The sequence below is a fragment of the Harpia harpyja genome, chromosome W, assembly GCF_026419915.1.
Source record: "Harpia harpyja isolate bHarHar1 chromosome W, bHarHar1 primary haplotype, whole genome shotgun sequence".
Classification (NCBI taxonomy): Eukaryota; Metazoa; Chordata; class Aves; order Accipitriformes; family Accipitridae; genus Harpia; species Harpia harpyja.
The window spans coordinates 3,473,340-3,545,428 of NC_068968.1; the positions used below are offsets into that span (position 1 = coordinate 3,473,340).

The following is a 72,089-nucleotide window of genomic DNA, read 5'->3' on the forward strand; positions in this document are numbered from 1 at the left end:
AAGGTGAATCGAGTCAGTTTGCAGAAGTGAAAGCCATCCAGCTAGCGTTAGACATTGCTGAAAGAGAGAAGTGGCCAGTGCTCTATCTCTATACTGACTCATGGATGGTGGCAAATGCCCTGTGGGGGTGGCTACAGCAATGGAAGAAGAGCAACTGGCAGCGCAGAGGTAAACCCATCTGGGCAGGCGCACTGTGGCAAGATATTGCTGTTCGGATAGAGAAGCTAGTGGTAAAAGTACGTCACGTAGATGCTCATGTACCCAAGAGTCGGGCCACTGAAGAACATCAAAACAACCAGCAGGCAGATCAGGCTGCCAAGATTGAAGTGTCTCAGGTGGACCTGGACTGGCAATGTAGGGGTGAGCTATTTATGGCTCAGTGGGCCCATGATACCTCGGGCCATCAGGGAAGAGATGCAACATATAGATGGGCTCGTGATCGAGGGGTGGACTTGACCATGGACACTATCGCACAGGTTATCCATGAATGTGAAACATGTGCTGCAATTAAGCAAGCCAAGTGGTTAAAACCCCTGTCGCGTGGAGGGCGATGGCTGAAATATAAACAGTGGGAGGCCTGGCAGATTGACTATATCACACTCCCACAAACCCGCCAAGGCAAGTGCCATGTGCTTACAATGGTGGAAGCAACCACTGGATGGCTGGAAACATATCCTGTGTCCCACGCCACTGCCCAGAACACTATCCTGGGCCTTGAAGAGAAACTTTTATGGCAACACGGCACCCCAGAAAGAATCGAGTCGGACAACGGGACTCACTTCTGAAACAACCTCATAGACGCCTGGGCCAAAGAGCATGGCATTGAGTGGGTATATCACATCCCTTATCACGCACCAGCCTCCGGAAAAATCGAACGATACAATGGACTGCTGAAAACTACATTGAGAGCAATGGGGGGTGGAACTTTCAAACATTGGGATACACATTTAACAAAAGCCACCTGGTTAGTTAATACTAGAGGATCTGCCAATCGGGCTGGCCCTGCCCAACCAAGACTTCCACATACTGTAGAAGGGGATAAAGTCCCTGTAGTGCGCATGAGAAGTATGTTAGGAAAGGCAGTCTGGGTTAGTCCCCCCTCAAGCAGAGACAAACCCATCCAAGGGGTTGTTTTTGCTCAGGGACCTGGGTACACCTGGTGGGTGATGCAGAAGGATGGGGAAGTTTGATGTGTACCTCAGGGAGATTTGATTTTGGGAGAGAATAGCCAGTGAATTAGGCTGTATGATATTTAACTGCTAAATAACCTGCCAATGTATGTCATTGTATCTATAGTGTCTATATGCCATATCAAGGGTATTACTGTAAGAATTACCCAAATGACTGAAGGATGGACTTTGAAACTGAGCCAAGTACAACAGTGATAGAACTTGAACTGGTGCCCAGCAATTTCCTCAAGATCAGCCTCTTCGACCTGCAGGCCAAGGGTGTGGGTTGCACCAAATGTACCAGCCACAAGTTCCAGAGGCAGCATACAACAACCTAACACCTCACACCATCTCTCTTATCCTGAAGGACTGTTACAACAGATGGAGCCCCAAAGTCATGGACTAAATAAAATTGATGGACACATTGGAGGGATAGCCCATCGACTAAGGGAATACTATTTGTGTGTGTGTGTGGGGGGGGTGTCCATATACATATATATATAAGACAAGGAAAGTGGTAGTAGTTGATTGGAAAATGTAAGATCTGGGCATGACGTAGATGGTATAGAATAAGGGGTGGATAATGTCCTGGGTTCAGCTGGGATAGAGTTAATTTTTACAGGAACCTGGGAGGTGGGGGGGCATAGCCGGGGCAGCCGACCTGAACTAGCCAAGGAGCTATTCCATACCATGTGACATCATGCTCAGTATATAAATGGGGAGCGGGCCGGGGGGAGGGCTCGGGACTTTCGGTGGCGGAGCATCGGGTTCCGGGTGGTGAGCAGTTGCACTGTGCATCATTCTTTTTGTGTATTCTTTCATTAGTACCGTTGTTGTTGTTGTAACCTTTTTTTTGTGTTGTCCCAGTAAACTGCCCTTGTCTCAACCCTCGAGGTTCCAGTTTTTTTTTCTTTTCTCTCCTCCGTCTCCTCCCTATCCCACCGGAGGGGGGCGGGAGGAGTGAGCGAGCGGCTGCGTGGTCCTTTGTTACCGGCTGGGCTGAAACCACGACACACACGTAAAAACAAAGCAAGAATCATTAATGATACTAGACAGAAGGTATGTAAACTCAGCAGCTTAAGTCCAGTCAACTGATGCTAGCCACGAGATGATCATTTCTCCCCACCTTTTCTTTCTAGCTAGAAAACAAAATCCACTGGTTTTCCAAACTGAGTAAGGCAAATATCAAACTGAAGCAGTAAGCCCATGAGAGAACTGACATTACAAGTTGACCTACTGTTTTGGGTTTGTGTGGTGGGATTTTGGTAGCGGGGGAGGGGGCCGCAGGGGTGGCTCCTGTGAGAAGCTGCTAGAAGCTTCCCCGGCTCCAAGTCGGACCCGCCTCTGGCCAAGGCCGACCCAATCAGTGACGGTGGTGGTGCCTCTGGGAGAACAGATTTAAGAAGGGAAACCTACTCTGGGGGAGGAGATTGGAATGTGAGAGAAACACCTATGCAGATCTGAAGATGGCCGTGACTCCACAGGAAAACCCACGCTGGAGCAGCCTGTGTCTGAAGATCTGCAGCCCGCGGAAAGGACCCATGCCAGAGAAATTCGTGAAGGATTGCAGCCCGTGGGAGGGACCCCACGGTGGAGCAGGGGAAGAGTGCGAGGAGTCCTCCCCCTGAGGAAGAAGGAGCGGCAGAGACAAGGTGTGGCGAACTGACCCCAACCCCCATTCCCCGTCCCCCTGTGCTGCATGGGGGGAGGAGGTAGAGAAAACCGGCAGTAGAGTTGAGCCGGGAAGGAGGGAGGGGTGGGGGGAAGGTGTTTTTAAGATCTGGGTTTTACTTCTCATTATCCTTGTTTTGATTTGATTGGTAGTAAATTAAATTGATTTTGTTTTTTCCCCAAGTCTTTTTTTTTTTTTTTTTTTTTGCCTGTGACCATAAGTGGTGAGTGATCCCTCCCTGTCCTTGTCTCGACCCATGAGCGTTTCTTTATATTTTCTCCTCCTCATCCCAATGGGGCCGGGGGGGGGAGGAGTAAGCGAGTGGCTTTGTGGTGCTTTGTTGCCGGCTTGGCTTAAACCACGACATCTACAGATTGATATTTCTGTGACTCAAGACTGTATTCTCTTTACACCCTTGCTCTAAACAAGCAACTCCAACAAGTGAAAACCTCCTGTGCCCCAAGGAACCAGACAAACAATTCAAACCCCAGCCAGAGCTCCCAGAGGTGTTACCCTGAGCAGGACAGCAGCTTACAGGTGTCAGGAGACGTACCAAAGCAGGCAGTTGACATGGGAAAGGCACCACCAGGGAAAGTGGGGCAGCGGGGAATGGGCAGAGGAGCCGGTGCACGCTCCCCGCCGGCTGCCGGGCCGCCCTCACTAGCAGGTGGCTACTGAGTGCTGGTAGAGGGGCTCTTCGCCCGGAATCCCGCCGTCCGCGTTTATGGAGGCACTAACGCGACATCCCGTCCCTCCCCACGGCTCGCGGCAGTGGCCCACCGCTCTAAGTCAAGGATTTTTCAGCTTCTCATGCCCAGCCAGCACGAAGGCTGGAGGGGCACTAGAAGTTGGCACAGGACACAGCCAGGACAGCTGACCCAAAGTGGCTGTGGTGGGTTGACCCTGGCTGGGCGCCAGGTGCCCACCAAAGCCACTCTATCACTCCCCCTCCTCAGCTGGACAGGGGGGAGAAAATATGACAAAAGGCTCGTGGGTTGAGATTAGGACAGTTTAATAAAGTGAAAGCAAAGGTCGCACGCGAAAGCAAAGAAAAACAAATGATGTTATTCTCTACTTCCCATCAGCAGGCGATGTCTAGCCACTTCCTGGGAAGCAGGGCTTCAGTACGTGTAGCGGTTGCTCCGGAAGACAAAAATGCCCCCCTTCCGTCTCCCTTTACTTAGCTTTTATATCTGAGCTGATGTCATATGGTATGGAATATCTGTTTGGTTAGTTTAGGTCAGCTGCCCTGGCTATGTCCCCTCCCAAGATCTTGCCCTGCCCCAGCCTGCCGTTGAGGGGGGCAAAAATGTTGGAGAGACAGCCTTGATGCTGTGCCAGCACTGCTCAGCAGTAGCCAAAACACTGGTGTGTTATCAACACCTTTCTAGCTACTGCTGCAGAGCACAGCACTACAAGGGCTGCTATGGGGAGAATTAACTCCATCTCAGCCAGACCCAATACAGTGGCCAAAGGGATATTCCATACCATGTGATGTCATGCCCAGTATATAAACTGGGGGGAGTTGGCTGGGTGGGCGGATTGCTGCTCTGGGACTAACTGGGCATCAGTCGGTGAGTGGTGAGCAATTGCATTGTGCATTACTTGTTTTATGTATTCCAATTCTTTTATTATTATTATTATTATTCTCATTTTATTACTATCATTATTATTTTCTTCCTTTCTGTCCTATTAAACTGTCTTTATCTCAACCCACAAGTTTTACATTTTTTTTTTCCCCGATTCTCTCCCCCATCCCACTGGGGGGGGGATTGAGTGAGTGGCTGCGTGGTGCTTAGTTGCTGGCTGGGGTTAAACCATGACAATATGAAGGAGAGTCTAGGGAAAAATAGTGGGAATCAAAAAATGGCAAAGAAACCTAGAGAAAAAGTTAAATTTTGAATCATGGCTTTTTCTTTCAGATCCAGGTGTATTGCTTTAATGCCTTCAATTTTTTGGCTTGAATTACTAGAGTATATTTCTCATCGAAATAACTACTTCTTTTGTGAATTTTCATGTTAACATAGGTACATCAGAACAGCAACAGAATGGTGCAACGTTTTGCATGAATGGAAGGAGATTCCTGAATATACTGCACACTGTGTAACTGAAGAAAATTGGTATTTATCTTTATCCTAAATAATTGGCTATGAATATTGTTGAAAATAATGGTCAGAAAGACTATGAACTCTGAAATTTATAGACTGCATTTCCTAAAGGTCAAAAATGAAAACTGTAAATCCATTTATTTTGTATGGTTTCTTATTTTACTTATAGTGTTTAAAATGTTAGATGAGTTTTAGGTGAAGCTTGTTTCATTGTGCTTCTGCCTGCCTTTTTAAAAATCAGAATTATGGTTACTTTGCCAAAGTAGGATTAATGTTGCAGAGATAGTATCTTGCAAGGTGAAAAGGAGAAACTAGACTAAGAAATGAATCTTTTAACAGAATACCAAGCAGTTCAAAACAGTACTTTGAACTGTTAAATGACATTTGGATCTCTTGCTAATATATTTGTCCTTTTTAATACATGCTAGTGACCGAAGGTCTACTGACATCATATACAAACATAATTGGGAATTAAAAATGTGTTAATTGAAATCGATTACACAAGCACTTGTTATTCAAATTATAGCAGATTCAGTAGCTGATGAAATGAAAATTATATCTATATTTATACATATATACGGCAAAGAGACTATTCTTAGCAGAGCCCTGATTTTTGGAAACACATGATTGACAAATGGCAGCCATTGACTAGTGATATGAAAGACAAAAATAAAGCATTTTTTTTCCACGTGGATTTTGTTCACCTAATTTTCACTATTGTTGGAAACTATTAGAAATTAAAATCTGAAGTAGAAAAATACATTTGAGAACCTTTTTTGATACTAAATTGATTAATAATGTTTTTTTTTTCTTGGACAGGTCTGCTGATGCTGAGCTTGAAAAAAATACAGGGATTTAACTATCTTTTTGAAAGCTGTAAAGATTTTTCACTTTTATATTCCGTAATTCATCTGCATTTTTAGATCATCAAAGGCTCTCTATCCTGTTCTCACCACCTTCTACTGTCTTACCCACTTCTTAAAATTAGCTTTTTAAGCCATTTTTTGTTTTCTCATCATTTTTGTTTTATCATTTATCTTGTCCAACTTCTGTGTAACAGCACCAGAAACAAAAACAGCAGCAGAGTTAAAAACTAAAATTTAAAAAATCACCAAAAAAAAAGCAGCCCTTTAATGGGTATTGCATCAGTTTTGCTAACACTCATCTGCTAATCTGCTCTTGAAAGAGGGATGATGCAGTTGCCTTTCGGCTTGTTGTTGCAGTACAATACCTTTTTGTTTATCAACTACCTCAGTATTGTTCCACTGTTCAGCCAGCTCAAAAAAGTATGCAGCACTGCATGTCTTTAAGCTAGTGTTCAATTTTATTAGTATGAAAAGTACATGCTGTTAAACTGTGCAATGTCACATCAGATAGTTTCCTTTTTAAAGTAACTTTTGGATGAATTGAAGTCTTAGTAAAGACCTTTTCTAGAAATGTTATAGATGTTTTAAGTAACATACCCCCCCCCCTTTTTTTTAGCTTTATGTAATTACCATGCTATGAAATATGATACTTTGTAATGCAGAATGATGAGTACAAATATAGAGAAGCATTTTTCTCCTTATTAGGGGGATGTCATGGTTTAAGCCCAGCTGGCAACAAAGCACCATGAGGCCGCTTGTTCACTCCTTCCCCCTGGTGGGATGGGGAGGAGAAAATATAAAGAAAAGCTTGTGGGTCGAGACAAGGACAGGGAGGGATCACCCACCACTTATGGTCACAGGCAAAAAACCAGACACAACTTGGGGAAAAAAACCAAAATCTATTCAATTTACTACCAATCAAATCAAAACAAGGATATTAGGAAGTAAAACCAAATCTTAAAACACCTTCCCCCCATGCCACCCTCCTTCCCGGGCACAATTCCACTCCCAATTTTCTCTACCTTCTCCCCATGAGCGGTGCAGGGGGATGGGGAATGGGAGTTGCAGTCAGTTCGTTGCATGTTGTCTCTGCTGCTCCTTCCTCCTCAAGAGGAGGACTCTTCACTCTTCCCCCTGCTCCAGCGTGGGGTCCCTCCCACAAGTGACAGTTCTCCATGAACTTCTCTGGCATTTGTCCTTCCCACGGGCTGCAGTCCTTCATGAACTGCTCCAGTGTGGGCCCTTTCTGCAGGCTGCAGTCCTTCAGGCACAGACTGCTCCAGCGCAGGCTTTCCCATGGAGTCACGGCCATCTTCAGGGGCATCCACCTGCTCCGGCGTGGGCTCCTCTCTCCCCAGGCTGCAGGTGGGCATCTGCTCCCCCGCTCACCTCCATGGGCTGCAGGGGGACAGCCTGCTGTCTCACCACGGGCTGCAGGGGCATCCCCTCCTCTGGTGCACCTCCTCCCCCTCCTTCTTCCCTGACCTTGGTATCAGCATAGATATTTCTCTCACATTCTACTCCCCTCTCTGCTGCAGGTTTCCACTTAAATATGTTATTCCGGGGCGCTACCACCGTCACTGATTGGGTTGGCCTTGGCCAGAGGCGGGTCCGACTTGCAGAATAGGAGTGTTATATTCTGAAGAGCATTCAATTAATAGTCCGAACTTTATAAATTCCTCTATAATACTTTTCACTCCTCGCCTGTCTTCCAATTTCAGAGGATATTGCTTTATCTTAACAGGTCGTGCTCCTCCTTTGATTTTAACAACAACCAATTCTGTGTTTTTAGCCTTTCCAGGTATTCCTGAGGCCCATACTCCTGGGTATACCTGGTCTTTTATTTCTTGTACAATTTCCTTTTCCCCAATTTGGGGTTCAATAAGAGCCAAACTTAAAATTTCAATGTGGTTTTCCTCTGGTATTTTAAATTCAATTTCACATCTTTAAATTTTATCTCAGCATTCAATTGTTCTAATAAATCCCTTCCCAAAAGTGGTCTAGGAGCTTCAGTTTCTAATGCACTGAATTTTGTAGCTTCAATGAGATTGGCTGCACACATTATCTTTGCCGTCTCAGATTTCAGTGCCTCCTCCTGTGCACAAGTTAGACATGCTCCAAAAATAGTGCACAGGATACCTTTACCTTTCCCATATTTTTAAATTATTTTTTTTCCTTCTTCCTCAGGCAACTGAATAGTGGTTGGATTGAGACTCAGGGCGTACTATTTGTTAAGGGATTTCAAGGCTCAATTCAGGTTTTGGTTCTTTGAATGGTGCAGCCACTGCCCTGTTTAGTTTAGGGCTTATCAGACAACCCAGGGCTAAGCTGTCTACACAGCTCCCTGTGAGTCGTCTCTGCAGAGAGACAGGGCCTCAAGGCAACCCAAGGCTGGGTCACTTTTGTAACCCCCCCATGAGTCGCCTGTGTGCACTAGACATGGTGAAACTCGTTTGTGAACTATGAGCAGGATAATCCACACAATCCACCCTGTGACCTGTGTAGGAGTCAATTATATGGAACTTAGTGACTGGGTCTGAAAGTAGAGTACACGAGAGCATTCCAGACGCCTTTAGAAGGCCTTGAACAGGGTAAACAAGAAGACAAAAAAAGAAAGTTACCAATTAGAAGAACACAGGTGCACATTCCACGATAAAGGGAACTTGGCACAAACAACCTCAATTCGGCAGTTTATCTTGACCAATTCGATTGAGACAAGTTTCGCATGTTTTGATTGATATAACCAATTATGCCTTATGTTTATGCGCGTGTACAGAGTAGTATAACCAATTATGTTTTATGTTTATGCGCGTGGACACTGTATGCTTGCACGCAGCAACCAATCAGAGCTTTTGAGGAACTTAGAGAATTGTATAAGAATGATCTGCTATGCTCAATAAACTGGCGACTTTGATCATCATATTGGTGTGCTGTCGTCCGTCCCCGCATGGAATTTCTCTACATCTGGCGACCCCGACGTGATCTGGTAAGGAACAAGAGGGGAACGCTAACGACTGAAAAGGCGGGGGAGATTGCCGCGGATGCCGGTGGGCTTAGAAGAAAGCACTGGGCTGGTCGAGAGAGGCAGGAATCGTAAGCTTACGTGATAAAAGGCGGCATGGGTATCGCAGCATCTGCGAAGGAAAAGGCAGCTGTAAAGACGTTTATGAGGCTGGTTGAAAAAACAGAGATGGGAGGATCCTGACTGAAAGACTGGCTGCCCCGGCTGGTGTGCCCATAGAGGCAGATAAGACAGCGCTGTCGTTTTTTCGCACGTTGAGGTGAGGACTCGCCTGTAAAGGAGGTGAGCGGTTGGGGGAGGAGATGGGGTCTACGCTTTCCAAAGAAGAAGAAGCGGTACTTAAGCTCCTCCAACATATACTCTCAAAGAGAGGCATAAAATATGATGAAGCTTGTTTAAAGTGGCTTTTACAATGGAGCAAGGACAGAAACCTTTTAATTAGTGTGGGTACAGCTTTTGAGCTTAGTACCTGGGAAGCTATCGGAACCTCCCTATGGGATGAAATTAGTGACGGGTCTAAAGAAGTTAAAGGTCTTGCAACTTTATGGAAAGTAATTAAGACAACTCTGCAAGAAATGAAAGCAGATCGTAAAGCGTCTGCGTCTGCTTTTGCTGCTCTCTCTCCCACCGCAAGCGAAGGAAAAACGCGGGGAGAAAAACATAATGCAGCGAGAGAGACTTTTGGCTTCCCTGGAGCTTGTCCGCCTGCTCCTGTGCCCTTGATTTCTACTCCACTCCCTGGGACTGCCGATATTAATCAGCTATCTGACAGTTCCCAAGCCTCCCTAACCGTACGCTTAAAGGAAACCCTACAGAATCAGGAAGCGAGTAAAAATACGCCTACGAGAAAACAGCCCCCAGAGATCGCCGCTCAACATGAACAAATTATACCTAGCATATACCTCCGTTGCCTCCGTCTACGCCTGGATCGTCTCAAGAGCATGAAGAGGGGCCGGAGCCTACTTCGCAGCAGTTGCAGTCAGTAATAGAAAAGCTGGCACAGCTGGAGGCTGCTGTGAAGCGAGAAAAACCGCCAACCGTATCCTTTGATGCACCCCCTTCCCCCCCCCCCCCTCGCTTTCCTCCTCCTCGCTGCATTTGGCCTGTTATGGGTGATACACATAAGTGAAGAATGGATGATCCAACAACCAAAACAGAATGTATGGGTAATCTTGGCAAACATAATGCATCAAGAAGCTATATGTCTTTCTGTCGCTACCCCTGAAAACCCTTTTTCTACCTCTTTGGTGGGGTTACCTCTAGATACCTGGCCAGATCCAATGCCTGAATTTTCCCTTTGTACTAACCCACAATCCTGTGTTGATAATTGGGACGGTGTGTATGCACACCTGCCTCAAGTAATGCAAGAACCTCAAGAGTTAGAGTTGTTAGGATCAGTCATCGTGAATGCCTGTGTGATGTTTAATTACACCTATAACACCACTCGAAAGGGTCAGAATGTAAATGCTATTTTGCCTGTATATAGAAATGCTACAGCTTGGTGTAACTATATCTATTCCAGAATATCACGCTCTTTTTTTCTATTCCAGCTGCTTTACCTGCGGGGATGTTTTTAATTTGTGGGGATAGAGCGTGAGGGGGAATTCCATCGAAACTTAACGGGAGGCCATGTAGCCTCGGACGACTTACATTACTAACACCCGATATCAATATGATTCACAGTAAAAGGCTCACGATAACTGACACAGGGTTAAGTGGATGGCTAGCAAGTTTGGGAATTACGGGATGGTTGAAAGATTTGCTTATGCATGGCTTAGTTATTTTAATTGTAATATTAGCAGTTGTAATGATTGTACCACGTATCATAAAAATAATTGAACATACGATTACAAAAGCATTTCATGTAACTTGGCTTGCACAAAAACAAAAAGGGGAAATTGTGGGAGATTTCATGGAAAATGGGGGACATTTCTTTGAGCCTGATTATTTAGAGTTAGCATAAGTAGGCCGCAGTTAGCATGAGTGGGCCAGAGTACGTGACAGCTGCAGTATGAACGGACTTTGAACCACCAGAAAAACAACAGACATGAGGAACTTGGACAGTGGAGCAATTAATAAACAAGATAACAGAACTGCAGAGGCAAGAAGGAGCTGCAAGAGCTTTAATGCAATTAAGAAAGCTGTCATTTCAGCTTAGAGCATTTAGCTGCGGGATGGGGACTTAGGAGTTGGTTTGTATCTTTGTTAAAAATCGGGGTTTCTTTTATTCTTGTGTATTTTATTAGGTATAATGTTGCTTTTACTGTGTTTAATTGTGTCCATAGATCTTTGCAAAGGGCAATACAGCAGGTGTTAATTGATGAAAAAAAAAAAAAAGGGAGTAGGGAATCTCTCTCCACAAGAAAAGTTAGCTAAAGCCACTTATGTTTTAAATTTTCTAAATCGTTGGTCTGATGCAGGCAGTGCACCGATATTTAGACACTTTTTATCCACATATCAGGAGCGGCCGGAAATTAGGGATACAGGCCCACGATGGACTCCCGCTCGATTTGTACGACCATCATCATCTGGAACATCCTAGATGGTGCAGCAATATGAATACCACCTCAGCCAAAAACTAACGTGTAGGTCACCTTGGCCAACATAACAGGTCAAGATTCTCTGTGCACAACAACTTTCACATGAACAGGTATTATCTGACCTTAAAATGTGCCTTGGGACGTATGGCCTAGTCATAGCTCCAGAAAAAATTCAGCTAACAGCACCATGGAGATATCTGGGTTTGCAAGTTGCAGAAGCCTCTGTTTGTCCACAAAAGTTGTCGCTACACAAAGACATACGAAATGTACATGACGTGCAAAAGCTTGTCGGAGACCTACAGTGTATTCGACCTTATTGTGGTATTACAAATACAGACTTGCAACCACTGCTGGATTTATTGCAGAGTAGCAATAGCTTAACTTCCACAAGACAACTGAGTGCACCGGGACGGCAAGCCTTGGCAGCAATTGAACAAAAAATCACTTCATCCATGTCTGGCAGATACGTTCCTGACTTACCCATAAATTTATATGTATATAATTCAGATAAGGAAGTTGCGGGAATTTTGGGTCAGTGGGATGAACAACAGGAACAAAACCCGTTGATAATAATAGAATGGATATTCTTGCCTGCTAGCATGTCAAAAACGGTAGTTGCTAGAGTTGAAGCCTTGGGGATGTGCATTCAAAAGGCAGGAGCGAGGGTGATACAAATTTCAGAGAAGCAAATGGACAAAATTATTTTGCCTATATCACTTGATATTGTGAATAATGCCATGATGAAAAATGATTGCCTTGCAGTAGCTCTGATGGGCTTTAAGGGGGAAGTGGACAATCACTACCCCCCTCACCCATTGTTTAAAACAATGTTGACATTGGAACCACGCTCTATTTGCAGTGAAAACCCATTGGAAGCAATTACTGTTTTTACTGATGCTAGCAGCAGAACAGGTAAAGCGGGATTTGTGTATCTTCAGGATGGATCTTGGAAGTCTGAAGTCATTTTGTTAGAAGGGTCAGTACAGGTGCTTGAGTTATTAGCCATATGTTCTGTTTTCAAAAAATGGGATAAATCACCTGTCAACATTATTTCGGATTCGCAATATGTCGTTGGGGTAGTCAGACGTATGCACAGATCCTTGCTAAAAACTGTAAGTAACGAGCAGCTATTTATGGCGTTTTTGAAATTATGGACGTTATTAGAAAAACGAACAGACTTATTTTTTATCGATCACATTCGTAGCCATACAACGTTGCCAGGATTTATTGTGGAAGGTAATGCACGTGCAGATTGGTTGGGAGTAGCCAATGCAGACATTTGTTTAAATACACCCAAACCTGATTTATTTGGACAAGCGCTGTTATCCCATAAATTTTATCATCAGTCAGCAAAAGCACTGAGTAAGCAGTTTGACTTCCCATTGCAGCAAGCCAGAAGTATTATTGCTGCTTGCCCTGACTGCGCGAACATTCCAAACTTACAACCACAAGGGGTAAACCCCCGGGGATTATCATCATTGCAAATTTGGCAAACAGATGTTACGGAGTATCCCAGTTTTGGGAAATATAAATACGTTCATGTATCTATTGACACGTATTCGAACCTTATGTGGGCTACTGTTCATGTGTCAACTAATGCCAGATCAGTAATTAAGCACCTTTTGGCAGCATTCACTGCCATGGGAGTGCCAACGGAAATTAAAACAGACAATGGCCCGGGATATCGCGCCCAGTCATTAGAAACATTTTTACAGTTATGGGGAATAACTCATACATTTGGCGTACCCCATAATTCTACTGGTCAAGCTATTGTTGAGCGCGCACATAGAACCTTAAAGGATCGTTTAAATATCTTAAAAACAGGGGAAGACATGCAGCATTGTACCCCCCAAGAATTAATAAGCAAAGCACTATATGTTTTGAATAGGCTACAGCCACGCGGTACCGAGGATCAGATCCCAATTACTAGGCATATGTTTGGGAGCAAAAATATTGATGAAAACCAGCCACAAGTTTCAATATTCAATCCAGTTTTACAACAATGGCAGGGACCTTGCAAGCTATTCACGTGGGGAAGAGGATATGCTTGTGTTTCCACAGGTAACGAGCAGCCCTATTGGATACCAGCGAAATGGGTCAAGCCATGGATGTCCTGGTTTCAGCTGGGATAGAGTTAACTGTCTTCCTAGTAGCTGGTACAGTGCTATGTTTTAGGTTCAGAGCGAAGAATGTTGATAACACTGATGTTTTCAGTTGTTGCTCAGTAGTGTTTAGACTAATGTCAAGGATTTTTCAGCTTCTCATGCCCAGCCAGTGAGAAAGCTGGAGGGGCACAAGAAGTTGGCACAGGACACAGCCAGGGCACCTGACCCAAACTGGCCAACGGTGTATTCCATACCATGTGACGTCCCATGCAGTATAGGAACGGGGAAGTGGGGGGCAGGGATTCGCCGCTCGGGGACTGGCTGGGTGTCGGTCGGCGGGTGGTGAGCAATTGCACTGCGCATCATTTGTACATTCCAATCCTTTCATTATTGCTGTTGTCATTTTATTAGTGTTATCATTATCATTATTAGTTTCTTCTTTTCTGTTCTATTAAACCGTTCTTATCTCAACCCACGGGTTTTGCTTCTTTTCCCGATTTTCTCCCCCATCCCACTGGGTGGGGGGGAGTGAGTGAGCGGCTGCGTGGTGTTTAGTTGCTGGCTGGGGTTAAACCACGACAATGGATTAAACAATCAGATGTCACAGACAACTCAGGAGATCAAGAGCAGGAGACAGTAGAGACTTCAGCAAATTCTGAAGCCCTGGATAGACTACCTGGACAAATCACGGCGGAGACTGGCAGTCAATACGAAAATCAAGAACACGTGTGAAAAAAAAAAAAAAAATGGAGTACGATGCCAGCCCTGGATATGCATCTTCTGCCCAGGATGTAGGCAGAAGACGCGGAGACTAGTATGAGTGGGTGAAAAGGATAAACAATTTTTGTGTGATTATTGTGATAGAAATTCAACTAATCAACTAACCAACTAACCTACTAACCTTGCGTAGATGAGCAGAGCATTTATTTTTTTGCAATAGATCGCTTGCTGATTTTGGCTTCGTGCATGTTATTAATTGTATAAGAGAATAAGCAGCTTAGAGCTATTACAGCAAATATATTTGATTTAATGTTGATTGGCTTATGATAAAGGCTAAAAAAAAAAAAAAGAAAAAAAAAAGAGTTTGGAAAAAGAAATAGTAGTGATAATGACTGCGATGACCTTAGTCACGGGATCTGTATTTAAAATTGACCCCAGGCAGAATATGTGGGTGACTTGGGCAAACAGTACCGGACAGACTTTTTGTTTGTCTTTAGCTACACCAGGGGATCCTTTTCGTACATGTCTAATTGGGTATCCAGACTTTAACCCTGAATTTTACAGCTCATGGTACAACCAGACCAGCTACAACATAGAATTTAAAAAATTCAACATGATGACAACAAGCGATTCGGCGATGTGCATAAATATTGGCGAAAAGTGGTGGCCCTCTTTGATAGGAGCTAAACAACAGCAATTGTTTGTAGAAAACCTTCTGATTAGTGCGAACTTGCCCCTTCAGGAATTAGATTTAATGTTTTCCTTGACCCCGGTTGAGGTAACCAATATTTTCCATTTAAAAGATTGTCGATACCTCCGATCACAATTACAACCCTATAATGGCATAGGGGCAATATTTTTTGGGGACACTGTTTTACTAAGGAAGGAGAAAGAGCAACCAGGGTCATACTTTATGGGATGGCAGAACATAATAGGGTTGTCCTTATGGCCTGACATTGATGCTGCAAGTTTGGATGTAAATACTGCAGGGGGAAAATTGTTGCCCCCAGGAGTGTTTTTGATTTGCGGAGATAGGGCATGGAATGGTATACCATATAAGCCTGTAGGAGGACCATGTTACTTGGGTAAGTTGACAATGTTTACACCCTCCATGAGACAATTGACTAGTAACACCAGAGCACGCAGGGAAAAGAGAGGAGTTAAAAATTTTGATGAAAACTGTAAAGATGAGGTGGAATTTTTGTCCATGGCGAAGTTTGTTGCATTAGCAACGTTTCTTCCTGGTGGAGCAGCAGGAAGAAATTATAGGGAACTAAAAAGATTAGCCTGCTGGTCTGTAAAACAATTCAATTTAACATCATTAATGATATCAGAACTTCTTAACGATGTTGATAGTATCAGGCATGCTGTTCTGCAAAATCGAGCGGCTATAGATTTCTTACTTTTAGCGCAAGGACATGGGTGTGAAGAGTTTGAAGGAATGTGTTGCATGAACCTGTCGGGCCATTCTATAAGCATTCACAAACAGTTAAATCAGTTACGGGAGAACCTAAACAAGATTAGATATTATACTGACCCGTTTAGTGAATGGTTAAAATCATTGGGATTTGGACCTTGGATACAGCAAATATTAAAGTGGTTGATTTCTTTGGTGGCTCCTATATTTATAATCTTGGTTATTATCCCATGTATGATTCAGTGTTCGCGGATGATGGTGACTAGATCTGTTAATGCTCTTTTTAAAGAAAAAGGGGGAGATGTAGGAGTCAATTATATGGAACTTAGTGACTGGGTCTGAAAGTAGAGTACACGAGAGCATTCCAGACGCCTTTAGAAGGCCTTGAACAGGGTAAACAAGAAGACAAAAAAAGAAAGTTACCAATTAGAAGAACACAGGTGCACATTCCACGATAAAGGGAACTTGGCACAAACAACCTCAATTCGGCAGTTTATCTTGACCAATTCGATTGAGACAAGTTTCGCATGTTTTGATTGATATAACCAATTATGCCTTATGTTTATGCGCGTGTACAGAGTAGTATAACCAATTATGTTTTATGTTTATGCGCGTGGACACTGTATGCTTGCACGCAGCAACCAATCAGAGCTTTTGAGGAACTTAGAGAATTGTATAAGAATGATCTGCTATGCTCAATAAACTGGCGACTTTGATCATCATATTGGTGTGCTGTCATCCGTCCCTGCATGGAATTTCTCTACAGACCTGAGTCACAATTCAACCACATGTATGTCATCATTGACCGATGTATTGGTAGATTTTACAATCATTCTTTTAACACAACTAATGGCAATGCATACTACAGTAATAGAAATGATAATCACTACTATCCTGTGATTTCCTTTTCTCATCCCTTCATTCTATATTTACCAGATTCCCCTCTGGGACCAACATCTGCACATCTTCAGCCTCCCCACTGTCCTTAACACACTTCCTTTTACATTCTTTTTCTTTCCCTTTCCATTAATACTTTCTGCTAATACATTCCATCAGCATCATCCATCAACAGTCTACATTTTTACAGTTTTCATGATCGCGTCTTAAAATGAAAAACAAATCAACATATGCAACTTCGCCCCATTTATCATCTTTCTACAAAACAACATCAATTGTAAAATAGTAGTATAACTCAGCGATCCATTCTCTGGCCATTTTTTCCATCCTCCAATTCATATAAAGGCCACTACTGATTGCAATATTTTATCAAAGTTTTACGATTCATATTCCCTCCAGGTGGTTCCCCAATATCTTTCCAATGGGCTAAAATACAGCCCAGAGGACTCTTCTTCACAATTCCTCCCTGTTTATTTCCCATTTTGAAATTTATACAACACATGGACAGGGATTAGGGATCCAACACTTACACTCAGGACTCAAACACTTACACGCACAACTAACAATTATTACAAACACAACAATAGTAGCTACCATTCCCCAAACAAAACATGTCGACATAGATTAATAATCAAAGATTTCCAAATACGCGTATACCAGACATATACGTATATCACATATGCACGTGTAAACCAAAACCAAACGCCACCCGGCGGGGTTCTCACGAACCGCAACTTATGAGTAGCCCCAAATGAATATACCAGAACCAAATACAAATGCACAAACAACGAACCGTACTAACCAGATGATCAATACAAATCATACATGCAGATGTATGCCACCCAGCGGGGTTCCCACGAACCGTGACTTATGAGTAGCTCCAAATGACCAGTCCCAAAAACCAAAAAGGAATGCCTTTTTCTTACCAGTGGTCCTTGTCTGTCCCCACACAGATCCGCCAAATTGGGAAGTCCCTCCAGAGAAGTCTCTGGGGCCAGCCAAGGGAGTCTCTGACTCAGGGGTTCCTGCAGCCAGACAGAGAGGGTCCCATCTGGGTCGCCAAAACTGAAACAAAAATCCATGGATACTTCTCCTTCAAGTCCGAATCTCCCCATAGGGGAAACAGAGTTTTCAGAGAGTTCCCTGAAATAAAACTCAATAGCAACAAGGTTACTATTAAGCAGGCATCCTTTATTACAGCACTGGGCAGCACTGGGGATGAGTCCACCACGAGTGCTCCAACGACTTGGAAAACTTTAGGAGGTTATATACATTAAGGTAATACATAATCGTAGAATTTCCTGGAATTTATTTACATAAACATGAGATTTCCAAGAACTCATTAATATATGTAAATGTCTATTCCCACATGCGCAGTTGTCCTTTTTGGTGGTCTTTGGGGGTCCTCTGGTGGTCTTCGATAGTCTTCCTCACTTGTCCGCTAGTTGACCTCTTCCTCTGATTCTGCGCAGTGGCACATTTCATATGTTTGGATAGCTTATCCTAAAGAATGTTCGTTTAGCAACTCTGCTATCTACTCTTCCTTAATCAACATCCCTTTGATGCAAACCATACTGACAAACCAGGCTGATTTATCTGAAAAAAGGCTTAAAGTTATCATCTTCTCAGGGAACAGAAAGGAACATACGTTTGGGTTGAGTGGCTAAGGTATTTACATCATCTCCCTTGTCCTGGGAGTTTGATCCTTTCAGTCCCACAAGCAGGGTTCGATACCCGGTGTGCAATAAGCCAATCTTACACACAGAGACGAGATATTTATTTATTCCATGTCTGCGCAAAGATGGGTGCTAGGTGATAATTCCACAAAGCTAGCACACCACATCAAAGAACTACAGCGTATTGATCCTGTTACATGATTAGTAAAAACCTGCCTAAATTTACATTCATTGGTTAGTAGTCACCATCTCATCTACTATTGGTTAGTTACATTTAAATTAGCCTCGCTTGCTATGTAAATTAGCAAGCATGCTCCTTGCAAGTGGTGGTGGGGGCAAGTTTTTCCAGTCTTGAGTTGAGTCGGTGGTTGTGATTTCCCCCTGCTGCCTTTCCCTTTCCCCTAGTTATCGCAGTTTTTCTGACTTCATGTTTCTTTGGCAATCATCCCGCCTTTGGTGCCTTCTGGAGTAGGGTGTTTCCTTTTTATCAGTCTTTAGTTCCTCTTCAAGGGCATAGTCATTAGTAAGGTATGATACAAAGTAATCAGGCCTGCATAGTGAAACTATGGAGTAATGGTCCTCCTTAAAGGACAATGCATCATGTTTAACCCTAAATTAAGCAGTATCACCACAGCCTAGGCATTAACTCAAACATATGGCTACAGAGGTGTAAGAGGAATAAAGGCTGAAGCTGTAGTTGAATGCTTTTTCAAGACTAGCAAAGTGTTTAATTTGGTATTAAAATACCACAATTGTATAATGTGGATAGGCAAAAAATATGGGTGAAATAATAGAGCACAGCTGTATAAATATGACAGGGCTGACATGACAGTGCTACTTTACAAATGTATGAATGTCTGTTTGAATAGTTTAATTTTATAGAGGATGGTGCAAACATCTTAGTTAAACTGCTCAAGTGACTAGAGTAGGGATAAGCAGTTTTTAACTGTAAAAATGTTCTTTTATTCATAAGCTTACACCAAGTAGTCCAGTATTGAATAGAGTAAAAAGTTTTCCAAATGCTTTCTACTCCACTGTTTTGTAGTAAATAAATATTTATTTTAAGTGTGTTTAGTCCTTTCTGGTGTGTGGTCAGTCACTTGGTGGTGCACGCTATCTTTAGTAATAGAACACTAACCTTTTACCGTTGTTTTTTTTCCCAGCGCTTTACTTAATCTTGTGGGAAATACTCAAACTGTTTTCAATTTTTCTAAAAAAATTTCTCCCTTCACCCCAGTGCGGTCCCGGGCGAAGAGGAAGGAGACGGGCCGCTCCCCCAGCCGTGGTGGGCGGGTCGCAGTCCCAGCGTTCTTCGCGGCTACGCATGCTTCCTAGCCCCGCGCCGATGGGGCTCGAGGTGGTCGGCTCCGTTTCACCTCATGAGGTGCCTGGCGGTCCGCTGCTCGTCGGGTGGGCATAGGGAGTGGCGGTGGCCGGCTTCCCGCTTCTGCCTGGGCTGGGCAGAGCTGCGCCCTGCCTCGGCGGCCTCGCTCCCTGTGGTGCGGAAGGTGGCGTTTCCCCACGTAGTGTGCCCTCCGCCGGCCTGCCGACAACTAGCTGGGCAGCCTCCGCCAGCGGGAGGCGTGGGCTTTTCCTCATCGCTCCGGGTTGCCTGCGGCGGGGTTGGGGTTTCGGTTTCGGGGTCCGTTGGTGAGGGGACCCCGGGGCCAAGCGTTTCCAATACGATGTTTTTTACTGAGAAGAAGCTAAAGCGGGAGAAGGCTGTCGTAAGACTCTTGGTTCCATTTTTGCGGTAAAGATAACAGTATATTTTTTATTTTTTAATGACTGAGGACATGGTTAATGAGGGGTTTTGGTGCTGGATGTTGAGACAAAGAATACCCTTACTTCAAGACATAAAATGTTGCTGATGTCTGTAATTTTACATCTCTGCTGCATGTGTGTTTTTCCTTCATCCCTCTCTTTAGTTATGCATACTGACTGTATTTAAATCTTAAATTGGATTAGCTGTTTATGATCCAAATGTTGTTGTAATTAATGAGGGTAATACGAAAACTGCTTATGCTTTTTTTTTTTTTTGTCTAGCATGACAAATGAATTTTTTTCAACTGGATAGTACTATGGTTTGTTTCAAGTTACTAAATACTCTTAGGATATTTCTTTCAACTCTTTCTTTCCTCTTAGATACATCTCAGTTCCGAAGTACTCGTTAAGGAGAAGGTCTGTATTTTAGTAGCTTGGGAGGGCTGTTTTCAAACACTTCAATTTATGGTCCCTGAAATAAATAATTTAATTAAACAGTGTGAATCCTGATTTTATGTTTGTTTTGTTTAATTGTTTCTTATTTTTCTCAATTTCCTTTTGGTTTTAATTCAGTTTGCTCCTAACTATCTTGGTAAAATCCTACTGATGTATTGCGTGCTTTTGTCCTCTTTCCTCTTCAACCTCCTTCTATCCTCCAACCTCAATAACACCATTATAATTATCTGACCCAAAAATATTTGAATTATCAGTCCATCACAGATTGTTTTATGCTCGAATCTGCTTTTCCAGGAGATAATGCATTAAAGGTTTGAGCTTGTGTCTTAAAGGGTAATTTTATTAAATTTTTAACGTAAATTAACATCCAATATCAAATAATGGTTTTTTAGGAGATTATAGAATTATAAGGGACTACTGCAATCTTTTGAGTTCTTGCATAAAATGGACAATAGAATTTTATGCATTAAATTCCTATATGTATTCATGTACCCGATAACTTCTTGCAAAATTGGAGCAAAAATTTTGGAGAGTGATAATATTTCTAAATGGTAATTTTATCCATTGGATTTTTGTTTTGGTCTTACACCATGAGTTGAAAGGCCTCTTAGTGTCAGGTATTTCCCCAAATGCATATTTACAGCTTTGTAAATTACCGACACAAGAAAATATTTAGATCAATGTCAACTGTGCATTTATTAAAATTATTTTTATAATTTTCTTAAATGAAATTAAATATATCAACAAAATTGCATTTTGTGGGTATAGGCAGAGACAATGCTTTAATGCTTTATCCCATATAAAAATATGAGAAATCACAACTCTAAGTAGTGTTGTTATATCAACTGTTGTGTGCATGTGTTTTATGTAAACCCAACCTAAATCTTTTCTTCGATAAGTTAACTGTACTGACCACCCATACTCTTTAGTTGGGAAGTTAGCTTTCTAAGCATTCTTGTGTAATACATCTATTTCCCACTTTTCTGTTTTAACGTAAGCACAACTATGCTTTCTGAGATTTATAGGATAGAAAAACCTATTATACTTTATTGCAATATTTTGTAAACATTCTGAAAAGATTTTTTTCAGACAAAAATACAGTTTCTAATTTTATATTAAAAATAATAATTTCAGAGATTATTTTGGTGGAACAGAGTTTTGCTTTTTCTAGTCTGATTTCACTCTTGACCTGCAGAACATTTATACTTATGCTGTTGTACCTGGGAACATGACTTGATTTTTCCACAGACAGCGGTCATTTTTGTCTGTAAAAGATGGCAGAGACAGACTGTTTAAAAAGAACAGTTATGCCATAGACGTGGCTCTTGAGTAAGGATAATCTGAAGCCACGTTTTTGCTTTCTGTTCTTTGTTCTTGCTCAAAGACACCCATCCACGTATTGTCCTTGTTTTCCAGTTGGTATTGATACCTTTATTTCACTCATGGTACATAATTCCCAAAACATATTCATTTTTGGATTTTATTTTTTTTAAAGTCTGTAGTGATACTTTTCCTGTATACTTTATACACATGTTAATAATATCCATAGTAAAGCAGTGTAAGCCTACCACAGAACCGACACAGACCTCTGTTGCTATTTGAATTTATAGGTTTCTGTTTATCTATACCAAGGTCACTAATTGATGGGATGAAATTAAAAAGACATCCCTGAATGTGACTTGTGTACATTTCATTAGGTGGGAATCTTTCAGGCACGCAGTTACAAGGAAAAATCTGTTAAAATGGATTTCTGTATATTTTAAAATGCGGTTACTTAAAACAGCTGGAAGTGCCCTTTTCTGACTTTATGACATAGGGGTTTATTATCTTTTAATTATTATCTTGTTCCATCTTTGTGCCCTTCTCTTGTTTTATGGTCTTTTTTTTTTTTTTTTTCTGCTTGCTTTAACAGAGCTTCTAAGCCCTAGCTGAAGTTGCTTTTAGCTCAATTATATTTGTTCAGGAATTCATTAAAAAGATGTTGCTTCCTTCTATATTTTTGACTATTCAGTTTTCATGTATGTTTTGTACAGGGTTTGTAGAGCTTTGTGTAGTATCGGTGCTTACTGTTGCCTGGTTTGATTTAGGTATGGAACACACTGTGTTTGGTCTTTCCTGCGTTGGACTGGATGGACTGGATTCAGCAAGCACAGAGGCTCAACTCTGAGGCATAGACCACATTTCTTACAGGAATAAAGCATCTGCAATGGAAAAAAAAATGTCCTAGTCCCGGGGTAAGTTTGACTTTGAATACTGGTGTGCTTTTTAAGGTTATGTTGCTATATCAGCTCTTCCAAGATTGGATTCTTATACAGATTTTATGGTAATTTTAAATAAAATCCAATCTGACGTGATGGTTATATAGAAGAAACATTTTTGAAGATATCACCATTTGTTCCTTAAAATGGAATTTATTCAGAAATGTACTGTATGTTGTAAAGTCACCCCCCAGAAAATGACAGTTCCAGTGTTTCAGGAAATACTGTGTCTACATGTTCGTTCAGAAGAGGCACAGTCATGGTTAACAGACTCTAAACTTGACCCATTTTTTTTCATCTGTGTGCAAAGCTCATGTATTATTCATGATTTCTTCTCTTTTTTAACCTTTTCTAAATGAATGCTTCGGTGAGCTTTTTTTCTATAAAGATCAATGTTAGTAGTCATGTCTTGGGGATAATTCTACAATAAACAGGCACGTAAATAAGCTAGAAGAAACATTTTATATTTTCTGGGGCTTATAACCAATGTGTTCAAAATCATTAAATATTATGTATCAACATTGTTAGAAGTATTCATTTTTAAAGAAAGTCTAATACACTCATAAAAAGCCCATTTAGAATAAAAATTTACCTGATACAACTGTAAGAAGGATTATCAGAATTTAACGTATTGCACAGAAATAGTAACCTCTTGGGAAGAATCCATTTTTAGATAGACCACAGTTTCAAAGCCTACATCCTATCTCCCTGGCTCCCCCAAAAGACAGATAGTTGGACAGTTAGAATTGATACTGTCCTTCAAAGTCTGCTTTTCAGTGTGTTTAACATAATGAAGCTAGGGAATACATCATTTATATGAGGATTTTTATTTCAAAAGTGTTCTTTTTAATGTTATTACAGAAATGAGTACTCTGTCTTTATAATCCAGGTATCCTGTAGTTGCTTCTTGTGGGGGGCCTTTTAGACCTTGAATTATTTTTGGAATTTCTTTTGAGGTGTCAAGCAGTTCTTTAAGGACAGGGTAATTATTCACCAAGAAATCACCTTGTACAAGAGGGTTTCATAATAATTACAGAACATAAATAGTTTTAAAGGACTTTTGAGTGATTATTAATGCTAATAACAGTGCCTTTATTTTCAAATTACAGTGGTCAACTTTTCAAAAGTAAAATGACTGGGTTTAGTTAATTTTCTTTTTTTTTCTGCAAAAAGAGCTGTTATGAAGGTGATGTGGCACATAGTAGACAAGTCCTAAAAGTAACAGTAGGGTTTGCTACTGGAGCACATACTGAGGAAAAGCATATGTAGTTTTTCTCTGTAAGGAGTTAGTTTTGGTTACTTCTGCTTGACTGAATGGTTGTTGTCTTTGTGTTTATGATAAATAGTGAAGATATTTTAGCAGTTCTGGTTTTCTTAATGCTTATTCTATGTGCCAGTCTCCAAGATAAACAAGGAGTTGCTCAGAGAGGGGTACCAGGGTGATAATACATATGTTTACAAAGTATGCAAATGAAGTGTTTTGGGATTATAGATTAGAAACTCAGTTTTAACAGTTGTTGCATAGAGAGATTTGGGATTTTTGAGCATCAGTCCTAGGAATCCTCCAAATTGAATCTTTTTTTTGTTGTTGTTGTTGTTACAGTGTAAAGGATTTAATTTGATGAATATCATGTATTTAAGCCCAGAAGGAAGCTTGAAACATATTCAGTGTATTATCATAGACATGTTTCAAATTATTTTGTAAAATTGAAGATTTCAGAAAGTGGAGTTAGAGCTTTCCATGTTACGAAGGTGCTTGTTCTAATTAAAACAGGACAAGTGTTTTAATTCAGAACTGTAGTGTTCAAGTCAACAAATTAACTTAGCTGAAATCAAAGATTCCTTAGGAATATTAAATGCAAACATTGAATTGGGTTTTTTTTATGCTCGGTTGTAGCTGTGATAACAAATGCTTTGTGCTAATGGATTTTTTTCTTTAATAGTTTTCTTTCTGTTCTCTGACATTTACAGAACAACTGATGATACAAAGGACAATGCACAGTGTATATCCTGATGACATTTTGTGTGCTGTGACATGGTTTTTGCCATGGCATCTGAGACCGAAAAGGCCCATGCTCTTCTCCAAACTTTCAGCACAGCTTCAGTTATTTCTAGTCTAGGTTTGGGAATATTCTGCTTTGTAGCAGACAGACTTCTGCAGTTTTCCTTCATTCAGCAAAATGACTGGCTCCGAGCCTTCTCTGATAATGCAGTGCATGGTATACTAGGAATGTGGTCCTGGGCAATAGTGATTGGACTCAGGAAGAAAAGTGATTGCACTGAAGTCACTCTGGCTGGCTTCCTTGCCTCTGTCATTGATGTGGACTACTTCTTTCTTGCTGGCTCCCTGTCATTAAAGGTAAGTCAATAGATCAGTGATTGCTTATTTTTTTTGTTCGTTACTGTTTACTTTATTGTTCTTCTACCATATCCTTAAAAAAAAAAAAAATTCCAATGATATTTTAATTAGATAAATTTTTAAAAGATATATGGGAATTATTTTTTTATACAGTTGTTATGATTTTTAAAAGCCCTAAAATGTATTTTATATCCACTGTTAAGTTCTGCCTCTTACAAGGCTCTGAAAAAGAGTTCTGGGAGCCCTTGTACATTATATCCTATGTGTATCACGTATTTGCTTTGTTATCCAAGTTAAACAGTTAAGTGCTGCTATGCCTGCTTTGTGTATAAAGTGGGTCATTCCATTTCTGCTTACAATAAGGGGTAGAAATATCTAGAAAGTAGATCATCCAGCTGCTGTTTTGTTTCATTCAGTCTTACTGAGTAGTAGTATATTTGGTTTTAGCCAACCCTAAATATTTCTCCCACAAACAAGCTATGTGAGCTGTTCACCTTTAAAAAGGCAGTCTGAGTTTGTCCTTAAATATAGTTGGCTGTAAAAACAAAATAATAAATCAAGCGTCAAACTTTTTAATGGAAAGAAAAAAGTGAATTGGCTCCTGTGAAAGAATATATGTGATCATCATCCATTTGCAGAACTGCTTGTTAGGAGAGAGTTTCTCAATAGAATTAGTACTGTTGGATTATGGCATTCTTTTTCAGTGGTTCTCCAGTGTTTTAGGTGTATCCTGTTCCTGCTCCTCCATTCACACACATACATATATCCCTGTCTTCTTGCCCGCTCCAAACATATATACCCAGCTTTCCTTGACCACAATAGTCTGTTCTGTATACTCTCCAAAACATTTGTACCTTCTGCAAGCTCCATCTGTGCCAGCCCAGGCCACAATTCTCTTAACACTGCCCTCCAGATCTCATACCTTGGGCAGACACTCCTTGCCCTCAGCTGGCTTCTAGTCCCCATAGCTAGAACCCAGCCACTCTGCTTGTTATCAGGAATTTGCTCTGCTCAGCAACACAAGTCCTCACAGTTTGATTATGCTGGTGTTGCTAGCATACATATACATACATGCTACTTACTCTCCCCTCCCCAAAAATGTACACCCCCACCTACACATTGACCTGCTGTTGTTGCACAGGAAAAGGGAAAGATACCAGCCTTTATTTATTCAACCAGAGCATAGCTTAGTAGTTTGACTATCTTGCTGCCTTCTCCCTCAGTTTGCTCGGAGTAGTGTTATACTCTTCACGTGGATGACAGAAGAAATAACTCCTAGGAAGGAAGGAGGTGGAGGGAAAAATTGATGTTCTTTGTAATCCTTTAATTAAAGAAGAACAATACAAAATGGTTTATCAATTTTTTTTTTAATATGTAGGAGACAGATAAATGCAAGCAGCATTATTGGTTATAGTTGAGATGTAAAAATCAGGCTTCTGATGGGAAAATAGGGTTTTGTTTACCTACAGTATTGCTATTTGTTGTAGGTAAAAGTTTTCCTATTTGTGCATTTGGTAGACCTTTTAATATGATCAGTTTCCCCCTTATTTGTCTTTGACAAAGAGGGCATTTTCACAGAATCACAGAGTGCTTGTGGTTGGAGGGGTCTTCTGGAGGTCATTTTCTCCAATCCCCTGCTCAAGCAGGCTCACCTGGAGCCGGTTGCTCAGGACCATGTACAGACAACTTTTTAATATCTCCAAGGATGGAGACTCCACAACATCTCTGGGCAACCTGTTCCCATGCTCAGTCACCCTCACAGTAAAAAAGTGTTTCTTTAAGTTCAGGAGGAACCTTCTGTGTTTCAGTCTGCCTGTTGCCTCTTGTCTTGTCAGTGGACACCAATGGAAAGAGCCTGGCTCTGTGTCATCTTTATGCATTCCCTTCAGATATTTGTACACCTTGACGAGATCCCCCCCTGAGCCTTCTCTTTTCCAGGCTGCACAGTCCCAGCTCTCTCAGTCCCTTCATCATCTTAGTGGCCCTTCTCTGGACTACTGTCTCCAGTAGCTCCATGTCTCTCTTGTACTGGGGAGCCCAGAACTGGACTCAGCACTCCAGAGGTGGCCTCACCAGTGCTGAGTAGAGGGGAAGGATCACCTCCCTCCACCTGCTGGCAACACTCCTCCTAGTGCAGCCCAGGATACCACTGGCTGCCTTTGCCACAAGGGTATATTGCTGGCTCATATTCAACTTGTCCACCAGGACCCTCAGGTCATTTTCTACAAAGCTGCTTTCTATCCAGTTGGCCTCTAGCATGTACTGGCACCTGGGGTTGTTCCTAGGTAGTCCCTAGTTCTCCCCTTTTCTGTACTTTTTGTGTATATGGAAATACTGTAAAATTATAAAACCACATAAAGAAAAGGAAAGTTAGTTTGGTTGATTAATGGGTCCTATAATATTAACATTTTGGTATAGCATTTAAATCTATAATTATTCTCATGTATATTTTCGTACTTGAAAATCAGTAAATGCAAGTAATGAATGACTACTTATTAAAAAGTATTGTTAAAATATTCTTGCTACTTTTTCTTGCGTTTGATATTATCACCAGTATTTTTGTCTTAATTATGACCACTAGATGACACACTTCACCAATGTTTGTTTAGGAAGTTGAGTATTATGTCATAGAATTGGGAGGTGACCTGTCTCTTTACTGTCTTCAGTGAGGCAAGGTTAAATATGCTTACACCTTCCATGATGGAGAATATTTGTAGCCTATCCCTAGTATCCCAAACAAAGTAAATTATTGCAATTTAATGTGTTAATTTGTTCCTGTGTTTTTTCAATTCCCAAGGAGCTAGAAATTGTTTTTCTAATATCCAGCCTAAATTATCGTTGTTGACAGTTAGATCTTGTTTTCTTATTCTTTAAGGCTTCTCTGCAAAAGACAGCTGATTGCTATGCTGTCTCCAAAAATGTTTTACAAATCCTCCCCCTTCCATATGTTAATTGGGCTAATAAAGGATGTTTACCTGTAAACCATATCCTGTGTAGGTCTCTAGACCCTTACAGCAGTAACAGCATTACTCTTACAACTTGAAAAACCATTATGCTTTACAAAAAGTCTCTTCTTGACTAAATAAGTCACAAGAAAAGGCTGAAGGACCTGGATTTATGTTTTCTAAAGCTCTTACTATTTTTCTGGTCTCCTCTGGATTGCCTTTTGCCTAAATTATCTTTAAAGGGTCCTGTCCAAAACTGTGTATAGTATTTTAGGTGAGACTTAATTTGAGCCAAATAGCATAAATTAATTCCTTTTAATGTCACATGCAAACAACGCTTCTGTCTTTTTAAAAAGAAAAAAAAAAATCTGTTACAGGTCTTATGTCTTCTTGCAATGCAATCAGAGTCTTTTTAGTTTGTGATATAACGTAACCCCCATAAACTTTTCTGCTGTGTTGTTGCCTGGCTAGCTAGACCTGATTATAATATGCGATTTTGCTTTCCTCACCTTAATATGATGCACTTTTCAGTTTCGTGTCATAATTTCAGGCTGTTGCCTATGTAATTTATTACTTCATGGGATACTTTTTTTACTACTTATTTGTTAGTTCCAGTCCCATTCTTCCTCTTTAAATTGCAGGATTGAGAGTAACTGATTTAAGAGACTACAATGTTTATTGCTTATGCAACACATTACTAAGTAACTAATAAATTAAGAAATCTAATTACCTAACCACACCACTATTATTAATTTGTAACAGTGGTATTTTTCACATTACTATATACAATTATCTATAAAGCTCTTCATCATCACTCTTAAATCAGATGACAGGTTACTTTTTTGAAGTAACCTTTCTGTGCAGTACAAGGCAGTATTGCCATCTACCTCCAGTTGCTACCTTCACACTCCTCCAGTCATCTGCTCCTGTTCCTGCTGACACAGCTTGCTGCTTGGACTATTTGGCTATTGGGCTGTTTTTCACGGCTTCATCATTATTTTTCTGGAGTATTCAGGGTAAATAGTCACCTGTGGTATTTATATGTTTACCCTGATAAATACTTGTGTACCAAGTAGCATGTGATCTGCCCTTTTGCCCACATTATTTTTTGCAACAAGTATAAAGTCTACAAAGGTTTTGCTACTTAGATTTTGTAGTTCTTTGTATTCCAGGTTGTTTTTACTATGTATTATGTGCACACAAATGTAGAAGAATCTAAGAATCGGTGTTTGAAGAATCTGTCTCATTGACTAGCTCTAAAGGTGAAAGTTACGGCAGCCTGCCATCACATTCAGCATTGATAAACAAGAGCAGCATGGTGGGCTAAATGTGATACAGGTATGACTTCAATGAGAAGTATCTCCCAGGATTTTAGCCCAAACACTCATGTTGTGGAACAGACGTGCAGAAATTGCTAGCTTGCTACTTAAGACTCACTAGCTTCTAAAAGTGTAGAGAATGCAATTTGTGGCAAACAAGATTGTACCAGCAAACGTACATTACAGAGTTGGTTAATGTGCCATTGCTGACCAACCTGGGCTGCACAGGAGCATTTCTGGAACTGGAGAATAAGCTTTGCACATATACAATTAATTTAATATTGAATTTACAGATCTGGACTCAGCCTCAAAACTAAGGACTTCAGGCTTATGAAGCATCACAGAATATGAGCGAGGGAGCCCATGTTGTCACATAAATTCCTTGCTGTCCCCTTGAGCATTAAAGCAAAGAGTTTGCTCGGGTTCTGCTGGATGTGATTGTTGTCTCCTGTCTCTAGCCGCTCATTGTAGTGTTTGAGGGGCTGGAAGAGCAGGAACTTCAAGAAGATCTTGCACCTGATTGAACATTTAGGCAAATGGAAAAGGTCATTTGTGTTGTGAATAAATTCTGTTTGCAATTGCAGCCTGATCTCTTTCATGGTAGATGTCTCCCTAAATCTACCCAAACCATGATGATCTTTTTCCAGGAGGTTTAAAACAGAAAAGGCTTGTATTTTTTTTTTTATTTTATTTTTTTTTGTAAATCTGGTGATTTCTAAAGGCAAACAAATTTGCCTGTTAGCAGAAAGAGTATAACAGCTTATATTGCCAAATAGAACTATGTGTCTGTCTCTTGGGCTTAGCAACTCAAGGGTGTAAATATTCCTCTAGTTACAGAATATAAAAGAGAAAACAGACTATTCTTCTCAGAACTTGGGCAACAGCATTTCAGAAGCCTGATGACTGTACTGCAATTACAAAATAGGGTTTTCTCTTGCTAAAATTGAGCACTCAGGTTTGCTGTATGAACAACCCTACCATCTAAAATTCTGTATGAAAATCTTTCAAACATCACCTCCCCAAAACTGGATAAAGATCAGCACTGATACTGATAAATCGCATAAGTAATCAACATTCAAATTCTCCTTATTCACTGTGTTGCTGTTGGCACCTAACCTCCATAGGGCAGAGGGAAAAAGAATCATTTGGACTTTGCAACTGAAAGCTTCACTGATTTTATTTATTTATTTTATTTATTCCCCAAATTGCAGAAATAGTGATCAGTCAATAGGATATCTGCCAAAATTTATTGCCATCCAGGGTGGTTTTTCAAAAATAGGCTAGTATGAACATTTTAGCCTCTTGCTGACAGTAACAAAAATCTGACTATCTTTGTAGGGTAGGTGATAAACAATTTCACCATCACAAGATTTTTCTATTTTAATCTGTGAACAATCTGCTTGTATGACACAGAAATGAAGTTGCAGAAAATACACCCTTTGCACCAACTTAAAGGAGTTGGGTCTGTACCATTACAGTTAAAAGTTGTTGAGGTGTTTTTTGAACTTTTTAACCCTGTCACCTGATTGAGAGAGTCATGGACAAGCATGTGGTGGGAAGCTAATAGAGAAAGCTTTCTGTAAGCCTTTTAACGTTGGCTTTGGTTTAGGGCACAGGCTGTTATATTCCAAGGTAGTCCATAACTTCCCATCTCTATTTCTTGGCTAAGGCTACATCAGAGTTTCCTTACAGAGAAGACAGGGTTCCAAGCAGTTGTCTAAATTATCCATGAGAACTCAATTAAGCTATTCCAGAGTCCCATAGTTGCAGGTACTGTAGCTGATGAATCCTGTAACAATTAACACAACTGAAGTATTAATGGGTTATAGAATCATTTAGGTTGGAAAAGACCTTCAAGATCATCAAGTCCAACCATCAACCATGCCCACTAAACCATGTTCTGAAGTGCCTTGTCTACGTGCTTTTTGAATATCTCCAGGAATGGTGACTCAACCACTTCCCTGGGCAGCCTGTTCCAATACCTGACAACCCTTTCAGTAAAGAAATTTTTCCTAATATCCAACCTAAACCTCCCCTGCATAGAATCATTTAGGTTGGAAAAGACCTGTTACTGGCTTGTGTCTTGTAGTGATGTTTGTTTGCTTGATGCAGTGAGGGATATGTTCAACATAAGTCAGATGCACCATCATGTGCAAAGAGTATGTCTCTGGGGCCTGTTACAGTCTTTCCAAATGTTCACCAGTATCTGAATTGAGCCAATTAATATTACATCAGCAAATTGTAGTTATGCTTATGGAACAGAAGATACTGAGGACTAGGCTGATCAACCTCTGGAAAGCAGTGAAGGAAATAGGGTTAAATGAGCAAAAAATCAATGACTTCTGGAAAGCTAGGAGAGAAGATTGAAGGTTACTACTATTGGAGATTCTTTGCTGCTGGTTACAGTCATGCTGATGAAACTGGTGAATGTTAGTTACTAAGCATTGGTAACCAGAGTTTGCTGAGGGGCTCACCCTGCTTTGACTGCTAGTCATGCCTCTCGTTTTTCACCAGTATAGATCTTTTAGTAATGTGCTATCATTTCTCCTGTGCTTACAGAAACAAGAATCTACTTATTTGTTGCTTAAACAAGTTCTCTGAAATAAAAAAACTTTTTTTTTTTTACTGTCTTTGAGTTTGTGGAGATAGTTCTAGCTGTTGCTAGTAAGTACATCCAGAATATTTTCTCAAGTATGTATACTAAACTGATAATTATCACTTCTTAAAACGGCTAAATTTAATCTCCTTTGTAGCAAGGACTCTCACTAGCATGACGTTCACCTTTATTAAGTCCAAATATCAGGCTTTCAACTGAGTTAACATTAGGCAAAGTTGTTAATATAAAAACCCCAATCACAAATGACTCAGATGTTAGCTTCTGAACGTGTCTTTTCCCTGTCCAATTTTGTTGTATTGGAAACTACTGCTCTGTATTAGATATTGTCGAACTAAAATAACTTCACAGGTGTATTATGCATATACATTATAATAGTATTATACAGGATGTATTTTTGTAAAGAAATGGCATTAAAGCATATTAAATATTTCAAGTAAAGCATATGAAATATTTAAAGTATGTTGTATGGTTGTTTTCCTTTTAATTATATTGAAATTAAATACATATAATCAGTGCAGCATGCTATATATGTTCCTGTATACCACATGACCATATGACAAATAGCATACCTCATCCCTCTCCCTCCCTGTTTTGCCATTGGTACTGCTTAGTAGGATGCATGATTCATATCATACAATACAGAAAAGCCTGTCCCAGTACCCTGAGCCCTGCTACTGACACAGCTCTCGTACATCTAAATAGTCATATCGTTGATTTTGATCAGCTGCAGTGGAAAGGAACAGTATGTTTTTCTTTGCACTTCCACTTTGATAATATGCCTGTAAACATCCATGAAACATTTATTTTCTTGTCGCAATTGTAGCCATTGCCAATTATATTTTTCTTTTCTGCAGGCTGCTCTGACTCTTCCACTGAGACCACTTCTTCATTGTTCTACTGTGATTCCTGTTGCGGCTCTGACATTAAAGTTTATTATGCACCTTTTCAGGCTTAAGGACTCATGGTGCTTTCTTCCCTGGATGTTGTTCATATCCTGGACTTCTCATCATGTCCGTGATGGGATTTATCATGGCCTCTGGATCTGCCCATTTGGAAAAACTCCTCCTTTGCCATATTGGCTGTATGTGGCAATTACAGCATCTTTACCTCATCTATGTTCGTTTATTATGTATTTAACAGGCACTAGAGAATTAATGTCTATAAAACATGGAATCCGCATTGATGTATAAGGATGATGTATCTTAAATGTTGTTTATATTAGCACTTGAAATAAGCTGTCTGTTTATCACTGAAGTGGTTTCCTTATGTTCCCTATGATTTCCGAGTTACGCATTTTAAGTCTGTGGAGACAGTTACAGCTCCTGTGTCAATTCCTTGTGCTCATAGAAACCTATTTCATGAATGGTAATAATTTCATATCTAAACATTCCCCTTCTAAAATATGTGGTCTTCCATTATAGTTCATGCATAGCTAGCTGATTTATAAAGTACTTAGTCTCTCTGTAGTAATTGCATTACATTTTACTGTCATGGTGCCATTCATCTGATCACCATTCACTTTGGATTTGTATTCTGCCTTTAGATAATACATTTCATCTAGATAGAATTTCTATAGCGCTTCAAAAATGTAAAGTACTATATAAATGCTAAGTATTAGTGAGAATTTAGTAGTTTATGGCACTTCTAAAAAACATTAATTAGCCTTTTGAATTTATTTATTTATTTTCCTGCTGAACTCTTGTATTCAACTGTTTTAAAGGAAATGCTGTTTGTATTTCACAATGTGCAACTGCATATCTGTACCTCTTTGAATGCTGCTATAATATAGTGTTTCTACTAAATTCTATTCCTTTGTAGTTGCTTGATACTCAATTCGCAGATGATTACTAGCTATTATTTGTGGTTAGAAAGGAAAAGACAGTTTGGTTACAGTATTATGTGTATTGACCAAATTATTTAATTTAAAAAAAATATATTAATTCTGAATATTATTTAGTTTGGAACTAAGGAATTTTCAGCTGTATTTCAAAATATTATTTTTCTGGTCATGTTCTTATACCAGTTCTACCACAGCAATAGATGAACACCACTCAGAAATGTATTAAGGAAAGCAGCAAGCACATGTGACGCATAACTTTTCTCTCTCCCTCCAAACAGACAAGGCAGTCTCACGCCTCCTTCTGACATTTAGGCAGCTTTAGCTTAGGCCACTGACAACTTTTTAAGGTAAACTGACATGTTGCATGTAATGCTGTAATTTGTGGGTAGCCAGCTTAGAGAACAAAGGTGAAGTTAAATATTTGTTTCAGCCCATGTCACTTAGGAGATAGACCTCCCTATTACGAATGAATTTCCTAACAATTCCTTACCAGTATTTCATGTACATATCAAATTCATTGATATTTCCAACTATGCATTGATACCTGCCATGTGTAGGAAAACCACGTGTCATGGTTTAACCCCAGCTGGCAATGAAGTACCACACAGCTGCTCATTCACTCCTCCCCACTCCCAGTGGGAGGGGGAGGAGAATCGGGGAAAAAAAAAAAGTAAAACTCGTGGCTTGAGATAAGAATGGTATAATAACTGAAATAAAATATAATAACAATAATAATTGTAATGAAAAGGAATATAATAAAAAGAGAGAAATAAAACCCAAGAAAAGACAAGTGATGCACAATGCAATTGCTCACCACCTGCTGACCGATGCCTGAGCAGTGATCTGCCCCTCCTGGCCAACTCCCCCCAGTTTATATACTGAGTGTGACGTTCTATGGTATGGAAGATCCCTTTGGCTAGTTCAGGTCAGCTGTCCTGGCTATGCTCCCTCCCAGCTTCTTATACACCTGCTTGCTGGCAGAGCATGGGAAACTGAAAAATCTTTAACTTAGGATAAGCACTACTTAACACACTGATGTTTTAGTTGTTGCTATCAACATTCTTCTCACACTAAATCCAAAACACAGCACTGTACCAGCTACTAGGAAGAAAATTAATTATCCCAGCTGAATCCAGGACACCATAGCAAAAATAAACTAAGATACTAAAAACATATCTTAATGAATTTGTGCTTTACTGCATGCATTACAATAAAGATTAAATGTGAAATACAAAAAGCACGTGAATTACACAAAAAATTGTTAACAAACTCAAGCTAATAATTTCCATGCACAATGTGTGAGACATATCACTAAAATATTACCGTTATTTCAGTGGTTCATTTACTATGCTAATCTAAACTTTTTCCATATATTTTCAAGTTATACTTATAAATTTGAAAAAAGTGTGGGTTTTTTCTGACTTTTGGTTTAGAACTGTGCTGCTTTTTTTCCTGTTTTAATGCATTGCTGTCATAGAAAGTAGGTACGAATAATTGCCAAGTTAAAAATATGTGAATGTTTCTTCTCCCCAGTCCTCCAGAAACAAGATAAAATTTCTCCCAATTCCCTGGTGGCCTTAACAGAAAGAGTGAACACATTTCCTATCAGTTTATATTCTAGTTTAAAATGTAATCTGTATTTTCATGTGACTACTGGTACTATTTTTTTCTACAGGGAAGTATATTGTATTAATGATCATGTGCCTTTAATTGGTTATTGATAAGTGAATTACTCATAATTGATGCGGTGCTCCAAGGAAAATGCTGGTGAGTTTGAATTGAATTGAAATGATTTTAACAGCCAAGCCATTGGTATTAGCTTATTATCGGAAGGACATCTCCTTTGCTAATGGAAATAAATTTCCAGAAAGAGAGAGAGAAGGAAGGGGTTAAAATTCAGTCTAAAGGAAATGTTAGTACAGTTAATTTTGAACACATGTACTTTTATTTCATCAGCTGCTGTCAGTACGAAGCTAAGTGATGAGATGCATCAGAAGAGTACACTTCTAAGTAATTGAGCCAATCTGAATTCTGCCAATTATGCAAATTTATTCAGTGCAGAAGAAATTTTGTGTTGTAAGTGTTATACAACATGGGCTTTGATCAACTGGTAATTTGAATCTGCAAACTAGGTTTTGTTTCCATGCTACAGGCAGACCTTGCATTGAAACAAAGGAAGGGCTGTCAAGTTAAAGTACCCTTTGCATTCATTGCAAAAAAACAGTAGTAACACTTTTCCTCTGTGGTGGGTTGACCCTTGCTGGATGCCAGATGCCCACCAAAGCCGTTCTATCACTCCCCCTCCTCAGCTGGACAGGGGAGAGAAAATATAACAAAGGGCTTGTGGGTCAAGATAGGGACAGGAGAGATCACTCACCAATTACCGTCACAGGCAAAAAAGACTCAACTTGGGGAAAATTACCTTAATTTATTACCAATCAACCAGAGTAGGGTAATGAGAAATAAAACCAAATCTCAGAACACCTTCCCTCCACCCCTCCCTTCTTCCCGGGCACAACTTCACTCCCGGATTCTCTACCAACCCCCCCAGCGGCACAGGGGGAAAGGGAACACGGGTTACGGTCAGTTCATCACACGTTGTCTCTGCCGCTTCATCCTCTTCAGGGGCAGGACTCCTCACACTCTTCCCCTGCTCCAGTGTGGGGTCTCTCCCATGGGAGACAGTCCTCCATGAACTTCTCCAACATGGGTCCTACCCACGGGCTGCAGTTCTTCAGGAGCACACTGCTCCAGTGTGGGTCCCCCACGGGGTCACAAGTCCTGCCAGAAAACCTGCTCCAGCGTGGGCTCCTCTCTCCACGGAGCCGCAGGTCCTGCCAGGAGCCTGCTCCAGCACGGGCTTCCCACAGGGTCACAGCCTCCTTTGGGCACCCACCTGCTCCGGCGTGGGGTCCTCCACGGGCTGCAGGTGGATATCTGCTCCACCGTGGACCTCCCTGGGCTGCAGGGGGACAGCCTGCCTCACCATGGTCTTCTCCACGGGCTGCAGATGGATATCTGCTCCACCGTGGACCTCCATGGGCTGCAGGGGGACAGCCTGCCTCACCATGGTCTTCCCCACGGGCTGCAGGGGAATCTCTGCTCCGGCGCCTGGAGCACCTCCTCCCCCTCCTTCTTCACTGACCTTGGGGTCTGTAGGGTTGTTTCTCTTACATGTTCTCACTCCTCTCTCCGGCTGCCATTTCTGTGCCCCCTGCAATTTTTTTTTCCCTCTGAAATATGTTACCACAGAGGCACTACCACTGTCGCTGATTGGTTCGGCCTTGGCTGGTGCCGGGTCCGTCTTAGAGCCGGCTGGTATTGTCTCTGTCAGACATAGGGGAAGCTTCTAGCAGCTTCTCACAGAAGCCACCCCTGTAACCCCCCGCTACCAAAACCTTGCCACACAAACCCAATACTAAATTGGTACCTTCAGTTCTTTTTTAAAATTCCCCAAATTTTACATTCTCTGCATTGAATTATAAATTTGAATGCTGTATTGTAGAACTGTTTTCTGTTACTTATAAACCCACCATTAAAGATAAATAGTATTTGTATTTATATATATATATCACACGCTGATTTTTCCTTCAATGTTCATATAATCACTTTGCATTTGCTTAACCTAATTTTGTATTGAATTTTCCTGGTGGAAGGAGGAGTGTTTGTCTCAATGAATAGGAAACCCAGGTATGCCACTACTTAGCAAAAATGTTTTAATACAATGTGTCATGGTTTAACCCCAGCCAGCAACTAAGCACCATGCAACCGCTCACTCACTCCCCCCCACCCAGTGGGATGGGGGAGAGAATCGGGAAAAGAAGTAAAACTCGTGGGTTGAGATAAGAACAGTTTAATAGAACAGAAAAGAAGAAACTAATAATGATAATGATAACACTAATAAAATGACAACAGTAATAATAAAAGGATTGGAATATACAAAACAAGTGATGCACAATGCTGCTCACCACTCACTGACTGATGCCCACTTAGTTCCTGAGCAGCAATCCACCCCCCCTCCCCCCCAGTTTATATACTAGACATGACATCACATGGTATGGAATATTCCTTTGGCCACTTTGGGTCAGCTGCCCTGGCTGTGTCCTGTGCCAACTTCTTGTGCCCCTCCAGCCTTCTTGCTGGCTGGGCATGAGAAGCTGAAAAATCCTTGACTTTAGACTAAACACTACTTAGCAACAACTGAAAACATCAGTGTTATCAATATTCTTCTCATACTGAACCCAAAACATAGCACTGTACCAGCTACTAGGAAGACAATTAACTCTATCCCAGGACACAATGTTAAGGAAATCTTCAGAATACTGAAAACTAGTTAAAAGAAATGTATTCCTTTTGATGGAAGTAAGTAGATTCCTAGGCAGTTTGTAAAAACAGATTTGTTAAATCAAAACCAACTGACTGAAAACATTTGTATTAGTAAATCTGTGTGAAAATGGGTTTGTATACTGAAACTATTGCAGGGATAATTCACCAGGTCAGACTATATGCTGTTGCCATATCCACCACAGAAACAATTCCTTTGTCCAAGGAATGTTATTAATGTCCCTGGAGCTTTGCTTATGTTGCCATGTGAATTTAGTCTGTCTTTGATCTTAGTCATTTTTTCCCTTAAAAATTGCATAACATTGAGTAAGGGTTTCTGGACTGGTGTGGGGTAGTTTCCTTGATCTGCTTGCTGTCCATTCCTTCACAACAATTTTTATAGATGATACAAAGAAGTTGGTAGCTGTGAGTTCTGGTACAGGAGCTATGGTAAAGAAATGAAACCAAAGATAGCAGACATAACAATGGCATAAGGAATTTACAAGGTTATAATGCTACTAGTTTTACATTTCAATTTAAATTGTGATAGTCAAACAAAACCAACTTCTTTTCATATATTATTGCCAAGAATTTAGAAGCAAATTTTGTGATGACTGCTCTAAAACTATGAAGTGTTTCTGGGCCAAATGAATGCTGTAAGATTCAAGTAATAAGGCTTTATCAATATATTTTCAAGTCACTGTATTGGGTCTAGCTGAGATGGAGTTAATACTCCCCATAGCAGCCCTCATAGCACTGTGCTCTGCATCAGTAGCTAGAAAGGTGTTGATAACACACCAGTGTTTTGGCTACTGCTGAGCAGTGCTGGCACAGCATCAAGGCTGTCTCTCCAACATTTTTGCCCCCCCCTCAATGGCAGGCTGGGGCAGGGCAAGATCTTGGGAGGGGACATAACCAGGGCAGCTGACCTAAACTAACCAAACAGATATTCCATACCATATGACGTCAGCTCAGATATAAAAGCTAAGTAAAGGGAGACGGAAGGGGGGCATTTTTGTCTTCCGGAGCAACCACTACGCGTACTGAAGCCCTGCTTCCCAGGAAGTGGCCAGACATCGCCTGCTGATGGGAAGTAGAGAATAACATCATTTGTTTTCATGCTTGACCTTTGTTTTTGCTTTATTAAACTGTCCTTATCTTGATCCACGAGCCTTTTGTTATATTTTCTCCCCCCTGTCCAGCTGAGAAGGGGGAGTGATAGAGTGGCTTTGGTGGGCACCTGGCATCCAGCCAGGGTCAACCCACTACAGTCACCTATGTCTTTTTGTTCATTTAACTGTATATAATGTATAGACCCAAGCACTCGGCTATTTTGTAGTCTTACTGTGGAAGCATGGTTGGGGCTTGGGGAGTTTTGATACAGAATACTCTAGCTAGCAAAACTTTTAGCATAAGTAATTTTTGTTTCATTAGTCCCTGGGGAGACTGATCTTCCCTTCTTCTAGACATGTTTTGTTAATGTGAAAGTTTGAGTGATTTGCAAGCATCTTTTGGATGAACGTTCCGTATGTCTTGTACATCAAACATAAATAAGCAAAGCAAATGCACTTACAACTTCATACCATAAAAATGTATGCACGTGATTCATAATTTTTTTCCCCCAAAGTAAAAACAATTTAACATGTTCTTGCATCCTGGACACGTAAATGTTGACCGAGTGGCATTTCTAGTGATTTTATATGGCTACAGAGACACCAGTAATGTTTCATGTGCTCTCCTAGTGTTTGACTTACCTCAGGTTGGATGAAAGTATGCTTCTGCTTCAATGTACCTGACCCACATACCTCAGCTGGGTTCAGCTGACTAAATGGGGATGCCTACAATGCAGACATCTATCTCATAGCAAACCATCATAGACTCCCTTTATATTCAGTGTGTAGCTAGTCAGTCTGTTCGTTGGTGCTTAAAACGTGATTTATCTCTTCCTAAAAAAGATGTCTACTGATATAGAGAACGAACTGCTTATTGCTTAATGATTGTCTCTCTGTAACTTTACATACCAAGGACTGGTGTTTGTCAAGGATTAAGCCTGTCAGAGACTGGTACTTGGGAGTGATGAGCAAGAAGGAGCCATGAGCAATCACAAAACTTAATTGTTTGATGAATTTACGATCTTGTTGAGAAGGCACAAGCAGAGGCCTTGCTTGAATAGGTAGGGCCGGAAAAGATAAGAACTCCTGCCTTTGTTCTCGTCCTTGTAGATAATTTAGCTTAAACTAGCCATATGGTTTTACACCACTAATGAAAACTTAGATAATAAGAGCACTAACAAGCATTTTTTTAGGGACTAACGTGCATTCTTTAGGATAAGATGTATCAAAACATGTAAAGGACCATACTGCGCAGAATCACCTGAGGAGGGTCAAGTAGCGGACAAGTGAGGAAGACTATGGAAGACCACCAGAGGACTCCTGAAGACCACCAGAGACCTTCAGTGCGCCTGCGTAAAGGACATTTGCATATGCTAGTAGTTTCCTGGAAAACTAATGAATATGTATAACATTTCTCGGAAATCTAGTGAATATGTATGTAGAACATGTACTTAACCTGCACAATTAGGCCCAACGGTGTGCACGATAGGTGGAGCGATCCCCCGTGCACCCAGTACTGCCAATAAAGAATACCTACTTAATAGTTAATCAAGCTATTGAGTTAGTTTCTTTGAATCACTACTTCTGATGTACTGAATTGCATTCTAGTTACTGCAGGTTGTTGTGAGAGACTGAAAGAGTTAATATCTCAAACATTGTGGTGGGGCAAGTTCTGCTTAAAGACAAACCCTGCACAGCAAGGAACCAAGGTGAAAAGCCCATCAGCTCAGACATCAGCAACAGGAGGGGGAGGGCGTGCTGGAGGGTGCACAGCTCCCTCTTCTGATAAGCTCTTCTGATACAAAGATCAAACAATGGCCATGTCTGCAGGGAAGGAGAAGTTACTCCACAAACGACCCCCAAGCCCAAAGGCTCACAAACTGCTCTTTAACCTGAGGGGCAAGGATGATAAAAGGACACAAACTGAAGCCCCGGGTGCGCAAGCCCACCGGGACTGGACCCCTCGGCTGACTGGACACCTCGGCTGACTGAACCAACGCTGGACCCAGGACCAATGAAATCTTTCTCTCTTCCTTTCTCTCTGTCTTCTTCTCTCTTTCCTTTTCCACAATCCCTACACCTCATCCGTTTCAAGATATAAACTGTTGACCAAGTCTGAGACTAGGAGTGGATCTAGCCGCCCCTGGGCTCCTCTTTGAGAAGGAGTCTGGAAAGCAAGGGGGTCTGCTCTGAACCTCGTGACTCAACGGGAGGGATCTCCTTATTCCCTGAATTGATGTATATGGTTACACAGTTTACAGAAGTAGTCTTATGCCAATTCCTGTTGTGAGAAACCCTGCCACCTATTACCATGCCTCCCCAGTTCAGTTTGCTTCTGTCATGAATAAAATCTTTTTAATTTAGCCCGAGGGAATTTCGAATTAAACAGGACTCCCTGGTCTGTCCAGTCTGGGTCGTGACAATTGTACTAACTAGATGGCAGCTGACTGAAATTGGGATTGTAGATTTGGCTAGACTTCCTATCATTCACCATGATTTCTTATTGCTGGAGAAGGAAACTTTCTCTTCAGGGAGTATTTTATCCAGCAGACACTTTGACATGTAGTGAAATATGAAAAAGTGAAACAACCAAAGGCAGTTCTCATGAGGCACTTACATCACTTCTAGACTCACATATTTCAGTAGAGGGATGATCAGCTTTTTCAAATGAATTGTAACTTTATTAATGCAAACCAAACATTTATTGTAAAATTAGACCATTTTCTTTCTCAAAATCAAAATCTGTCCAAAGCCAGGAGTTTCCCTAAAAGATTTAACAATTGCAGTTAGTATGCTTACATTTATTGTGGCTGAAATTTTCAATGCTAAGTCTTTGCTTCAGTTTACATTTCTTTGAAAAAAATAATTTGCTCTAGCTCCAATGTATGGGGACTTGGACTAGGAACATGAAATTTGTTATAAGATTGCACCTCTTTCGCCCTTGAAAGTTGATCCAGATTTTTCCATTTATAAGGCTTAGAAGAGGCTCTACTTGTGTATCTGTTGTCGTTTAACCCCAGTGTATTGGGTCTGGCTGAGATGGAGTTAATTCTCCCCATAGCAGCCCTCGCAGTGCTGTGCTCTGCAGCAGTAGCTAGAAAGGTGTTGATAACACACCAGTGTTTTGGCTACTGCTGAGCAGTGCTGGCACAGCATCAAGGCTGTCTCTCCAACATTTTTGCCCCCCCCTCAATGGCAGGCTGGGGCAGGGCAAGATCTTGGGAGGGGACATAACCAGGACAGCTGACCTAAACTAACCAAACAGATATTCCATACCATATGACGTCAGCTCAGATATAAAAGCTAAGTAAAGGGAGACGGAAGGGGGGCATTTTTGTCTTCCGGAGCAACCACTACGCGTACTGAAGCCCTGCTTCCCAGGAAGTGGCCAGACATCGCCTGCTGATGGGAAGTAGAGAATAACATCATTTGTTTTCATGCTTGACCTTTGTTTTTGCTTTATTAAACTGTCCTTATCTTGATCCACGAGCCTTTTGTTATATTTTCTCTCCCCTGTCCAGCTGAGAAGGGGGAGTGATAGAGCGGCTTTGGTGGGCACCTGGCATCCAGCCAGGGTCAACCCACCACACCCAGCCAGCAACTAAGCACCACGCAGCCACTCACTCACTCCCCCCCACCCAGTGGGATAGGGGAGAAAATCGGGAAAAGAAGTAAAACTCGTGGGTTGAGATAAGAACAGTTTAATAGAACAGAAAAGAAGAAACTAATAATGATTATGATAACACTAATAAAATGACAACAGTAATAATAAAAGGATTGGAATATGCAAGTGATGCACAATGCAATTGCTCACCACTCGCCAACCAACGCCCAGTTAGTCCCCGAGCGGTGATCCCCCCACCCCCACTCGCCCCAGTTTATATACTGGGCATGACATCACATGGTATGGAATACCCTGTTGGCCACTTTGGGTCAGGTGCCCTGGCTGTGTCCTGTGCCAACTTCTTGTGCCCCTCCAGCTTTCTCGCTGGCTGGGCATGAGAAGCTGAAAAATCCTTGACTTTAGACTAAACACTACTGAGCAACAACTGAAAACATCAGTGTTATCAACATTCTTCGCATACTGAACTCAAAACATAGCACTGTACCAGCTACTAGGAAGACAATCAACTCTATCCCAGCTGAAACCAGGACAGTATCCTACAGTGGAGCTTGTACTATGTACTTACTGTCAGTCTCTCTTAATGGCAATATATAAAAGCTGATCACCTGTTATTGTCATGATAAATATTTATAAAAGCAATTAGAAACCTCTGATATTACTCTCTGGCACTGTCAAGGAGATCTGTGTTGTACTTGCTGCTGCCATTTGCACATTCAGTGCAAAGGAGAGCTGCAGTGTTAGTTAAGGAAAACTGAGGCTTGAGTATGTGATGTATGGGGTTCCATGCTTCAGCAGTTCCCCTGGGTGTTAAAACCTGCTTCTGTTAAAAATACAATCCTGAGTTTCTAAGAAAGAGTTGTTTCCCAATGAATTTCTGCCACTAAAAGGCTTGTTGAATAATCAAACTTCTTGAAAACTCATTTCAGATAAGAAAATGAGTTTGGCTGTGACTGGACTTACAAGAAAGTATATTCTTGCTGTCTATTTCAAAGGGATGAATGTTGACACATTTCTGTGGTTCTCTGTTGCCTGGGTGTCCTGGGTTCAGCTGGGATAGAGTTAATTTTCAGAAGAAGCTGGGAGGGGGCACAGCCAGGACAGCTGACCCAAACTAGCTGTGACGGTCTGACAAATTATAGTCAATATCTCAAACATTCGTTAAAGAACTTTGGTGGAGAAAATGGCCTCTGTAAAAATGCTGGAGTTTTGTGAACAGGATAATGTGGCCGGAGGAGAGGGCCCCCTGGAGGGTGGGACCACGCTTCTCCAAAGCCGCAATTCCTTATCTTAAGTGACCAGGAGAAGGAGCACAGCATATGCGCCTGGAGGAGGAGGCCCCACAGAGGATGGGACTGTGCTTCTATCTTAAGTGGTCATGCCAGCAGAAAAAGAGAGGCAACTCTGCGATGAACCCCCCCCCAAAGCTCTCCGACCGATTCCAGAGAACCCCGGGAATGGGACTGCGCATGTCGAGACCATCGACTAACACACTATAAAAGAAGGGAGAACGAGTCCTCAGCACGCGCCCTCTGGAACTGGATCTCTACGCTGGCTGGACCAACGCTGGACCCAGGAATGGTGAAACCCTTTCCTTCTCTCTTTCTTTCTTTCTTTCTCTCTTTCTCTCTCTCCCTCTTTCCCTTCTCTCTTTTCCACAGTCCCTACACCTCATCCTTTTAAACATAAACTGTTGACCAAGTCTGAGACTAGGAGTGGATCTAGCTGCCCCTGGGCTCCTCTTTGAGAAGGAGTCCAGAAAGCAAGGGGGTCCGCTCTGAACCTCGTGACTCAACGGGAGGGCTCTCCTTCTGATACATTTCATGTTTCTTCTTCCATTTCTTTTTCTACACCTCCCCTCTCTTCTCAAACAGCGGCTTAATGACATGTTGCAAGGTTCATATTGATAAGTTCACATGTACTTCGGCAAGGTTAGCTAGGCTGAATAAATGTTGATTGTTGTTTGAACTCCCCTGGTGTCGTTTCACCTTAATTCTGACAAAGGAAATCCACAAACCTGAGTTGCTCCAACTTTGGGACACGACACTAGCCAAGGGGATATTTGATACCATATGATGTCATGCTCAGTATAGAACTGGGGGAGCTGGCCGGGGGGGAGGGTGAGGGATCATGGCTCAGGAATGGGCTGAGCATCGGGTTCTGGGTGGTGAGCAATTGCATTGTGCATCACTCGTTTTGTATATTCTTTCATTAGTACCATTGTTATTATTATTTCTTCTCTCCTTGTGTTGTCCTATTAAACTGTCCTTATCTCAACCCATGAGGTTTTACCTTTTTCTTGCAATTCTTCTCCCCATCCCACGGGGGGGGGGGAGGAGTGAGTGAGCGGCCACGTGGTGCTTACTTGCCAGCTGGGCCTAAACCACGACAGTCCTTTTTGGCGCCCAACGTAGGGCCCGAAGGGTTGAAATAACGACAGAGCTGACCAGAGTGTGTTAAAACAAATTTGTTATATGCATTTCTTACATTAGTTAAATAATCGCTGGTCACAATGTTGGTTCATTTGTTCACATGGCGGTGTTATGTTAGTTCTTACATGCACTATGTATTCCCTGCGGTGATGTTTATCACCTCTGGGAGAGGGATCAGGAGTGTCATTTTGCTGCACTGGGTAATGTCGACTTATGATATGATTACATCACTGGTCATGAGGTTAAGTTGGTATCTGTATGTGGCATTGCTGTCATGCCCATACCTCAGGTGCCTTCTATTGGAATTTATTAGTAATCGCATGCAATCTATAGGGAAGACAAGGGGATACTTTCTCCTGCTCTTTCACCTTCTGGCTAATTACAACAGCTTTTGAGAATTTTGAATATCCTTGGGATGTTCAAGACAGCATGCTCTTATCGCTATGTCTCCTGAATGTGTCTCAAGTCTTGTTTAGGGTTACAAAAAATTTTTTTAAGAATACCACCCAGAGATCTGCCCCAAGGCTGGATAGTCATGGGTGGCATGGCATGTGGGAGAATATGGGCAGGTATCTAGAGAACTTCTCACCTCCAGTGGCTTGGAAGTTCACTCCCGAACAACTACAGGACCCTCATGAAGTGATAGAATATTTGAAAGGAAAATGCTGTGGCTATTCCAGAGACGCACAACTTACTGCACTGTGCTGGGCCCTGGCCAGTAACTACCAAACACTGCTTGATATTAGGCAGCACCCTCAGGGGGAAGGGAGGGAAAACAGAATGACAGGCACTGCGGCTATTCCAAACCTCATGACAAGCACTGCAGCTACTCAGACCCTGGTGTGGCAGTACATTCCCCCCCCACCACCACCTCCCCCCATCCTGCCAGCAGGAAACGAAACTTCTCCAGGAAGGGAGAAGGGGAAGGAAACCCTGGAGGCTGCAGGTTGAAATTTGAACTGGCCAGTTGAGATGCGCCAGGTACACCGAGGTGACCCTCCTGGCCAATAGAATTAAATGACCACAGGTCAGATTCGACAGGGGTAGAAACGGGGTCCCGCCGGAGGACACGTTGGCAGTCCTCCTCGGAGCAGCGGGTCTGCAGTCGGGGACTCCCCCTCGGGTCGGGGCACTGCCCGAGGTAACTCCTCGAGGGAGAGAGCCCTCAGCTTTTAGGCGAGTGATACGCGCATTTTGAGCCATCGCTTTAAATCTTGGGGATTCTTAAGTCGGCTGTGTAGTATTAATTCTCTTTACATTGAGCCTGTGGTTTTATAAAATGTTACCAGACTTCTAACTAACTTTTGCTGAAGAATAAATCTGAGTTTTAACACCTGTTGGATTTGGTTAGTCGTGCATCCGTAACACCTGGCGACAGGCACTGCAGCTGAACCAGAGAACCAACCTGTGCCAGTATCAGTTGCCCCTATACAGAAGAAGAAATACACAAAAAAAGTCAGTTCACTTAGTGAGGGATGAAAGTGAACCAGGGTCATCATGAGAACAGGAGGAAGAGGCAGAACCTGAAATAATCACCTGATCCTTATCCCTGAGTGAGCTGTGAGATATGTGAAAAGATTTCAGCTGCCATCCAGGTGAGCACATTATCACCTGGCTGCTCCGATGGTGGGATAACAGGGCCAGTAGCTTGGAATTAGAGGGTAGGGAAGCCAAGCAGCTGGGATCCCTTTCCAGGGAAGGGGGCATTGACAAGGCGATTGGAAAAGGTACACAAGCCCTCAACCTCTGGAGGCAACTCCTGTCAGGCATGAAGGAAAGGTACCCCTTCAAGGAAGATGTTACGTGTCAACCAGGCAAGTGGACCACCATGGAGAAAGGTATCCAGTACCTGAGGGAATTAGCCATGCTGGAGGTGATTTATAATGATCCAGATAACGAGCAGTTACCCACAGATCTAGATGAAGTCCAATGCACATGACCCATGTGGCAGAAGTTTCTGCGAAGTGCACCACTGTCATATGCCAACTCATTGGCAGTAATGTCCTGGTGATACTGAAAAGCCGGTCGAAGAAACTCTTTAAGACTCGTTTTGGAGTTTTAGAAAGCAGGCATTCTTTATTGCAGCGCTGGATGCACGGGGGATAGTTCCACCTAGCATGCATGTCACAGCTTTAGCACTAACAGGTTATATAGAACAACTAATTGCATATTAATCAGATTAGTATACATATACATAAAAAAAATTGCAACTGATTATCTTAGTACTGCCTACATCCGATCACGCACAATGAAGGATCCATTTGAGTCGAAGGGCTGCTTTTGCGACCACCGACCCATTTGAAGTTCTTGTTGGCTGTCCTTGAAGTCTTTGTTCTTGTCCTTGTTCTTTGATCTTGAAGCTTAACGCAGTTTCAATCCCATGTGGTCAGTTTCAACATTGCTCTCCTCTAGCGTACAGGAACATCTAGTCATAAGAGCAAAGAACTGCAAAACTTATGAGGAACTACCTCAACTAGTTAATTGCTTGGCTATACTTTTGTCTATTGTTTCAATCATAGTGTTAGTACAAGATTTCTAATAATTATTTACCAAATCTCACTTTTACAGTCACCTAGCAGCAAACCAGTTTCCACAGCTGGTACAAAATATTAAAACCATCAAAATATTTAGACATATCATACAGAATGTATGGAAATATGCTATCACTGGAAAGAAGGCGAGGGACCAACAGTGGATGAAGTGGCTTGCCAACTCCGACAATATGAAGAAAGTATCTCTTCCTCCCTACAGGCCTGCGTCTTGGCTGTGGAGAAGCTGACCCGGGAGTTCCAGCAATTCAAAGAGGATATGTCCTACTCCCCACCTGTATTGGCCCATATCTGAGCGATTAGGAATAAGCGGTCCTCTGCTCAACAGAGAGGCGATAGATAGAAGGTACACACCATGGGGTACCCTGTGGTTTTGCCTGCATGACAACACAGAGGACATGAGGAAGCGGGATGGAAAACCGACCTTGAGCCTAGAGGCACGGGTACGTGAGTTGCGAAGAAAAACAAACACAAAAGGGGATTCTTACAGGAAAAAATGCCACTCCAGTTTCCAGCGGGCATTTCCCCAGACAGTGTAGAAGGGCTTATCTTCTGATCCTCTTGAAAGGACTTCTGATTCATGTTTACGAGAAGTGAGTAATGGATACTCTAAACAGGATTAGAGGGGCCCTGCCTCCAGCCAGGTGGAGGAAAGGGACAACCGGGTCTACTGGACTGTGTGGATTCGATGGCCTGGCACATCAGACCCACAGGAACATAAGTGTAGGAACATATTTAGCTAACAGTCACAAGAGCATTCCAGACGCCTTTAGAAGACCTTGAGCAGAACAAACAAGAAGACATGAAAGAAGAAAGATGATAATAAAGCCAATTAGAAGAACACAAGTGCGCAATCCACGATAAAGGGAACTTGGCACAAAGAACCTCAATTCGGCAGTTTATCTTGACCAATTAGACTGAGACAAGTTTCGCATGTTTTAGTTGGTATAACCGATTATGCCTTATGTTTATGCGCGTGTACAGAGATGGTATAACCAATCATATTCTATGCTTGTGCGCGTGCACAATGACTTTGCAGAATATGTGATTATAAATATGTGTGTGTTTTAGCAATAAAGGGTCGTCTGTCATTTGCTTTCAACTTTACAGGTGTCCGTGTATTTCTACCTCCTGCAAATAAGGCCCTAGTGGACACCAGTGCACAATGTACCCTAATGCCATCAAGTTATAAAGGGGCAGAACCCATCTGTATTTCTGGTGTGACAGGGGGATCCCAAGAGCTAACTGTATTGGAGGCTGAAGTAAGCCTAACGGGGAATGAGTGGCAGAAACACCCCATTGTGACTGGCCCAGAGGCCCTGTGCATCCTTGGCATAGACTACTTCAGGAGAGGGCATTGCAAGGACCCAAAATGGTACTGGTGGGCCTTTGGTATAGCTGCCTTGGAGATGGAGGGAATTGAACAGCTGTCCACCTTGCCCAGTCTCTCTCAAGACCCTTCGGTTGTGGGGTTGCTGAGGGTTGAAGAACAACAGGTGCCAATTTCTACCACAACAGTGCACCAGCGGCAATATCGCACCAACCGAGACTCCCTGATTCCCATCCACAAGCTGATTCGTTGACTGTAGAGCCAAGGAGTGATCAGCAAAACTCGCTCACCCTTTAATAGTCCCATATGGCCAGTGCGAAAGTCTAATGGGGAGTGGAGACTAACAGTTGACTATCGCAGCCTGAATGAAGTCATGCCGCCGCTGAGTGCTGCCATTCCAGATATGCTAGAACTTTAATACGAACTAGAGTCAAAAGCAGCCAAGTGGTATGCCACAATTGACATTGCTAATGCATTTTTCTCAATTCCTCTAGCAGCAGAGTGCCAGCCACAGTTTCCTTTTACTTTGAAGGGCATCCAGTACACCTGGAATCGACTGCCCCAGGGGTGGATACACAGCCCCACCATTTGCCATGGACTGATCCAGACTGCACTGGAGAAGGGTGAAGCTCCAGAACACCTGCAATACATTGATGACATCATCGTATGGGGCAACACAGCAGAAGAATTCTTTGAGAAAGGGAAGAAAATAATCCAAATCCTTCTGATAAGCCAGTTGTGCCATAAAAGAAAGTAAGGTCAAGAGACCTGCACAGGAGATCCAGTTTTTAGGAGTAAAATGGCAAGACGGGCGTTGTCACATCCCTATGGATGTGATCAACAAAATAGCAGCTATGTCCCCACCGACTAATGAAAAGGAAACACAGGCCTTCTTAGGTGTTGTGGGTTTTTGGAGAATGCATATTCCAAATTACAGTCTGATTGTAAGCCCTCTCTATCAAGTGACCCGAAAGAAGAATGATTTTCAATGGGGCCCTGAGCAACAACAAGCCTTTGAACAAATTAAATGGGAGATTGTTCATGCAGTAGCCCTTGGGCCAGTCCGGGCAGGACAAGATGTTAAAAATGTGCTCTATAGTGCAGCTGGGGAGAATGGCCCTACCTGGAGCCTCTGGCAGAAAGCACCTGGGGAGACCCGAGGCCAACCCCTGGGGTTTTGGAGTTGAGGGTATCAAGGATCTGAGGCTCGCTAGACTCCAACTGAAAAAGAGATATTGGCAGCATATGAAGGAGTTTGAGCTGCCTCAGAAGTGGTTGGTACTGAAACACAGCTCCTCTTAGCACCCCGACTGCCGGTGCTGGGCTGGATGTTCAAGGGGAGGGTCTCCTCTACACATCACGCAACTGATGCCATGTGGAGTCAGTGGATTGCACTGATCCCACAACGAGCTCGCATAGGAAACCAAGTTGCCCAGGAATATTGGAAGTGATCACGGACTGGCCAGAAGGCAAAGATTTTGGAATGTCGCCAGAGGAGGAGGTGACGCATGCTGAAGAGGCCCCACTGTATAATAAACTGCCAGAAAATGAGAGGCAATATGCCCTGTTCACTGACGGATCCTGTCGCATTGTGGGAAAACATCAGAGGTGGAAGGCTGCTGTATGGAGTCCTATACGACAAGTTGCAGAAACTGCTGAAGGAGAAAGTGAATTGAGTCAGTTTGCAGAGGTGAAAGCCATTCAGCTAGCGTTAGACATTGCTGAAAGAGAGAAGTGGCCAGTGCTCTATCTCTATACTGACTCATGGATGGTGGCAAATGCCCTGTGGGGGTGGTTACAGCAATGGAAGAAGAGCAACTGGCAGCGCAGAAGTAAACTCATATGTGCTGCCGCACTGTGGCAAGATATTGTGTCCCGGCTAGAGAATCTGGTTGTAAAAGTATGTCATGTAGATGCTCATGTACCCAAGAGTCGGGCCGCTGAAGAACATCAAAACAACCAACAGGTGGATCAGGCTGCCAAGATTGAAGTGTCTCAGGTGGACCTGGACTGGCAACATAGGGGTGAGCTATTTATGGCTCGGTGGGCCCATGATACCTCAGGCCATCAGAGAAGAGATGCAACATATAGATGGGCTCATGATCAAGGGATGGACTTGACCATGGACACTATTGCACAGGTTATCCGTGAATGTGAATCATGTGCTGCAATTAAGCAAGCCAAGCAGTTAAAGCCCCTGTGGTATGGAGTGCTGTCCTAGTTTCAGCTGGGATAGAGTTAATTTTCTTCCTAGTGGCTGGTACAGTGCTATGTTTTGAGTTCAGTATGAGAAGAATGTTGGTAACAGTGATGTTTTCAGTTGTTGCTAAGTAGTGTTTAGACTAATGTCAAGGATTTTTCAGCTTCTCATGCCCAGCCAGCGAGAAAGCTGGAGGGGCACAAGAAGTTGGCACAGGACACAGCCAGGGCAGCTGACCCAAAGTGGCCAAAGGGGTATTCCATACCATGGGACGTCCCATCTAGTATAGGAACTGGGAAGGGGGGGCGGGGAATCGCGGCTCAGGGACTAGCTGGGTGTCAGTCGGCGGGTGGTGAGCAATTGCACTGCGCATCACTTGTATATTCCAATCCTTTTATTATTACTGTTGTCATTTTATTAGTGTTATTATCATTGTCATTATTAGTTTCTTCTTTTCTGTTCTATTAAACCATTCTTATCTCAACCCATGAGTTTTACTTCTTTTCCCGATTTTCTCCCCCATCCCACTGGGTGGGGGGGAGTGAGTGAGTGAGCAGCTGCATGGTGCTTAGTTGCTGGCTGGTGTTAAACCACGACAAGGGCGATGCCTGAAATATAAATATGGGGAGGCCTGGCAGATCGACTATATCACACTCCCACAAACTCGCTAAGACAAGCGCCATGTGCTTACAATGGTGGAAACAACCACCAGATATCTGGAAACTTATATCGTGTCCTATGCCACTACCCGGAACACTATCCTGGGCGTTAAAAAGCAAGTTTTATGGCGACATGGCACCCCATAAAGAATCGAGTTGGATAACGGGACTCACTTCCAAAACAACCTCATAGACACCTGGGCCAAAAAGCATGGTATTAAGTGTGTGCGAGAGACTGAAAGAGTTAATGTCTCAAATATTGTGGCAGGGCAAGTTCTGCATAAGAACGATGAACCTCAGGTGAGAAGACGGTTAGCAACAGGACATGGAGGATGTACAATTCCGTGTTCTTATACGCTGAGCAGGGCAGCTCACCATATATGGCCAAAGGTCAAAGAATGCTCATGCCTGCAGGGAGGGATAAGTTACTCCCCAAATGACCCCCAATCTCACCGACCCATTTCCCGAAGGTTCTAAAAGCACAAAGTGCTCATGACACCTAATTAGCCTAATGAGTTTGAGTGCCCGCCTGAAGGAGGGGCAAGGAGATTATAAAAGGACATGAATTGAAGCCCTGCGTGCGTGCACCCTCTGCAACTGGACCTCTAGACTGGCTGGACCAACACTGGACCCAGGACCAGTGAAATCTTTCTCTTTTTTTCTCTCTCTCTCTCTCTCTCTCTCTGTTTTCATAAACCCTACACCTCATCCCTTTAGACATAAACTGTTGACCAAGTCAGGGACTAGGAGTGGATCCAGCTGCCCCTAGGCTCTTCTCTAAGGAGGAGTCTAGAAAGCAAGGGGGTCTGCTCTGAACCTTGTGATGCAAAAGGAGGGCTCTCCTTATTTTCTTCCTTGAATTGATCCCCAAATAATCGAGGCTTGCAGTATATGTTTGGTGACGTATGGTTAGCACATATTATATGGTTTTCTGACATAGTTTCATGCCAATTCTTGTTGTGAGCGAAAAAAAGTTGAGTTTTGTGAGTTAAAGGATCCCTGGTGTTGTTTCACCTTAATCCTGACCTGGGAATCGGCGAACCTGAGTCATCACATCCTCTATCATGCGCCAGCCTCTGGGAAAATCGAACAATACAATGGACTGTTAAAGACTACATTGAGAGTAATGGGGGGTGGGACTTTCAAACATTGGGATACACATTTAGCAAAAGCCACCTGGTTAGTCAGCACCAGAGGATTTGCCAATCGGGGTGGCCCTGCCCAGTCAGAACTTTTACGTACTGTAGAAGGGGATAAAGTCCCTGTAGTGCACATAAAAAATATGTTAGGGAAGACAGTCTGGCCTAGTCCTGCCTCAGGCAAAGGCAAACCCATCTGCAGGATTGCTTTTGCTCAGGGACCTGGGTGCACTTGGTGGGTGATGCAGAAGGATGGGGAAGTCTGATGTGTGCCTCAAGGGGATTTGATTTTAGGTGAGAATAGCCAGTGAATTATATTGTATGATATTAATTGCTAAATAACCCTGCCGCTCTATGTCATCACTACTACAGTTGCTATATGTCATATCAATAGTACTACAGTAAGAATCACCCAAATCACTGAAGGATGGACTTTGATGAAACTGAGCAAAGTGCAGCAGTGATGGAACTTGAATTGGCTTCAGCAACTGGTGCCCAGCAACTTCCTCAAGATGGACATCTTCAACCTGCAGACCATGGGCATAGGCCATGCCAAATACACCTGCTGCAAGCCCCGGATGCAGTATGGAACAATCCAACACCACACACCATCTCTCCTGCCCTGAAAGACTGTTATGACAGATGGAGCCCCAAAGTCATGGATTAAATGAACTCAGCAGACATGTTAGAGGGATGGCCCATAGACTAAGGGAATGATATCTCTGTGTGTGTGTGTATATATGTCCGACAGAGCCAATACCAGCCGGCTCTAAGACAGACCTGCCACCAGCCAAGGCCGAGCCAATCAGCGATAGTGGTAGCGCCTCTGGGATAACATTTTTAAGAAGGGAAAAAAGTTGCGGGACACTCAGAAACGGCAGCCAGAGAGAGGAGTGAGAACATGTAAGAGAAACAACCCTGCAGACCCCAAGGTCAGTGCAGAAGGAGGGGGAGGAGGTGCTCCAGGCGCCGGAGCAGAGATTCCCCTGCAGCCTGTGGGGAAGACCATGGTGAGGCAGGCTGTCCCCCTGCAGCCCAGGGAGGTCCACGGTGGAGCAGGTGGGTTCCCGAAGGAGGCTGTGACCCCGTGGGAAGCCCGTGCTGGAGCAGGCTCCTGGCAGGACCTGTGGACCTGTGGAGAGAGGAGCCCACGGAGCAGGTTTTCTGGCAGGACTTGTGACCCTGCGGGGGACCCACGCTGGAGCAGTCTGTGCCTGAAGGACTGCACACTGTGGAAGGGACCCATGCTGGAGCAGTTTGTGAAGAACTGCAGCCCGTGGGAAGGACCCACATTGGAGAAGTTCGTGGAGGACTGTCTCCCGTGGGAGGGACCCCACGCTGGAGCAGGGGAAGAGTGTGATGAGTCCTGCCCCTGAAGAGGATGAAGTGGCAGAGACAATGTGTGATGAACTGATCATAACCCGTGTTCCCTGTCCCCTTGTGCCGCTCAGGGGGGTAGGTAGAGAATCCGGGAGTGAAGTTGTGCCTGGGAAGAAGGGAGGGGTGGAGGGAAGGTGTTTTGAGATTTGGTTTTATTTCTCATTACCCTACTCTGGTTGATTGGCAATAAATTGAGTTAATTTACCCTAAGTCGCATCTGTTTTGCCCATGATGGTAATTGGTTGAGTGATCTCTCCTGTCCTTATCTCGACCCACGAGCCCTTTTTTTATATTTTCTCTCCCCTGTCCAGCTGAGGTGGGGGGGAGTGATCAAATGGCCTTGGTGGGCACCTGGCGTCCAGCCAGGGTTAACCCACCACAATATATATCTCACAGACAGGGAAAGTGGTCGTGATTAATTGGCAAGTGTAGGATCTGGGCATGATGTAGATGGTATAGAATAAGGATTGGATAATGTCCCGGGTTCAGCTGGGATAGAGTTAATTTTCAGAAGAAGCTGGGAGGGGGCACAGCCAGGACAGCTGACCCGAACTAGCCAAGGGGATATTTGATACCATATGATGTCATGCTCAGTATAGAACTGGGGGAGCTGGCCAGGCGAGGGTAAGGGATTGCGGCTCAGGAATGGGCTGAGCATTGGGTTCTGGGTGGTGAGCAATTGCATTGTGCATCATTCACTTTATACATTCTTTTATTAGTAGTATTGTTATTATTACTTCTTCTCTCCTTGTGTTGTCCTATTAATCTGTCCTTATCTCAACCCATGAGGTTTTACCTTTTTCTTCCGATTCTTCTCCCCATCCCACCAGGGGTGGGGAGGAACGAGCAAGCGGCTGTGTGGTGCTTAGTTGCCAGCTGGGCTTAAACCATGACACTGGGTTAGCTCTGCAAGAAAAGGTACTGTCGTCTTAGTCATCAAGAGTGTGAGCATTTTCCCTCTTTATAGTGAACAGATACAAAAATTTGGAAAAAAGTTGAGTACAACTTTTTTGCCTTTGGCACATGTTTACAAACATTCACCTATCATGGTCATGAAAGGTATTCAATAAAAGATGGGAAATGCTTTGGACTAGGCATACACTGAGCATTTCATCAGAATCTGTCCAAACTGCTTATGCAAACAGACTGTAGATGCATCTCCCCTGGAAGAAAGTAAGTGAAATCATAAAATAGGCTATCGAAAAACAAAGCATTGAAGATAGAGTTGCTTTGCTCTAATTTTTTCTTCATCCGGTTATTCTACTTCCCTAACTTGCAGAAGGACCGGCCTTCTAGTGAGTTTGTTTGCCACATAGTGTACACATACTCTACGTTTCATGGAAGATGAAAGGTTTCAAGTGCACAGGTGAAGGTGAATTGCATGATTATAGCAGAATGCTCTGTTCCTGAGTTGCTGATGGTATGTGATACCAACTGGGGAGGTGGGGGAAGCATCTCTCAAAAGGAGTAGTATTCATTGAAGGTAGAGAACAGATTATTTCCCTGGTGCTAGTGGTATTTCCTTATGCCAGGATATCACTCCAGCTTCCCTGGCAGGAGTTACTTTATTGATGGAGATAAAAGCTTTAGTTTTCATTTGAGATTCCAGCTGATTTGGCACACTGACATAATTACATCTACAGAGGTAACAAACATTGATTTTTCTCTGTGTAATGAGATCAGCTTCTACTAAAATTTTCCAAGTTTGTACTATATCCAGACTTGAAAAAAAAAAAGTGGCAGAATACTTTGTGTTTAAGACATTGTTTGAAAACACTCTTCTGTCATGTTTACAGGGGGTAATTGGTATTTCTGCTTACTTTCTATCCCAAAGTAACCCATACTTGCTGGCCTTTAGGAATAATTGAATAGTCTACTTTATGGAGAAGGAAAGGACATGCAGAGGTACATAAAGGAGAAAATGGTTTACCAACCTGTTTGTTTATTGCCAGAGCTGTATGGCCTTTTTTTAGGCTGTGAGAGTGACTGTAAGGTTTATTGTGTTACTCAGAGCACACAGACCTTCTGGAGGAGGTAACAGCTAGGCTTTCAATATCAAAACAGTTGAAGAGAGGTGTCCTATGACATGCATAAAATACACTTTAATGCTATCGAATGTTATATCCCTTCATAATTTATCAAAGTAAAACTTCTTAACTGACACCCGTTTGCTTTCTTCTAGTATTCCTATCTCCATGAGTCACCTGGTGGTAGAATTTCACACAGCTACTTTTATCTCCAAAGTGTTTTATAAGCATTACCCAATCTCACTAAGTCCCTAAGTAGTTTACAGAAAAAAAAAAAAGGAAAAAAAAAAGGTTTATTGTCTTCTATGAACAAATGAGGAAGCTGGGCCAGATAAGAGTGTTCAAAGATAAATTCTTCAAAGCTGAAGAAGTAGACCTGAGTGGGGAATGTTAGGATGAAATGTAGTTTTTCAAGAAAAAGACTGCTCTAGAAAGAAACTCGTTTTAAACTCTGTAATTACTAACCATGAAACTCCATGGTTAAATGATATATATCAGTCACTTCCTGCTAGCCGACCTAAAGTGATGAAACAGTTTGGGTTTTAAAACTACAAAAAGAGAGCAGGTTACTGCAAACAACTTTCCAATGCCAGGAAATAGGCTTTGGAATAATGATGAGGAACTAAGATACTAAATTCACTTGCCAAAGTAAATCACCTCCCTGCCCCAAGTTAGTCAATAAATACAAATGTGCAAGACTCTTCTTCCATCCAAGTATTTGATGGACTGGAAACCATTGGATAATTTGAAAAAAAGGCAGTGAAAGAGATTACGGCAGCGAGTGTGTGTAACGTCCTCTGGAGGGCATGGAATCACCCCTGGGAAGAACAGTCAGTACTTACTGCAAAGTTTGTCTCTTTTTCCTGTTTTTTTTTTTTTTGTTGCAACCCAAAGACTGGATCCCTGAAGGAGTGGACTAGTCAGGTGTTGTGGTTTAACCCCAGCCAGCAACTAAACACCATGCAGCCGCTCACTCACTCCCCCCCACCCAGTGGGATGGGGGAGAAAATCGGGAAAAGAAGCAAAACCCGTGGGTTGAGATAAGAACGGTTTAATAGAACAGAAAAGAAGAAACTAATAATGATAATGATAACACTAATAAAATGACAACAGCAATAATGAAAGGATTGGAATGTACAAATGATGCGCAGTGCAATTGCTCACCACCCACCGATCGACACCCAGCCAGTCCCCGAGCAGCGAATCCCTGCCCCCCCCTTCCCCGTTCCTATACTGGATGGGACGTCACATGGTATGGAATACACCGTTGGCCAGTTTGGGTCAGCTGCCCTGGCTGTGTCCTGTGCCAACTTCTTGTGCCCCTCCAGCTTTCTCACTGGCTGGGCATGAGAAGCTGAAAAATCCTTGACATTAGTCTAAACACTACTGAGCAACAACTGAAAACATCAGTGTTATCAACATTCTTCGCTCTGAACTCAAAACATAGCACTGTACCAGCTACTAGGAAGACAGTTAACTCTATCCCAGCTGAAACCAGGACATCAGGGTAGCCCATCTTTAACTGGCAACATACAGTCAGTGGTACCTGAGTGTAAATGAGATGAAACAAAAGGGAATATTTACTTGCCCAACTTTAAGTGGGTAACAACCTAAAAGAGATTTGAGTGCAGATTTGTTCCTGTGTATTTTTCTGGATCAAATTTTACTCTGTTACATCTGTACAGCCTTGATCTGTTAGCCGAGAGATGAACTTGGTTCACTGTGCAAGTTTCATAGTGTAACCTTTATTGCAAATGAGGAATATTTGGTGATCACATTACTTTAAGTAGAATTCAAAAGCAAAGCAGGCCAAATCCAGCAACCAAAGCTCTTTCCGGTATTAGTGAGTGAGAACTGCAGAAGTGAGCATATTAACAACATTCTTATTAATAATGTATTTGTTCTGGGTAATGCAGGAAGGTTTCAGTTACTCATTATGTTAGCTGTTGTGTTACAATAAGACAGTCCCTGCTCAAGTAGTCTTACAATCTAAATAATCTGGTTTATATCATGTAGATAACATTTAACTATTAAAATATGAAAATAGAGAAAGCGATTCTGATCTTGTTTAGCTTCAAGTAACAGACTTTATAAATGCAAATTAGAACTAATAAATGCAAATTAGAACTTCTTTTTTCAAAATGTTGGCATTTCCCATACCCCTTGGACTTATGGAACTCATGCATCTGGTATTCCAAAAAGAGAGCTGCCAAAAATAGGCCCACGCATATTTTTTTTTTAAATTCTCTTTAAAAAAAAAATCTTAAATAGATTTTCCACAGACAGTGACATCACAGAGGAGGATGGGGAGGATCTATATCCAACTTATGCATCATTTTACTGTTCAGAATTTTAATATTATGTCTCCCATTGTTGGTAAAGTATGGCCTTTTTCAAAAGCTGTGCATATCAGATTTCCTATGAAGTAGGCAGTGGAAATTACAACATTAACCCAGCTGCAGTCCTACCTACTGTGTTTCTTAATAACACATGACTGAGTTGTATACTGAAGTTCTTTTGTGCCCTTCTGGGAAAAAGGAACTAAAAAAATCAAAAAAGTATGGGGAAGAAGCTGTTTTGGATGAATGCTCCTTACATGGTGAGTTTTCCCCACTTCTGCCAAGTTACCTGGCAGATCCTGAAACAGGATGACCATAGATAGGAAATTTATGCAAGGACCCAGGGAGAAAACATACCACTCTTGTTTCGCGTTCAGTGGGCCAGGGGGCCCTTTCAGAAAAGAAAGATCCTTTGTTAGTGCTGCCCTCTTATTTCTTAGCCCAGGGTATGAGAAGCATAAAAGAAGTCTTGAAGCTCTTTTTCCTCTTCCCCAGCTTCCATACCTACACTGGGCATAAAGAAAGTGTGAATTCAACTCTGTGAGTGAAAAACTGAGTATACTATGCGAGACTAAAGAGTACATCATAGCCTCAGAGCTGTGAGGGGACTATCTGTTACCTGGTGGATGTGAAATCATGTGAGGTAGTATGAAAATCTTGGTGCTAGCTAAATAACAAAAATGTAACATGTGGGCATGATGGTTTATAAGACAAAATTTAATTTCCTGGTATAAGCAAGGGCTGCAAGAGATCATAGTTCAGGGTTAATAATGACTTCACAAGCCACTGTAATAGTCAATGAATTTCGGTCAGGAAAGAGGGAGAATCACATTTGTTCCCTGTAAAATTGGTGCAAATCTGTTGAACCTCATGCTTAGATGTAATGTGCTGTAGACGCATATTTAGCTAATGGTCGCAAGAACATTCCAGATGCCTTTAGAAGACCTTGAACAGAATAAACAAGAAGACAAAAAAAGAAAGATGCCAATTAGAAGAACACAGGTGCGCATTCCACGATAAAGGGAACTTGGCACAAAGAACCTCAATTCGGCAGTTTATCTTGACCAATTAGACTGAGACAAGTTTCGCATGTTTTAGTTGGTATAACCAATTATGCCTTATGTTTATGCGCATGTACAGTGTTGATATAACCAATTATATTTTATGCTTGTGTGCGTGTACAGTGACTTTGCAGAATATGTGACTATAAGTATGTGTGTGTTTTAGCAATAAAGGGTCGTCTGCTTTCAACTTTACAGGCGTCCGTCTACTTCAATCTCCTCAATGTGCTGCATATATTCTGCACAACCTTGTGTTAGTATAACCTCATGCAGTGATTATGTTTGTGCTTGACCCTGCGTAAGTCTCTTGTGACCGTAAACATTTTTCAGCCAAAGCGTAAGACCAGACCATTTGTGTATTTATTTATGTTAGTAGAAAAGAGCACCAATTTTTTTTTAACTTGATTTAATGAGTTTTCATTGAATGTTTGTCATTTCTTGCTATTCCCCTATACATACAATGTTGGTTTTTAAAAGATAGGGAAATCAGAATAGATGCTCAGAATATATGTTATCCTGAAAGCCAACTTCAAACTTTTTGGGACTCAGGAGAAGCAGGTTAGAAACAAAGCATCATGCTGAACCAGACCACTGATCTGTGTAGTCAGATATTGCCTCTGTAGGGCATAAGCTTTCACTCATGTTTGTGAGTAGACTTTCTGTCCTTTCCCCAGTTTGCTTTTTGCATTTTGGAATCAAAATAACAGACTCACTTCCTCATTCAAAAAGTCAGTTAAGGCCTAGGATGAAAAAAACTCACCCAAAACTTAGGGGAACCTGGTCTTTAGCATTCAGCTTTGTCATGAGAAGTCTTTTGGGAGGCAGCGTTGGGAAGAGGCTGTGTGGATAACTGATGTAAATGTCACATTTTTTACTTGGTTTAAGAGAATGACTAAGCTATGTAGTCCATAAAATCTTTGGTTTTTAAATAATAAGAAAGCATGCAGAATTACTGGTCTTTGTTCTATTAAGAAACACAAATTCCAATGTACTTATTTCCTCTTTGTGTATCTCAGCATCAGGTTTTCTCCTGAGCCAGTCAACCATGCAAAACATCTGCCATTCTTTCTCTTCAGCACCTGCAGATCCTCTCAGTACATCTCTCATGGTCCCCCTCTAAATTATGATTGACTTTTAAAAAATAGAGATTGAGAAAGGAATTGTCTTCAGTTTCTCCTTTTGCTCATTTTGTCAATGAATTAGGTCCTTTTTCTAAACTTCCATAATAGCATGTCAACTTTTAAATGTCATATTGGAGATATGTAAAGGGTTATAATTTGGCTATCTCAGATGATGGGAACATGCCATTGGAAGCCAAGCTTTCCAGTTCACCAGCAATAATGTACTCCTTGACAATCTTCAAGAAAGTTCTTGAGGTGAATCCTGGGGCTCTGCTTGGGGGTGACTTCCCAGAATGGTTCAACATCTGCAACATGATGCTAACACAGCTTTCTATTAAATGGTACTCCTTGCTTCTTCAGTAACTGGATTTCTGGGTGTCTGCCTCTCGTTCTCTAGCCTGCAGCATTTTCATGCCCATCTTCCCTGCAGTCTCTGTTTCTTGCCTTCACAGAGGAACAGAATCACAGAACTTTATCAATAGATCAGCCTCAATTTTCCTTTTAGTTCTCACTTCAGAGAGATTTTTCACTTCTCTTTTGAATGCCAGTCAGATTCTCATCTCTGTTAGCACCTGTGCCACAGCATCCTCTCCTCCTCTTGTGGTCTGGCCTCCAAAGCACTTCCCTGTGAGGAATGATCCCTTTTTCTGTGTACTGGTGGTGATAGCTACTACCACAGTAAGAGCTAAAATCCAGTAAAGGCACCTCCAGGTAAAATGCCTGGCTCTTAGGTAGTGTGTGGAGGAAGTCAACTGCTTTGGATAGAATTCAAAATACCTGTAATGAAAATTTTACTGAAACAGCCAGTAGAAAATTCTAGCTATTTCTCTGCAATTTTGGCACTGGAGCCAGAGCTGGCACCTTTGTCTTCTTGATGTGTAGAGCTCAAAACCTCCTCTTCAGGACAAAAGCCTGCATTCTTCCAAAGAATTCAACTTTCATCCTATTCTATCATAATTTAATGGTCAGGGACTGAGAAGTCCATGCTCAAGCCCTCACCCCAGTGCCCTAAGTGCCAGGCAACAGCACAGGCTGGCACAAGCCTTTCAGCTCCTCCTGCAAGGGCTGCAACTCTGTGCAGCAGAGAGTGCAAGAGTCCCAGGGAGGCTGAGCAAAGCAGGAACATGACAGCATTATCTGTTTGTGGTGACATTCACCTGATAGGAGGAAAATGAGTGCTCCAGTCCCTCCTCAAGTTTCTTCTCTTTTTTATGTATCGATAAAATACAGTGCTGAACGTAAAGTATACATACCTCCCTGAGGCCCTAGCTGGCTGGCTGGGGAGCTTTCCTGAGAGGTGGGTTGTATCTGTACCCTCCCTCTTGTGCAGAAGACTGAATCCGCCTGGCTTGCTTCTTAGGAAGTGCATTAACCATTTAAAATGTTCACAGCTCAAATTTTTCTTCTGGACTCTTTTTTCTTTTTTTTTTTTTCCCCAAAGGAAAATACCCACGGATAAATTTCTGGTATGCAGAAGGCTGAATGACAGTTATGCAGAGAATTTTAAAGTCTGGGGTTTTAAGGGAGGCACAGGGCTAGGCAATGCAGTCTAGAATAGGGGACATATGAAGCGGTCACAGTTTGGGATTTTGATACCCACACATACAATTGGAGACATTTCTAAAAAGTCCAAAGTATAATTGTAAATTATGTCCTCTGTCCATTCATGACTTTAGCCATTCTAGGAAAAAAATTAAATTGATTATTGTGAGTTGATTATTATGACCATTGACAGAGTAATAGGAAGTACTGAAGTAACAGAGAAGCCCATTGCATCTATCAGTATGTCAGGAGCCTTGGTCAAATTAAGTCTTAGAGACAGCAATGATCCAAAGTTGTTTTAACATGAATTATCCTGATTTAACAGAGTCAGTGGTTTTAGTCTTCTTCAGTAATCAATACTTCTGTTGGAAGTTCAGTTCCAAAGACTGAAAAGTTGTAAAGACTCAGTGTCCTGGGTTCAGCTGGGATAGAGTTAATTTTTACAGGAACCTGGGAGGTGGGGGGGCATAGCCGGGGCGGCTGACCTGAACTAGCCAAGGAGCTATTCCATACCATGTGACATCATGCTCAGTATATAAATGGGGAGCGGGCCGGGGGGGGAGGTCTCTCGACTTTTGGTGGCGGAGCGTCGGGTTCCGGGTGGTGAGCAGTTGCACTGTGCATCACTCGTTTTGTATATTCTTTCATTAGTACCGTTGTTGTTGTTGTAACCTTTTTTTTTGTGTTGTCCCAGTAAACTGCCCTTATCTCAACCCTCGAGATTCCAGTTTTTTTTTCTTTTCTCTCCTCCGTCTCCTCCCTATCCCACCGGAGGGGGGCGGGAGGAGTGAGCGAGCGGCTGCGTGGTCCTTTGTTACCGGCTGGGCTGAAACCACGACAGTCCTTTTTGGCGCCCAACGTGGGGCAGGAAGGGTTGAGATAACGACAGATCTGGCCAGAGCGTGTTGAAACAAATTTGTCATACGCATTTCTTATATTAGATAAATAGATGTTAGTCACAATGTTGATTCATTTGTTTACATGGTGGCGTTTTGTAAGTTCTTATATGCTCTATGTATTGCCTGTAGTTACATTTCTCACCTCTGGAAGGGTGATTGGGATTATCATTTTGCTGTACTGGGCAATGATGTCGACTTGTGAAATGATTACATCACTGGTCATGAGGTTAAGCTGGTATCTGTATGAGGCAGTGATATCATTTCCATACTTCGGGCACCTTCTATCGGATTTTATTGGTAATTACACTCACTCCATGGGGAAGTTAGGGGGGGATACTTCCCCCGTCCGTTCGCCTCCCTTCTCTCCTTCCGACTAATTACAACAGCTTTTGAGAATTTTGAATATCCTTGGGATGCGCAAGCCAGTGTGCTGTTAGTGCTATGCCTCCTGAATATGTTTCAGGTCTTGTTTAGGGCTACAAAAAGGCTCTTTAAGAGTACCACCCAGAGATCTGCCCCGAAGCTGGATATTCATGGGTGGCACAGCATGTGGGAGGATATGGGCAGGTATCTAGAGAACTTCTCACCTCCAGTGGCTTGGAAGTTCACTCCCGAACAACTACAGAACCCTCATGAAGTGGTAGATTATTTGAAAGAAAAATGCTGTGGCTATTCCAAAGACGTACAACTCGCTGCACTGTGCTGGGCCCTGGCCAGTATCTACCAAACACTGCTTGATATTAGGCAGCACCCTCAGGGGGAAAAGGGGGAAAAGATGGAAAACAGGGCAACAGGCACCGTGGCTACCCCAACCCCGACAACAGACACCGTGGCTACCCCAACCCCGGCAACAGGCAGTGTGGCTACCCCAACCCCGGTGACAGATACTGCAGCTAAACCAGAGAACCAACCTGTGCCAGTATCAGTCGCCCCTGTACAGAAAAAGAAACACACAAAGAAATCAGTTCGCTTAGTGAGAGATGAAGATGAACCAGGGCCATCGCGAGAACAGGAGGAAGAGGCAGAACCTGAAATAATTACCCGATCTCTATCCCTGAGTGAGTTGCGTGACATGCGAAAAGATTTTAGCCGCCTCAGAAGTGGTTGGTACTGAAACACAGCTCCTCTTAGCACCCCGACTGCCAGTGCTGGGCTGGATGTTCAAAGGGAAAGTCTCCTCTACACATCATGCAACTGATGCCACGTGGAGTAAGTGGGCCGCACTGATCACACAATGAGCTCGCATAGGAAACCCCAGTCGCCCAGGAATATTGGAAGTGATCACGGACTGGCCAGAAGGCAAAGATTTTGGAATGTCGCCAGAGGAGGAGGTGACACGGGCTGAAGAGGCCCCACTGTATAATAAACTGCCAGAAAATGAGAGACAATATGCCCTGTTCACTGATGGGTCCTGTCGCAATGTGGGAAAACATCGGAGGTGAAGGCTGCCGTATGGAGTCCTACACGACAAGTTGCAGAAACTGCTGAAGGAGAAGGTGAATCGAGTCAGTTTGCAGAGGTGAAAGCCATCCAGCTAGTGTTAGACATTGCTGAAAGGGAAAAGTGGCCAGTGCTCTATCTCTATACTGACTCATGGATGGTGGCAAATGCCCTGTGGGGCTGGCTACAGCAATGGAAGCAGAGCAACTGGCAGCGCAGAGGTAAACCCATCTGGGCTGCCGCACTGTGGCAAGATATTGCTGTTCGGATAGAGAAGCTAGTGGTAAAAGTACGTCACGTAGATGCTCATGTACCCAAGAGTCGGGCCACTGAAGAACATCCAAACAACCAGCAGGCAGATCAGGCTGCCAAGAGTGAAGTGTCTCAGGTGGACCTGGACTGGCAACATAGGGGTGAGCTATTTATGGCTCTGTGGGCCCATGATACCTCGGGCCATCAGGGAAGAGATGCAACATATAGATGGGCTCGTGATCGAGGGGTGGACTTGACCATGGACACTATCGCACAGGTTATCCATGAATGTGAAACATGTGCTGCAATTAAGCAAGCCAAGCGGCTAAAACCCCTGTCGCGTGGAGGGCGATGGCTGAAATATAAACAGTGGGAGGCCTGGCAGATTGACTATATCACACTCCCACGAACCCGCCAAGGCAAGTGCCATGTGCTTACAATGGTGGAAGCAACCACTGGATGGCTGGAAACATATCCTGTGTCCCACGCCACTGCCCAGAACACTATCCTGGGCCTTGAAGAGAAAGTTTTATGGCGACACGGCACCCCAGAAAGAATCGAGTCGGACAACGGGACTCACTTCCGAAACAACCTCATAGACAGCTGGGCCAAAGAGCATGGCATTGAGTGGGTATATCACATCCCTTATCATGCACCAGCCTCCGGAAAAATCGAATGATACAATGGACTGCTGAAAACTACATTGAGAGCAATGGGGGGTGGAACTTTCAAACATTGGGATACACATTTAACAAAAGCCACCTGGTTAGTTAATACTAGAGGATCTGCCAATCTGGCTGGCCCCGCCCAACCAAGACTTCCACATACTGTAGAAGGGGATAAAGTCCCTGTAGTGCGCATGAGGAGTATGTTAGGAAAGGCAGTCTGGGTTAGTCCCCCCTCAAGCAGAGACAAACCCATCCAAGGGGTTGTTTTTGCTCAGGGACCTGGGTACACCTGGTGGGTGATGCAGAAGGATGGGGAAGTTTGATGTGTACCTCAGGGAGATTTGATTTTGGGAGAGAATAGCCAGTGAATTAGGCTGTATGATATTTAACTGCTAAATAACCTGCCAATGTATGTCATTACATCTGTAGTGTCTATATGCCATATCAAGGGTATTACTGTAAGAATTACCCAAATGACTGAAGGATGGACTTTGAAACTGAGCCAAGTACAACAGTGATAGAACTTGAACTGGTGCCCAGCAATTTCCTCAAGATCAACCTCTTCGACCTGCAGGCCAAGGGTGTGGGTTGCACCAAATGTACCAGCCACAAGTTCCAGAGGCAGCATACAACAACCTAACACCTCACACCATCTCTCTTATCCTGAAGGACTGTTACAACAGATGGAGCCCCAAAGTCATGGACTAAATAAAATTGATGGACACATTGGAGGGATAGCCCATCGACTAAGGGAATACTATTTGTGTGTGTGTGTGGGGGGGGTGTCCATATACATATATATATAAGACAAGGAAAGTGGTAGTAGTTGATTGGAAAATGTAAGATCTGGGCATGACGTAGATGGTATAGAATAAGGGGTGGATAATGTCCTGGGTTCAGCTGGGATAGAGTTAATTTTTACAGGAACCTGGGAGGTGGGGGGGCATAGCCGGGGCAGCCGACCTGAACTAGCCAAGGAGCTATTCCATACCATGTGACATCATGCTCAGTATATAAATGGGGAGCGGGCCGGGGGGAGGGCTCGGGACTTTCGGTGGCGGAGCATCGGGTTCCGGGTGGTGAGCAGTTGCACTGTGCATCATTCTTTTTGTGTATTCTTTCATTAGTACCGTTGTTGTTGTTGTAACCTTTTTTTTGTGTTGTCCCAGTAAACTGCCCTTGTCTCAACCCTCGAGGTTCCAGTTTTTTTTTCTTTTCTCTCCTCCGTCTCCTCCCTATCCCACCGGAGGGGGGCGGGAGGAGTGAGCGAGCGGCTGCGTGGTCCTTTGTTACCGGCTGGGCTGAAACCACGACAGTCAGTTTTCTCTTGTGTGTTGCACAGAATTTTTTGGTTTGGAGCTCAGGTGTATTGGCTGAGCAGAAGCTCATGGCTGCTGTTCCCCATGCCATGCCTTTCACTGCAAAAGAAGGTTGTCTAAGGGCAAGGAGTGGGTTAAAGAAGGACAGTTTACTCTTGCCTCTGCTTGAGTAACTGGAGAAAGGTATATATAACTGGAGGCATTATATTACAATGCATATTAATATAGAAGTTACAATCATTAACCTCCACTCTAAAATTAAAGGTTCGGATTAAAAGAGCTGTTAGTTTTGCAGTCCTACATTCAAAAATACAAGGTAGAACTTCAAAAAGGACTAAAACAAGAATTTGCTTTATTTCTCAGGACAGAAGAATTACTACCTTCTCATTTGCAACACTTTCTACCTGCAGGTTAGCACTTTCATTTGCACTTTAAATGCAAGCCAAGCCAATATGGCAAAAAACCTCTTCACTTTCCTTTAGCTGTACTTGTAACTAATGTCACTGTCAACTATGTCAGTGCAATTCTTGGAAAAGAATTTCTGGCTAACTTGTTCTTCCTTTGTAAGCTGGATGGCTGCCTGTACATTTGTGTGGAGCCATAGCACAGTATTTGCTATTGTTCCCTGGCTTTATTTTTATTTTTAATTTCTCAGTGTCATAAACCAGAATTGTTTCCTCAGTTTACATTTCGTCCTGTTCTAATAGGTTTAACATTTTAAATTGTTGACACATTATATAGCCTCCATAAAGTGGAAAGCATGTTCCGGGTCTGACATAATCATAGTTTCCTTGCTGCACTTTCCCATTGAAGTAAATAGACATTTACTTTCTTTTGGATCTATAAATGACACTGTGAACTCTGAAGGAACATAAGGTGTAGAACTTGAGTTCAAATTGAGCTCAATGTGACTGAAGAAGTAAGTTTTATTCAGTATGCCATAGTTTGTTGTCAGCAACAGAGAAATTAATACCTGCAGATATCTGTATTTACTCTGTGTTTTTGAGAACATAGCATCTGTATGTGTCTGAGCAACCATCTGGGAACACTTTGGACTTGTCACTGCAGGAACTGGTCTTAAATGCAGTGCTTTGGTTCTTCCCATCCCCATCACTCCATACTCCTATTGGGGTGAGACTTTTGTAATCTGTATCAAGCCTTTAAAACTGTATCTGGAGATCCCATGCAAAGCATTTGTCAGAACAAACTAGTTAGCTATTCACAAGGACACAAAGCACCCTGTTTTGCAGTGCCAAGCAGATACTGGAATACAAAATCAAATTAATACTGACTGAAGCTGTTTCTTTAACATGTTACTCCAGTAACACCTTTCTCATTATATTGCTTTTTATCTAGTTTGTTCCTCTTTGTGCTACTTTGAAGGACATTAATGCTGCTAATAGTCTTGTCCTTATCTAAGTTCATGTTAATAAAGGTGTTGTGAGCTGTCTTAGCTTTGGCCGTGGTGGTTTAGCTTTTATAATGCAGATTTTTCACTGTAATTAAACGGTGACAATGAATCAGCTTGTTGATTTAAACATAAATTACTTCCCTGAAATTATACTTTAAACAGCACACATCATTATCTACTCTTTCTCCTCTTAACACTAGACTTTCATTCGAAAGTATAGTACTCTGCATTTGCCCCATTCTCTTATCCTGGTAGATAACAGTGTCAAGCAGAAACCAAGAGCTATGAAGTAAAACTGTGATAGCCAGAAAGTTTGATTGCACTATATTAATATATTATTAGATGCAATTGCAAAACTGGTGTTGGGACAGCGTAAGTGTAGATTAAAGTCCCTGAGGTTAGCAATTTCTTACATCTTGTGTTCTGGAAATTTAGGAAAGGTAAGAATGGCTGTAATGAGCCAGAGCAAAGGTGAGCTTGGTTGAACAGTCTAGGGACTTCCCAGACTGATTTTTCTAGTTCAGCCCTGGAAAAGGTCATAGCAAACAGCCTGCACTACAATGGCAGTGGTGGCGTGCGGCAAAATATGGCAACTGCTTGCTACCCATAAAGCCATAGTGTTCAATTCAGACAAAGACCGCACAGTAATCTTTTCAGGTTTTAGGAGATTTGAACCAGTGATGTATGTCAAGTGTAGCAGGAAATTTGAGGAGTTATTTTTCCCAGAGACAGCTTTCCCCATCACATGCATGAGTCAGAAAAAGACTTTTCTGATGCCACTCACAGAAGTGTTATGGAAATTATCAGCCTCCAAATACACATTTCCCCCCACTGAAAGCCACAAGTTTGTTCAGATCGAGTGTTCCTCTGATATCACAGAAAATTATTGAAATGGGCTGCAGAAACAAGAGCTGGGGGAAAAAATGGAGGGAGATTGTCCTGGTTTCAGCTGGGATAGAATTAACTGTCTTCCTAGTAGCTGGTACAGTGCTATGTTTTGAGTTCAGTATGCGAAGAATGTTGATAACACTGATGTTTTCAGTTGTTGCTAAGTAGTGTTTAGACTAAAGTCAAGGATTTTTTAGCTTCTCATGCCCAGCCAGCAAGAAGGCTGGAGGGGCACAAGAAGTTGGCACAGGACACAGCCAGGGCAGCTGACCCAAAGTGGCCAAAGGGGTATTCCATACCATGTGACGTCCCATCTAGTATAGGAACGGGGAAGTGGGGGCGGGGAATCACAGCTCGGGGGACTGGCTGGGTGTCGGTTGGCGGGTGGTGAGCAATTGCACTGTGCATCATTTGTACATTCCAATCCTTTCATTATTACTGTTGTCATTTTATTAGTGTTATCATTATCATTATTAGTTTCTTCTTTTCTGTTCTATTAAACCATTCTTATCTCAACCCACGAGTTTTACTTCTTTTCCTGATTTTCTCCCCCATCCCACTGGGTGGGGGGGAGTGAGTGAGCGGCTGCATGGTGTTTAGTTGCTGGCTGGGGTTAAACCACGACAGAGATACACCAGCTGCAATTTCTCTCCAGCTGTCTTTCGCCAAAAACATTGCAGTCTCTTTCATGAACAATATGGCTGTTGCATTACCAACAGGTTAAAAAGGGAGTAAGGTGTGCTAAATAACACGGCCCTTGCACAGGGTTGTCCTGGTTTCAGCTGGGATAGAGTTAATTTTCATTCTAGTAGCTGGTATAGTGCTATGTTTTGGAGTCAGTATGAGAAGAATGTTGATAACACTGATGTTTTCAGTTGTTGCTAAGTAATGTTTAGTCTCGTCAAGGATTTTTCAGCTTCTGATGCCCAGCCAGCAAGAAGGCTGGAGGGGCACAAGAAGTTGGCACAGGACACAGCCAGGGCACCTGACCCAAACTGGCCAATGGGGTATTCCATACCATGTGACGTCCCATCTAGTATATAAACTGGGGGGGAGTGGGGGCGGGGAATTGCTGCTCGGGGACTAACTGGGTGTCGATCAGCGGGTGGTGAGCAATTGCACTGTGCATCATTTGTACATTCCAATCCTTTCATTATTGCTGTTGTCGTTTTATTAGTGTTATCATTATCATTATTAGTTTCTTCTTTTCTGTTCTATTAAACCGTTCTTATCTCAACCCACGAGTTTTACTTCTTTTCCCGATTTTCTCCCCATCCCACTGGGTGGGGGGGAGTGAGTGAGTGGCTGCGTGGTGCTTAGTTGCTGGCTGGGGTTAAACCACGACAGTCCTTTTTGGCGCCCAATGTGGGGCACGAAGGGTTGAGATAACGACAAACCTGACCAGAGCATGTTAAAAATTAATTTATTATAAGCATTCATTACAGTAGTTTAATAGTTGCTGGTCACAATGTTGATTTATTGGCTCTTAGATGTGTGGCCCTTGTTCTTAGAGTTGTGTTATGTATCACCTCACTTGCTGTATGTAGTCCCTGTGCTGCTGCTTATCATCTGTGGGAGGTGGATTAAGGTTTTCGCTTTGATGTATTATATAACTTTGGCTTATGGTATGATAAAATTATCAGTCGTGGGACTAATCCAGTATTTGTACTCAGCATTGTCATCACCTCTATACTTCGGGAGCCATCTGTGGGAAACTATTAATAATTACACCCTTTACCTTTTCTCCTTGGGGAGCCAATCTATGGGTGAGATGATACCTTTCTTCACCTTCCCTTTCTCCTCCAGGCTAATAAAAATAGTGTTTGAGAATTTTGGAAATTTTGAATATCGTTGTTGAAACCAGCATGGTCCTCTTGCTAGGAACTAGCACGTTCCTGAATGTGGTTCAGGTCTTGTTTAGGGTTAAACAACTATTTAAGAATATCACTGTGAGAGACTGAAAGAGTTAATGTCTCAAACATTGTGGCAGGGCAAGTTCCGCTTAACAACGAACTCTGCATAACAACAAACCCTGCATAGCAAGGAACCACAGGTGAAAAGAAGCCAATCAGCACAGGACATCAGCAACAGGAAGGGGAGGGCGTGCCAGAGGGTGTGCAGCTCTGTGTTCTGATATGCTGAGCAGGGCAGCTCACCATATATGGCCAAAGGTCAAAGAACGGTCATACCTGCAGGGAGGGGGAAGTTACTCCCCAAACAACCCCCAAGCCCAATGACCCATTTCCTGAAGGTTCTGAAAGCACAAACTGTGCATGTGTGCACTCCAACTTTGGGACGAGACAGCATGACACCTAATTAGCCTAATGAGTTCAAGTGCCCACCTGAAGGAGGGGCAAGGAGATTATAAAAGGACACAAATTGAAGCTCCGTGTGCGCGCCTTCCAGAACTGGACCTCTAGACTGGCTGGACCAATGCTGGACCCAGTACCAGTGAAGTCTTTCTCTTTTCTTTTCCTTTTTCTCTCTCTGTCTTGCTCTCTCTTTCTCTTTCCTTTCTCATAATCCCTACACCTCATCCCTTTAGTCACAAACCCGTTGACCAAGTCTGGGACTAGGAGTGGATCCAGCTGCCCCTAGGCTCTTCTCTGAGGAGGAGTCTGGAAAG

At 42.5% G+C, this 72,089-nt stretch overlaps 1 protein-coding gene across 4 annotated transcripts; it reads left to right on the forward strand.

The window, feature by feature from the left end:
• Positions 1-19,163: 19,163 nt before the first annotated feature.
• LOC128136286 (transmembrane protein 267-like) lies at positions 19,164-36,315 on the forward strand. Of its 4 annotated transcripts, XM_052775569.1 has the most exons (5): positions 19,175-19,945; positions 20,338-20,373; positions 22,500-22,646; positions 24,642-25,029; positions 32,765-36,315. In XM_052775569.1, the coding sequence occupies exons 4-5, from the start codon at positions 24,706-24,708 to the stop codon at positions 33,098-33,100; spliced, it is 660 nt and encodes a 219-aa protein (XP_052631529.1). In that variant the 5' UTR covers positions 19,175-19,945; positions 20,338-20,373; positions 22,500-22,646; positions 24,642-24,705; the 3' UTR covers positions 33,101-36,315. The 4 variants fall into 4 exon arrangements, with proteins under 4 accessions (XP_052631532.1, XP_052631529.1, XP_052631528.1 ...); XM_052775568.1 differs by lacking the exon at positions 20,338-20,373; XM_052775571.1 differs by lacking the exons at positions 19,175-19,945; positions 20,338-20,373 and adding an exon at positions 20,389-20,745.
• Positions 36,316-72,089: the final 35,774 nt, after the last annotated feature.

Excerpts from the sequence above, each read along its gene's own strand:
- LOC128136286 (XM_052775569.1), top strand. The coding sequence starts at position 24,706 with ATGGTTTTTGCCATGGCATCTGAGACCGAAAAGGCCCATGCTCTTCTC. Across the intron at positions 25,030-32,764 it reads CTGGCTCCCTGTCATTAAAG|GCTGCTCTGACTCTTCCACT; the intron begins GTAAGTCAATAG and ends TCTTTTCTGCAG.